Source organism: Rattus norvegicus, chromosome 5 (assembly GCF_036323735.1).
Source record: "Rattus norvegicus strain BN/NHsdMcwi chromosome 5, GRCr8, whole genome shotgun sequence".
Classification (NCBI taxonomy): Eukaryota; Metazoa; Chordata; class Mammalia; order Rodentia; family Muridae; genus Rattus; species Rattus norvegicus.
In genome coordinates this window covers 80,672,476-80,744,564 of record NC_086023.1, presented here as the reverse complement: position 1 = coordinate 80,744,564, position 72,089 = coordinate 80,672,476, and the positions used below count along the sequence as shown (strand labels likewise).

At 45.6% G+C, this 72,089-nt stretch overlaps 1 protein-coding gene and 2 long non-coding RNA genes across 4 annotated transcripts in view; 2 read left to right on the top strand and 1 right to left on the bottom strand.

The window, feature by feature from the left end:
- Positions 1-26,678: 26,678 nt before the first annotated feature.
- On the bottom strand, positions 26,679-35,597 carry LOC134478995 (uncharacterized). The gene is made up of 2 exons (XR_010051830.1): positions 35,022-35,597; positions 26,679-32,932 (listed from the first exon to the last, which is right to left on the bottom strand). It is a non-coding gene; the product is annotated as an uncharacterized LOC134478995 (long non-coding RNA).
- Positions 35,598-37,260: 1,663 nt separating this feature from the next.
- LOC108350981 (uncharacterized) lies at positions 37,261-56,648 on the top strand. 2 transcript variants are annotated; one of them, XR_005504791.2, is made up of 4 exons: positions 37,289-37,660; positions 39,742-40,238; positions 55,472-55,563; positions 56,472-56,648. It is a non-coding gene; the product is annotated as an uncharacterized LOC108350981 (long non-coding RNA). The 2 variants fall into 2 exon arrangements; XR_010051829.1 differs by lacking the exons at positions 55,472-55,563; positions 56,472-56,648 and having other exon boundaries at positions 37,261-37,660; positions 39,742-48,151.
- A 7,788-nt stretch (positions 56,649-64,436) lies between these two features.
- Positions 64,437-72,089, top strand: part of 3110040M04Rikl2 (RIKEN cDNA 3110040M04 gene like 2) — a 10,351-nt gene continuing 2,698 nt past the window's right edge. The window contains exons 1-3 of the mRNA XM_063261343.1: positions 64,437-64,586; positions 66,322-66,506; positions 68,771-68,787. Coding sequence (XP_063117413.1) covers positions 64,437-64,586; positions 66,322-66,506; positions 68,771-68,787 — 352 coding nt within the window. The remainder of the gene's footprint in view (positions 64,587-66,321; positions 66,507-68,770; positions 68,788-72,089) is intronic.

Below are 72,089 nucleotides of genomic sequence, written 5' to 3'. Positions count from 1 at the left end.
TTTTAACCTTACTGATTCTTGACTCCTGGGTTCTTTGTATTTATTTACCCATCCTAGGTCTCCTGCCTCTTGGCATTACTAGGCACAAAGTAGGTGGTCAGTCAGCACCAGGTTACTGAATAGAAGAGAGTAAAGGATCTTTCTGAATGTCTTCCTCAAAGTGACTATGTTTTCCCTGCGTTGGTGGTGGCACCTTTAGAGAAAGCTACAGCCTGGAAAGTTTTTGTTTGTTTGTTTGTTTGTTTTTTTAAGACCTCTGATCAGGTAAAGCCTGAACAGGATTCTTGACCAGTGTGAAGCAGAGTTGGGGTTTATTAAGATTTTTAAAGATTTATTTATTTTAATTTTGAGTGCTTTGTCTGTGCACTTCTTGCATGCAATCCCTGTGGGAGACCAGAAGAGAGCATTGGATTCTTTGGGGCAGAAATTATAGACAGTTGTGAGCTGCCATGGGAGTACTGGGAATCAAACCCAGACCCTCTGGAAGGCTAGCCAGTACTCTTAACCACTGAGCCATCTCTCCAGACCCTTAAGAAGGAATTTTTAAATTGGCTTAAGCGTGGGTGCCAACAGAAAGGACAGTGCACACCCAGGTAAGTTGTGCACAGGGCCTTAACCATAACTGAATACTTTAGCCTTTCTGAAGTTCCGGTGTTGGAAGGGCTCTGAGGGACCCCTCCATTCCTTCTTAGTGAGTGTGATCCTACGGTGGTATCTGAAGTACACTGGAAGGTTTACAGTAAGGTTGGGTAAGCCAATAAATAGGTAATGAATGCTGCATAAGGAAACAGACACATTTTCACTGTAAATGAAGTTTATATTTTTGTTTTTGAAGTTCTTGGATGGATCTTTCCAGCCCGACCCTCCATTGCTTTTCCTAAGGACAAGTAGCTTGCTATGGGCACACACAATTCTCTTGTCCAGGAAAATTGCAGGATTACGCCTGGGAAAGGAGGAAGGTCATATATACCTGGGCCTCAAGCACGGTACATTGCTATTTTGACATTTTTTATTTGAAATACCTCTACATCTATGAGAATAACATTAACTCTATGTACGGCAAGTCTTGTTATCTGTTTTCAGATACTTACGGGGATGTAAATCTTATGGGATGGTGACAGTCACTCCCAGGCCTTTGCATGAGGACACTGTGAGCATGGACCAAGGAAACTGTGAGAATCTCACTGAAAGCTGTGTGCTGGTCAGCAGGAGCCACACAGAGAAAGGCAGGAAAACACGGCCTCGAGCTGTGCTCTGCTCCATGACAAATGGCACCAAGAGGGCTCAGCCTCCTTCCTTTCACGGGACTTTGGGCACAGTCAGACCCACGGGGACAATAGTTCTTTGTGAGCTGCCAGCTGGGTCTGGTTGTCCTTTCCTCTGCAGTCAATGCTGCCCCAGGGACGGTTAGGCTCCCTGCTTCCCACCTAGAAGAATAGTTCTCAGTGCAACAGTCACCTTTGACCTTCAAAGGACCCCACTACTTTCAGCTTCTGCTAATTGCCATCATTCGTGTTATTGTTTTCATCGAGAGTGAGTTTCAAGTAGCCAAGGCTGACCTCAGACTTAATATGGAGTTGGCTGGCCTTCAACTCCTGAGCCTTCCTGCCTCTACTTGCCAGGTACAGGGTTCCCAGGACAGCAGCACCACACCCAGATCTCTAATCATCAGCAGCCAAACCGTTCTCTGTTTTGTTTTGTTTTCAAGACAGGGTTTCTCTGTGTAGCCCTGGCTGTCTGGAACTGACTCTGTAGATGAGGCCGGCCTTGAACTCAGAGATCCACCTGCCTCTGCCTCCCTAGTCCTCAGATTAAAGACTTACATCACCATGTCCTGCAACTGACCCGTTCTCTATCAACACCTGCAGTTAGATGTTTTATGAACAACCTACCCAGGACACGTCCTTCAAAAGCTGTCAGGGTTACAACTGAAAGAGGCAGGGAAGACAGCACCAACATAGCAGACAATCTTTACCTTTTAGATTTATTCTTTCTGTTTTTAATCCTGTGGCTGTGTGCACATGAACATGAGTACCCAAGGAGACCAGAGCAGCCCAATGTTGGTGCTGGGAGCCAGACGCGGGTCGTCTGGAAGAGCAGTGCATGCTCATAACCACTGAGCCATCTGCCCATCCCAGCAGTTGATCTTTAAACACTAAGTGCACAAAACTATGAGATAAACACTCTTATTTTTGGTTCTCTTCCTTTTCTTCATCTCCTTACACTTTCCAAACAGAAAATACGAAAACAACAGACTTGGTTTCAAGCACATAAACAGTGGCTGGAGTTGAAAACATTGTCGGTGGTAAGTGTCACAGGACATTGACACACACCAGGGCACTTCAGTGTTCCTGAGAAATAAACATGGTTTCTCTTTCCTCCTGCTGGAATGTTCTCAGCAGAGATCACTGCTCTTTGACATATTTTCAGGGTAGAAGTCATGGAGCCTGCAGGTCATGTTGACAGTTGGAGTAGGCCACCCTCAATCTCACACTGGAACCAAAGGCTAATAGCCACAAGCTTCTTCCAAAGAAGGTGAGTGAGAAAACAACTCCTAATCCAAAACCAGTTTCTAGCTCCGGCACTGGCCTGGCCAGGCTCAGGGCCCACTTCCTGCACAGGTTGGACTCACGTGTTTGCCACAGGCAGCTTCCATGATTTTTTTCAGCTGATCTAATTTATAGTTATTTTTCATATATAGTTTTAGCATATTAAAAAGTGTTTACATACATACTTACAAAATATGTGAGTGTGTGTGTGTGTGTGTGTGTGTGTTCATATGGGGAAATGGGGTGGGGCTTGTGTATCCCAGGCTGACCTTGAAGTTGCTATGTAGCCACTTCCTGAGTTTTGAGTTGATAGACATAAGCTTCCACCCACATATGACTTGCTATTTAAAGTAGTTAAGAAACTATAAATTCATATACAGAAATTAAAATATATTAAGAAAACAAAAAATAGTAAGATCACCTAAAATCATTTATTCTGAACAAAGTATACATATACACACACACACATACCCACACAGATACTTACACACCGACGCAGACACACATATAGACACAGACACACAGACCCATATACACACATACAGACATATACACACAGACACGCACACATAGACACACAGACACATACGCACATATAGACACACACAGATACACAGACACAAAAACACATGCACACATATACAGACATACACACACAGATATATGCACAGACACACACAGACATATACACACATATATAGACATGCATCCACATATAGACACACACAGAAACAAAGACACACCTATAGACACACACAGACACATACACAGACACACAGACACATACACAGACACACAGACACACACATATAAACCCACAGACACACAGACACATACACACAGACACACAAACACACACATATAAACACAGACACACACAGACACACAGACACACAGAAACACATATAGACACACACAGAAACACAGACATACCTATAGACATACAGACACACAGACACATACACATATACATACATACACACATATAAACACACAGACACAGAAACACATATAGACACACAGAGACACATAGAAACACATACACACACTAGCTTATAATAGAGCCTTGTAAGAAAAAAAACCTCAACAATTAACCAAAAATATTTTTACTTGTCTGTGAGCCACAACCTCTTTAAAACTACATTAAAAAAAAAAACAAAACCAAGACTGCTGGGGTTGGAGAGATAGCTGAGTGTGAAGAACACAAACAGTCTGGCAGAGGACCTAAGTTTGGTCCCCAGCACTCATGCCAGGTGGCTCATGCTGCCTGTAATGTCAGCTTGAGAAATTCTGATGCCTCTGACCTCACTGGCACCTTCACTCACGTGCACGTACCTGCAACAGGTATTCAAACATTCATGTAATTAAAAATAATAAATCTTTTTAAAAAAATCAAAGTGACTCACACCCTAGAAAAACATTTCAATTCAACTGTTATCTTTAGATGCTTACAAATATTAGCAGAAAAGCTTATTAACTGAGCTGGCTAATGAGAAAAACTGCTAATTATGCTCAGACACTAGTGCTTAATATATCTCAATAAATGACTGCAGTTTACAGATGAGGAAACCGAACAGTCTTAGGAGAACTCAGACCTAGGAGTCTAGGAACCAGAGTGATCTACCATTGGCCCTGCCTCAGTGTCAATGTTCATTTCTCCCTTTAGTCTCTGACAATTTCTCCAGTGTTAACATCCTGTGGGTCCTTGTGGGACCCTGAAGAGGGCATAGACTTTCTGGCATCATTTTCTCATCTGTAAAATGGGAAAAGCCATCTGTCCCCATGGCGCTGGTCTTCTCCATAGGCCTGAGCCTGGCATACTCTTCTGAGAACAGTTTGGAAAACATTTCCTTAGTCATGAGGAATATGACTCAGTTTGGAAAACATTTCACATCTGATGGAAGAGACAATTGATGCTGGCAAAGATAGTGCTTTGTATCTCAAGGATACCTGGAGCGTGGGGAAAGGCTGGAGCGACTGTGATGGGTCAGCAGCCAGAGAAGACTGATTGATCGTGGGTTCAAGGAAGTATCTGCTAGCTGGCAGGTGACTACACTGACACTCAGGATCCCAGTGTAGCTCAGAGGTTTTCTCAGGGCGAGCCTTTAAGCACAAAAAACCATGCTCTGGGTCGACATTCATCAGTTAATAAGAAGAGTTACCCAGAAGCAGAACTACAGAAGCTAAACGTTAGTACATCTAGAGATTTTCCCAGATGCCTAGTCTTTGATGGATTATGTCTTTGTTTGAGTTTTGACTGGTGGTGCTGTCTATGTGAGTTTTATGACCTGAATAGCAGTTCCAGCACGGAAGGTCTGAGGCCCTGTTACACTGCCAGCAGGCTTGCTGACGTCACGCTAGCTCTTCCCTAGGCATCTGTGTGTAGAGGAAAGCATCACTTCACTCCTGGGGCCCGCACCTCCTTGCCAGGGTTGGATCCTGCCTCTCTGTCCCCTGGTTCTGTGAAGTGGTGAGCTGCTGAAACTGTTTCCTCAAGTGTAAAGTGAGTTTGGTGATAGAACACTCGTTCCCGGGCACTGTTGTGAGATTTTGATATAAAGAAGCACATGGAAGAGTGGTGGGCATTAAAAATAAAAACCAGAAGCCATCTACATAAATGTCAGTTGTAAGTGAACAAAAGGAAACAGAAAATATGCGGTCTTCATTGTTTTCTATATTAAAGTCCTAGACCCATAAAATAGGCTGTTTTGGTGCAAGAGTGTTGGTTATAGCGATGCATAATCATAGAAGCATATTGGAAGGTTAGAGGTTTACTGCGTTTCAATTATAACGCATTATGTTTAGAAATGTACATTAACAACTAGCAATTTAGAGGTGTGCTCCAGAGAGCTGGGGAGTTTGAGTAGCTGCTAGGAGACGCTGGTGTGCAGCTGCGGCTAAAAGCACAGGAGGTGGAGAGCTGTCTGTCTGCCTCCCTCTTCCCACAAAGAGCCAACCCTCTGTCAGGCCTGTGCTCTTTTCTGCTGCATGCAACCGAGAGGGTGAGCTCTGATTTGAGGGTTATGGCAAAGCTGTTCTACGACACGAGAGACCCTGAATTGCACAAGTGCACCGCCCCTCCCCACATGTAGGGAGGGGTGTAGGTCCCACTCCAGCTGTAGGTCTGGAAATGGCAGTGGGGTTTGCTAGGAATTCTTGGGCCCCCTGAAAAATAACATAAACAAAATCTGGACCTTTTCACCTTAATCCTGATGTGGAAATGATTCTAAATGTGTGTGTTCAAGAATGTGTGAGATCCCATTTATTCTGGCTGAGCTGTGCTGTTTGATAGAAACACTGCAGGGGCTACGCATGTGAGCCACATGGATTCTATGTTTTCTAGGAGTCACGTTTATGAAATAAGAGGAGGGGGCATGAGGAGATGGGTCAGCGGTTAAGATGCAAGTGGGGAGACCTCAGTGCAGCTCCCCAGCCCCCATGTCAAAGACAGAAAAGCTGGACGTGTCAGCGTGTGCCTGTGATCTCAGTGCTGGGGTCGCAGAAGGTGGATCCGGGGGACTCACCAGACAGCCAGGCTGGCCAAGACAGAAGCTTCCAGCTTCAGTGAAAAACCCAATCTCACAAAATAAGATGGAGAAATGACTGAGGAGAGAGACGTTCCCATACCAGCCTCTGGCCTCCTTATGTGCCCACGAAGGTGAGAACACCAGCATACACACGTGCATATTACATGCACGTATTATACGCACACACACACATGCACACATGCATTCATGCACACACACACACACCCACCCATACACACACAAAGTGAGGGAAGACGAGTGAAATTACTATATTTTTTAACTAATGTAGCCAAAAAACCCAAAACAAATCCCATTAGTCTTGTAATTGATATAAAATTACAGAGTAAACAGTTGTAGTTATTTTTAATAATAGGCCTTTAAAAATGCAACATATTTTACCTTTATGATATAGCTCTATTTGGACTAGCCGCATTTAAGGTAACTGAGAGTCATATGCAGCTAAGGACTACCTTCTGGGTAGTCAAGTTCTCTTTGGGCAAAAACCTGAATTTTTTAAAAAATGGTAATCTGCCACTAGGGGGAGACAGTGCTCATTCTGAGATGTACTTGAGAAAAACCCCAGAAGGGAGAAGGCCAAAGCAAGATAATTTACCAGGCCTGTCCTTGCCTGCCCTACCGTTCCCTGAGAAGATTTGTTACAAAGAACTGTAGTGTGATCCTGCACAAACTTCCTGGGGCACGGAATGTGGTCTCTCAGACCCCCATGGATGGCCAGGGCGATGAAGCAGTTGGTCTGAGCCAGACAGCCGGGCTGGGATGCTGGCCGGAGCCTGCAGCCTCTGAACCATTAGACTTCCAGGTGACAGGCACAGGCGCTTTCCCAGGAGGGAAACTTCTCTGCAAAGTCGCACTCAGGACTTTAGCTAGCCCAGCCAATACGATAAGGTTTTATTAGAAGACAGCATGAGACTTTGAAACACGAAGCATATTCATCCCACAGGCCATTTTAGCTGTGAATCTTAGCTCACTTTTATCCTTTTCGTTGCTCTCCCATGGAGGAGTGTAGAAATATGGAGGGGTGTAGAAAGTCCTCACAAACATACTGAAGCTATAAAAACCCTTGGTCCCCAAATGTAACATGCTCAGTTCTACCCTGAGACAGAGTAGTCCTTGGAAATTTCAGTTTTAACACTGTTACAGCCCAGTGAGTGGGTCAAGATTCTAAACACTCGTCTCTGCTCCACTGGCAGAACGAAAAGTAAATTGAGTGGAATAGAAGACAGACCAGGGGCCGTATCTACAGTTCGATCGGTTGAGGGTGTTCTTAGAGCTGTGGTTCTCAACCTTCCTAATGCTGTGACCCTTAAACACAGTTCCTCATGTTTTGGTGACCCCCAACTATAGGGTTATTTTTGTTGCTACTTCATAACTGTAACTCTGCTACTTTTATGAATTGTAATATAAGTATCTGCTATACAGGATATTGAATATGTGGCCCCAAGGGGGTTATGACCCAGAGGGCTTGACAACCACTGCCTTAAAGCTTCTTACTTACTATGTTCGATCCATATCTCTACTGGGTCACTAGAGAGTTGGGGGCCAGTACTCGGGTCCCACATTTCAGAAGCTGTTGGGAGCCACTTCCAGTGTGGGGACTGAACACAATACCTGCTACCACATGGGAAAGTCACCACGCGAGTCCCTGTAACTTGCCTTTTCTGATGTTTTGAAGTGTCTAGTGGTCCAGCTATCAGCCTGTACTTCCTCCTAGAAGGCAGCCTTTCTCCTGAAGGGTAGCCCTGCAGATGTCTGCTCAACAGGTGGCCCAGTGTCAAGTCACAGCAGAGGGAGGGAGGAGCATTGTTTTGCAATCTGGGTGCCTGGCTTGTCAAGAACCCAGCAGCACCTGTGAGCCCCAGAAAGCTAGCTCTAGTGTATCACCAGAAGGTGTCCACCTGTCCCCAACTGCTTCTCTTTTGCATTTATTCCCATATTCGTTGGCCACTGTCAATGGGTCCATACAAGCTGTGATGCTTGAGGTGCAGTGAGGGTGAAGGCGAGGCACTGGGAGCATGAGTTCTGCCTGTACAGTCAGCTCTGCTAGAGCTGAGTGGAACATCCCTGCCGACAGACAGAGGCTTCTGTCAACTGGGTCTGAGATGCCTTGGAATTCAAACCCTGATTTTCTAAATGTTTAAAACCTTAGATTGGTGAATTCCTGAACATCAAACAGCCCCAGGTATTATAAAGGGAATGTTATGCATAAATGTATGAGAATATTTCTCTAGAGGATAAATCTATAGTTCCAGCCAATTCATGGAAGAAAATAATAAACATCTCTGCATCCAAAACTCTGAGTGAAAAGAGATAAATAGCTTTGGTGTTTTGGATGAACTGCTTTAATAGACATCCATATACAACAGAGCCATTCCTCCAGTTTCCTGTGGAAAAAAGAGTATCATGACAAGGTGGTAAGGAAATAGTCAGGATCTAATAGTCTTTAAAGGACAGGGTCTTATTAGGTAGCCCCAGATGACCTGGACTTTGCTATGTAGTCCAGGATGGCCTTAAACTCACAGAAATCCCCTGCCTCTGCCTCTCAAGTGCTAGCATTGAAGGCATGTGACAGTTTGACGTACAGTCCATCACAGCAGGGAAGACGTGACGGCAGGGGTCTGAGGCAGTTCATCACACCATATCAGTGTTCTAGAAAGCAGAGAAGATGGATGCAGACCTCAGCTTACTTTCTCTTCCCCCAATCCAGGGAATGATGGTGTGCATTCATTGTCTTGCCACCCCGATCAACCCTACCTAGAAACCCTTCACAGGCACACCCAGAGCTTTGTCTTCATGGCGAGTCTAGGTCTTGTCCTGATGACGATATTATCCACCATGCAAACCCTACTCTATGGAGTATATTTATATGACTAGTTCAGTGCTAAGTAAATAGAATTCAGCAGTGAGCAAGTTGTTTATGGCCCTCATATCTATGGTCTCATGGCCAGAGGACAAATGACTAGCCCAAGGTCTCAAAGTTAGTGGTGAAGGAGGGGACCCCATGCAGATGCATTACACCTGTATGTAAAACAATTTTCATGAGAACTGGAGGGTCATGGACAGGAAACATAATCACACTTGGCAAGGAACAGCGTCAGACACTGGACTTGGGTATTAGAGGTTGGGGTCAATAATGCATGAAGTGCCCACAAGAATGGCAGGATCCCCAGGCAGATAATTCATCCTGGCAAAGGTACAAACTCCAAAAGTCCTGGTGGTTTGCAGCAGCTCACTGGGAAGCAACAGGGCTTTTCTGGACGGTGCAGCTTTATAGCCCTGCCCACTGGGCCCTGTCTAGCTCATATGGTATTCCACATATGAGATAGATCTTATAGCAAGCAACAGCACTACGTGGACGCCCTGAGACCCAGATATGTCCAACCCTGCACCCTCACCCTATTCCTGACTCCACTACGTTTCAGCCTCTGAATTTCTCTCTAGACCACAGGATCTCAGCAGAGAGAATATGATCTAAAGCCCTCTGTTGCCACACTCACCCTGGAGCTTAGTGTGTAAGCACGGCTCAGCAGCAGCTACCTTTTCCTTGCCTTGATGTGAGGAATGGTGTGTATACCTCTATCCCCATCACATGGATGCAGATGTACAAGGGGAGGGAGCCAATGGGATTCCATGGCACATTGAGATGTGCTACATGGCTTGTACTGTACAGTGCACGTGCAAAGGTAGCCATTCTGTGCTTTATTCTGCAGTGTCATGTAAGATCGATTTTACTGTAAACCACCAAAACAGGAGCAATGGCTCAGAGTACTAAGAAATAGAGGCCAATTCCAGCTTAGGAGAAAGAGGATGGAGAGGGGGAATGTTTCCTGATGTGACAGCATCTCTATGTTTCAGCTGGACTTGAGGTATTGATCAGGCATTCCAGGAAGGAAAGCTCCCATTCTGCTAATTCTGAAAGCAACATTTCTCTTCCTCCTCTTCCTCCCTTTTAAAAGAATCTCTCATTCATGGGCAGAGGAGGATGATCACACACACTGTCTCGGGGGCTTCCTTTCCCCATACCAGCTAAGGAAGGTGATGCACCCAGAGGTTTATGCCCTCCTTTCCTACAGGGTGAACCCATGGTCCAGGAGGCTCTCCTTTCCTTCTGGAATCTCCTCAGCTCCCTGGCCAGGGTTAGCTCTGAAAGTAGTCAAGATACTGAGGAGGCTACAGGAAAGATATGATAAAGGGTTTATTACTAATTCTGAGAACAGATTCAGTCCACTGTCTCGCTGTTTAGTAAACTAAATGGTGGTGCTGTGTCCTACCCTGCAGCATCATGTAAAATCGCTCTCTTTAGATTATTGAGTTCCCTTGGGTCTTTAGAGATGTGAGACTATTTCAGTTGCACTGTGATGGAAGACATGACTGACCCTCAGAGCTGTGTTTGTAGTTGTTGCCTCATGGCTGTATACTGCGAGTTTGTTCAGATGGATTCTCAAAGCACTTGCTTCCTTGAGGTTCCAATGAGCATTGACTTGATTCTTTCATGTCAGCAAACAAAGGAAGTCTGTTTTGTTTTCTCTTTCCCACTGAAGATGTCATTCCTCTCCTCCAGTTAGAAATCTACAATATGTATTGTATGACCTTGTATATTTGCATATACTCACATAGTCTATTTGTTACCCAGTTCATTGCTATGACAAGATGTCTGACTGAAGCAAGACAGGAAGGAGAGGCTAATTTGGGTCCCACTATGATGAGGAAGACATGGTGGTTGAGACTGGATGGGAGACCATATCTTCAAACACATGAACCTACAGGGGACACCAGATCCAAACCACAAAAGGTAATAAATTTTCTCACTTCCTATGGTTCCACCTTTTTCTACTTCCTTTCTTTTTACTATTCTGTGTAATCCCTTCTATTTTATATTAGTAATACCACAGAATGTAGGTCCTAGGGTCTACCCATTAAGTCTTTATGGGTTGGAGATGTGTTGAGTTAGACTGTGTGGAGCAGTTAAGATTCAAACCCCAGCACAATGAAACCCAGCAGGAGGACACAGTCAGATGCAGAAGGGATAGAGCCCGGATGAATCAGCACCGCGGACAGCTCCCGCGACCCGGGTGAGTCAGAAACTAAATTCTGTCAAAGGAAGGTTTTCTTTTCTTCTTTTAGAAAGAAATTGATTTTAGTGAACTTGTTCTTCCCAAATTCAGTTATACGTTCCTGTTAAAATTTTTGTGGGTATTTGGAAGCTGTCAAGATGATACAAAAATTACTCTGGATTAAAGAAGACCGATTAACTAAGACCTTGCTGAAGACCTCAATGATCAGAGATTCCATGAGAAATGTTTTTGTACTTGACTATTTTTCCCCATGAGAGTGTTAATGTTTTTCATGTTGATTTAAAAAACGTGTTGTGCATGTACATGTATACATGCATATGATAGATGGTTATTTTTGTGGTTTGGATATGAAGTGTCCCGCAAAGAGTCAGGCATTGAAGCCATGGCTCCTAGCCTGTGGTGCTAGCTAAGAAAGTTCTGGAAACTTTAGGAGGTGAGGAATTCCTGGAGGAAGTAGGCCTATGGAGTTGTGTGGTAATACTTGGAGGTATCCTCTCCTTGGCTTTCTTGTCTCTCTGTGCTTCCAAGCTACCATGAGCTAGAGAACCTCCATCATCATACATGTGTGCTTCTAGAATGTTCTGACCAAGACCATAGGGCTAAGTAGCCATGAAATGAGCCCAGAGAAATCTTCCTTTAAGTTGCTTTGTCAGGTATTTCCTTATAGACATGAAAACAGTTACACTGTCTTTTACTCTTCGTTTTTCCTTTCTGAAAGGGTCTCATTCTGTAGCCATGGCTGGCTTTGAACACAATGTGTAGACCAGGCTGGCTTTGAACTCCCGTCACTCCTTTGCCTCTGCCTCCCAGTGCTGTGACTGTACACAAGTATCACCATTCTTGGCTGTCTCTTACATTTTAAAATTGGTTTTGACATCCTAATATTTTAATTTTGACATGCATTATTTATAGGAAGCTCTATTTAGTATATTAATTACTATCTCTCACATGTCAACATTCTCTTATATTGCTTGTAGCATTTTATTACTTTATAATTTAGTCAAGCATTCCATCTTAATAGTTTCCATTCCTTAGCTTTAAAAAAAGTCCCCAGTCATTATTATAAAAGGGATTTCTCCCTCTGTGTTTTAGTCTTCAAGTCTACTGTTAAAATATAGAGAGCTATTGTTTGAGAATTAGCTAGTCCCGTGAAGGCTAGTGCCTTCAAGAGGAGGTGAAGGGAAGAAGGGTACTAGGAGGGGGTGGGGACAGCATGCACTGCTGGATCATTGGAATAGATCACCTGCCATTTGCTTCCATTGTAATTCTAGAAGGTCCCAAGCTTCAGCAGGTTCTATTACCAGATCCAGAGACCTTTCTAACACTCAATCTTGGCTTTTCTGATTGTCAAACATAGGAAACAGGGAGGGAGAGAGAGAGAGAGAGAGAGAGAGAGAGAGAGAGAGAGAGAGAGAGAGAGAGGAAGAAGAGGAGGAGGAGGAGGAGGAGGAGGAGGAGGAGGAAGAAGAAGAAGAAGAAGAAGAAGAAGAAGAAGAAGAAGAAGAAGAAGAAGAAGAAGAAGAAGAAGAAATAGTAGTAGTAGTTTAATCTCTGCTGAGGCTGGAGGTCATGTTTCTAAAATGAGAAGTTCTTTTAAATCAAAGGAATCTATCTAGACTCTATAGAGTCTAGAGTCACCATCCTAGTCACCTGATCAGCCCAGTGCCTGCCATCTTGTGTTTTATAGTGATGCTGGTGAGACAAGGAGACAGAAACTAGTCAGGCAGGACAGGGACCCCAAGCAGCAGTTCTGAAGATGTTCTTACTGGAGGCCAGGAACACCAGAGAGTCCTGCTTCCTGGTCCCTGACTATCTCTTGCCCTTGCCTGTAAGCTACACATGAGGATATGACTGGTACTGAGAGGAGATACCTGGACATCCCTGACTGAGCCATTTGGACTGGCCAGGTTACCCCTTTACCATGTCTCACCCTGTCCCGCGCGCGACTTTCCACCGGCAAGAAGCACTCGGACATTTAGAAATCCTTACTGTGATCAACTTTATTAATCTTAGAAGAGGAAAAGCCCCACCGCGCCAACATGGCGTGCTTATAAAACCCTAGTGCGGCGCACCCACACCTGATTGGTTGTTTACCCATGATCTCATAAGGCACGCCCCGGAGTGGGCAAAGACCTGGCACGAAGGCACTCTTGCACATGCGCACAGTTAACTTCCTGAAAGGAGGGCCGGCTAGCGCGGCGAAGGCTGGTGCCATCTTGTAATGGCGGAGGCTATCCTGGCCTTCACGTGGGGCGCAGTGGAAGCCAGAGCCATCTAGTGGTGGCGAATGTTATTGTGGCCCTCTACATCACCCCAGATTCTATCATAGCCCCCCAAAGCCCCCAAAGTAACACCCTTATGTTATCTCATCCCCAGAGACCTGCCCCTGCTACATGGAGCAGCCTTTTCCTTAACTTCCCACCTCAGAACCTGTAATAGTCTTCTCTCCAAAACCTCCTCTTTGGCATCCATTAACTTTATGCTTTGAATTTGAGAGGCAAGAACCCAAAAGACATTGGCAGGTGTGGGAGTGGGGGCTTTTGTGGCCATTTGTTTTTCTGGGTCTCTAAGCTAAGCTCCATTAGGAGCCAAGAGAGACTCCATCAAATTCAAAGCTATCCTATAAAGTTCCCGAAGCAATTGCCAAGTCAATGAAATGATCATTTAGCAATGAATTCACTAGCTTACTGAAAACTCTTAACAGGATCTCCCACATTTACATACACAGACACACAGACACAGACACAGACAGATAGACACAACACACTCATACCAGGACAGACAGACAGACAGACAGATGCACAAACCCAGGCACAGACAGACCCACACTCACACTCAGACACACGCAGACAGACAGACACACAGAAACACAGACACATACCTACACACACACTCTCTCTCTCTCTCTCTCTCTCTCACACACACACACACACACACACACTTTAAATGCAGTTGGAGGGGTTCAGAGTCAGTCTGCTGGTTCAGTGTTAGATCTAGTTCAAGAGAGTGTCCATAGTCTCCACTTTAGCACTTCTAAGGATCCCCTGCTGACCCTGGGAGCCCCAATCTCTAGGCTTCCATAAGTGCTCCTTTTTAAGGATACAGACAGAACTGGAACAAGATTTTTGTCCTTTTCCTTCTGATCATTCTAGAAGACGTTTCCCGTGATAAAAACCGTGTAACTAAAAGATGGTAGGCTCGAGGACAATGACACTAGCTAGTGATGTGTGGGCAGAAAGTGAAGCAAGAAGGATCTCTGTGGCACATGGGACCCTCATTCTAATCCAAACACATCTAGTTCTTAAAAAAAATGAGTCGTAAGAAATTTTCCTTTCCGTTCTGGGCATTCATATTTGTTGACAAATACAAGAAGACTTATTATGTGTGTTGGAACATAAGAAGAAATTGTGCCCAGAGGAAGACACAGATGGTTGTCTGTAGAAGCGATAATGAAAGTATTTTCCACTATCAAAACAAGAGAATGAGGAGATATGCTTGGAAGATGGTGTGTAAAAAATGATGCTATAAAGAATTGTAAAGAAGACATGTAAAAATTGAAGGTTTCCCACCAATTGTCTCTGTCAGCTTCATGAGCCAAGGAGCATCAAGGAAGCTGCCTTAGTCAATCTTTGAAAGTAACTTCCACAGGCGCACTTCTGGCAGGCACACGCCTGCAGCATCCTTTTGCTGTTCGCTCTTGGGATTTCTCTCTTCACCACCAGCACATCTTTTCCCTCCACATCACGCCTGAGGGTTCAGTTTCATCATAGAGAAAGGCAAAGGCGTCAAGTGACCATGGTATGGGCAAAACGATTTTGAAAATCCACCACAGTCTTCAGTTAGATCTCGAACTATGGAAAAGATAGGTTTAAACCACCTCTGTGAGAGATGTGTAACATGGTACCAGGGGCAAGGGACATCTTATTCTTGGGGTTAAAAGTGGGGAGGGAAGAATCTGAAGAGATGCCTCAGAGGTTAAAAAGTACCCTCTGCTCTTCCAAAGACCCAAGTTCAGTTCCCAGCACGCATGTCAGGCTCTTCACAACTGCCATAACTCCAGTGCTGGGGTCCAATGTTCCCTTCTGGCCTCTGAGGGCATCTGCCCACACATGTGCATCTGCCTCCTCCATACACATAATTAAAAATACATCTTAAAAATGTTTAATGGTGCAGAGGGTGGGGGGAGGATACAATTCCTGAAGTCCAAGCCCAGGCTTATGAAGTGGTCCATAGATACCATAGAGTGAAGCCTCTTACACAACACACACACACACCCACACACACACACACACACACACACACACACACACACACACCTCAAAACTCATTCAGATTGGGTCACACTGACTCTCAAGACTCACATGCTGAGCATTGTCACCACCAAAATGATTTACTTCCCTTTCCTTTGTTTTGGCAATGCCCAGGTAAGTCTGGCCCAGACCTTATCTGTAATTCGCTTATTTAGACTAAGTGCTAATGAGGTTGCTGCCTAAACAAGGGCAGAATACTCCTTGTACTTCAGGGCCTGAAGAGACAGCTCAGTGGGTGCACCCGCACACAAGCATGAGGACTTGAGTTCAAATCCTCAGAACCCATGTAAAAGATCAGGTGTGGTAGCCTGCATCTGTAACCCCAGTGCTATTGGGGGTGAGGAAGAGTGGATTGCTAGGCTTGCTGACTACCAGCTCAGCTGTAGATTCAGTGCGAGACCCTGTGTCAAGGGAATAAGGCAGTGAGTAACAGAACAGGATACCTAACATCATCCTCTGACCTCTTTATGCATGTCATTATGCTCACAAACATGCACATATACCATACACAAATACGCATATACAAAAAAGAGACACATTTCTGCTTTATCCTATGAAGGGTTGGAGATTGGTAATGGTATACTTTGGAATGGTATTTATTTCCTAGCTATATATGTCAATTTGAATGCACTAATAATAAGATCAGATAACAATAATGTGGCAATGTTTCATTGAGGAAAGACACCAGAATACTTCCCCTTGGTTTCGTTTAACCATGAAGAAGCCTAAATCTGAATTCCCTACTTTGTTCCCCCTGTCATCCAATGTCCATGTTTGTCTCTTGTATCAGTGTGAATTGGTGTCTTCCTGAAGGCTGTCCCATGAATCTGTGCCTATTTCTGTGTCTGTCCATAACCAAGGACTTTTCTCTCTCTTTTACGGAACAGCACAGAAAGCATCACATGCTGGGGGGGGGGGAAGAGGGGGAAGTAGATACTTTTTTCTTATTATATGGCCATCCCCCTTCCAGTCCCCCTCTCAGACTTTTTCACCCCCTCCCTCTCCCCTTCACCTCTGAGAAGTTGCCTTCCCCAACCCCCCACTCCTGGCATCCCTGAAGGGGATACTTTACAGAAAAAAATGTTTAAGAGAGTTTTACAAGGCATAAAGGGACTCACTCCAACTGACCCAGATAAGAACATTGCTTATCAAGCAATCTCCATATATTGTGCTCAGTGTTTGTCAGGAGACATCATAGGAGAAGCTAATAACTATCAGGTAATCTTCCTGAGATGAGTCTGCCTTGGATTAAAATCCATGATGGATTTGCTCCCATAGGCAAGGCCCAGAAGAAATTCATTTTAGGAGAGATTCCTGCTATTAATATGCTTTTTCTGTTATTATTAAATATAACTATCACTAGGCATTAACCTATCCTTTTGAGCAGATCTCTCTGCAGAACAATGAAGATGTACTATCTTGTAGTGATGCTATATAAACAACACATAATAATTCTATAGAATTCCTGATTTGATTAAAATAATTTTAGGAAATAAGTTTTTACAGATGGTGTTTGTTGCTAAAAAGATGTAATAGAGTTAGAATCAAAAGTAGAATGTGCCCATTCCTCAGAATAGTAGGTAAAGGCTTCATAATAAGAAATAAAATGAGCTTTCATAATTACACTAAAAAAAAGAAATAGACTTGGGACAATTTTGTGTTCAAGGAAAATATTTAGATCCAAGGAAAAAGTCACAGCTGTGTACTATGATAAAGCAAAAACATGTGAAAACTGTCGCTTTGAACTTTTAATGAGTATATTATAATGAAACACTGCTTGAACTTAATATCAACATCCTTCTGTAACTCCCATTCTATGTAACATTTTATCTCCGAGATAATTTCCTAAAGTACTTTTTGTCTAGAAGGTGTAAAAGACCAGAGAAAAGAAAATTGTTGATCGAATGGTTTGGCTTTGGAAACTTTGTCCCATCCATCCATCCATCCATCCATCCATCCATCCATCCATCCATCCATTGAAAGATCCCGGGAGACCCTCACTCAAGTCTTGGGAAGTCGCAGACCCCAGACACACAAGACACACAATCTTGATGCAATAAGCAGAGGCGAGGTTTATTATGGAGAGCTCCGGGTCGACATGTATCCCACACAGGAGACAGAGGTGTCAACCCTGAGTGGCTGGGAGAAGGGCTATCTAAAGGAAGAAGTCACAAGCCCCAGGAGATGAGGGGATGTCAAAAGGAAATGCCAAAAGTGTCACAAGGGGAAACTCTCAAAGTCACAGGATTGTTCTTAAGACTCTAGGGTTTAAATCAGGGGAAAGGTCAAGACCTCATCCTCCTGAGAACAGATCTTGATTCCTGTCCTTTAGGGTAAATGTTTGTCACAGTTGATGAAGCATCTGCATCTGATACACATCTGGTTAGGCTTCGCAGTTTTCCTGGAATACTATCTGCAGGACACAATGGCTGGAACATTATCTGTAGGGCACAATGGGGGCTTGAACGTTCACAGGGGCAGAACAGAATCCGTTACTCATTTACCCACGTCCGGTGACATCCGGAGGGTCAGTGAGTCTGGACCAGTCCTCCTGAATTTTTAACCATCTGTCTTCCTGAGTCAGATCCTGTTGCTGAGTTTTGAGCTAATTTAAAACTCTATCTCTCACCATCCATCTATCCAGATGTGTATGTCTGATTTCTATATGTGTGGGTGTAAGTGCATGCATGAATACTTGTGGAGTTGATTGTGACAGACAGTCGGGCCTGGCCAGAGTGTGGGTGTATGAATGGTTGAAAGTATATGTGTCTGTGCATATTTGCCTGTACACAGTGTCTTAGTTCTTTTCATTTTCTTCCTCTGGTTCACAATGAGTTAACTAGCCAGGCCAGCAAAGGGCTTCTGGCTGCTGGCAGAAAAGGGAGTACTAGCAATAAATCCTTTTGCTTAACTCCCTGCTGCTAAACAATGTGTGACAATTGCCAGATATCAGCACTTATTAAAGCACGGGTAATACAGAGTTAAGTTTTTAGCACTTAATGAACCACAGGGCAGTAAGAGTGAAGTTTCCCTCAAGAGTATGCGTGAGGGCACACGCAGTAAGATAACAGTCTTAAAAGTCCTATGTGACCTCAAGGTATATTACTGACTCTTGCTGTGTGGTCCAGCAAAAGCTCCAGTCTCTTTGAATGCAAGGGGTATTTTCATCATGACATATCACTGCAGTCATATTCCTGATGATGCTAAAAAGACTAATACTGTCAGGCAGGAGTAGAAGAAATAGGTTGCACAGTGGCTGTCCTCTAAGTGCAGCCTTCTAAGAGGATCTTTAAATATACGTATTAAGCCAGAAGTAGTAGCTGATGTTTATAATCCCAGGACTTGAGAGGGTGAGGCAGGAGCATTGTCATGAACTTGAGGCTAGGTTGGGTGACACAGTGAGTTCTAGACCATCCTGGGCTACAGCGCGAGGCTCTGTCCCAAATGAAAGCTATCAAACAAGTTATTAAAAATGTAAAATACACATCATTTGATTTTATTATCTTTTAAAATTTATTGTATGGATATAGGTATTTTGCTTACGTGTATGTCTGTGCACCACTCACATGCATGGTTCCTATGGAGACCAGAAGAGGATGCCAGATACCCTGCAAATGGAGTTATAGATGGTGGTTGAGAGATAGAGTTTTAAATTAGCCCAAAACTCAGCAACAGGACGTGTCTCTGGAAGACAGATTGTTAAAAATGCAAGAGAACTACTTTGCTTATCACCCGGTGTGAGTAACTGGTCTTTGTTCTGCCCCTGTGATGTTTATTTAAGCCCCTACTTGTGCTTTCCAGCCATTGAGTCCTACAGAGAGCACTCCAGGAAACCAGAGGCCCAAGCCTAACCAGAGGTGTTTCAAATACAGATGCTTCATCAATTTTGACAAACTTTTAAAAATAATGAGGACCTAAAGACCCGACCCTTCTCCTGATTTAGTAGCTCTGTTCCAGGAACCAGGGGGCCATAAAACCTTCTGGCGTCCCCTTATCTCCTAGAGCCATAAAACAATCCTATAACTTGCGGTGCATCCCCTTTGACATTCCCCATCCCCTGGTGCTCACAGCCTCTGCCTTTAAATACTCTTTCTCCCAGCCTCTCGGGGGTCGACACCTCTGTGTCGGCCTGGAGATCTCTGTAATAGGTCTCCGTAAAACCTCGCCTTTGCTTATTACATCCAAAATGGTCTCTCTGTGTCTAGGGTCCGAGATTTCCCAAGACTTGAGTAAGGGTCTCTCTGTGTGGGATCTTTCAGTGGTAAGTTGCCATATGTGTGCTGGAAATTAAACCTGGATCCTCTGCTCTTAACTACTGAGCTATCTTCAGCCCCTTCAATGAGTAATTGATATGAATTGTGTGTGTTGCGGGGGTGAGATAAGGGATATCGGTTTAAAGAAAGGAAGCCCTGAATCTTCTCTGGTTTTATCATTTTCTCCTCTTTGGAGGGGAAAGCAGAGACAAGAGAAAGCCAAGCAAAAGAGGGGGAGTTATGGAATGAAGCCTGGCTGAATTCATCCATGTTGAAAGGAATACTTACATTAGCCACATCACCAGGCTTCCTCTTTTGCTCTCTCCCACCTTTTCCCTACCCCTTCCTCTTCTGGTAGACTTGGGTGAAATGCCCCACAGCTTCCTCCTCTGCCCCAGTGAAGGACCACGGATTTTTCAAGAGGCTTCTTCTGAAGAGCTCCTTTGGGTGCCTCTCTCTCTATTTCCTGTTGCCATTAAGCCCAGAACCCATGAGTCACAGGCCAGAGCATATTTTCACTGCAGGTTTGCCTGGGTCCCCTAAACTGTCCACTGCTGTTGTGATTTGCATACGATATCCCCTGCAACCAAGGCCCATGCCTTGAGGGTGAGTCCAGTGCTAAGATCAGCAGTGAGGCTCTCCGGAAGAGACCGACTCATGAAGATTCCCAGCTAAGCAGTGGATTGACCCATGGGTAGATCATTGGAAGGGGATTGATGTTAGGATGTTGGTGGAAGCAGCTTTAGAGGCCTTGAAGTGTATCGTGTCAAGCCACTCCCTTACTCTTTGCTTCCTGGCTCCCTGCTGTGATGTCCTTCCTTTCCTTGGGCCCCACAGCAATGGAGCCAGTTAACTGTGGAGTAAACACCCCGAAGCCATGAGCTAAGGTAAGATAAACAGTTCCTCCCTTCAGTTGATCATTGTGGGCATTTTGTCACAGCCACAAAAAGTGACTAAGTAAACATACCTGCCAAACTTTTTTTTTTTAAATCCACAAATAGAGTTATTCCATCTGAATCTCACATGGCTTATAAACATTTATGTGCATGTGAGATATACATAAATATTCATAAATTGTGTTTCCTATATGTGGTGAATGATTGAATTTTTTTGAGAGACAATGACATAAATTAGTGATTGACCATTTTCTGAGTAGAAAGGATTTTTGGCATTTATTATATTTATGATGCCATTCATCTTAGCACGCTGTGATTGAATATGCTCGGCCCAGGGAGTGGTACTATTTGGGGGTGTGGCCTTATTGGAGTAGATGTGTCACTGTGGGCGTGGGCTTTAAGACCCTACTCCTAGTTGCCTGGAAGCCAGTATTCTGCTGGCAGCCTTCAGATGAAGATGTAGAACTCTCAGTTCCTCTTGTATCATGCCTGCTTGGATGCTGCCATGCTCCTGCCTTGATGATACTGGACTGAACCTCTGAACCTGTAATCCAGCCCCAGTTAGATGTTGCTCTTATAAGAGTTGCCTTGGTCATGGTGTCTGGTCACAGCAAACAAACAAACAAACAAACAAACAAAACAAACCAAAAACAAAAACAAAAAAACAAAAAACCCCTCTAAGACCAATGCTATTGCCAAGACATTTTTTATCAGTTCAAAAGGAAGTTGACACCCCTTAAACAATCAGTTCATCTGTCTCTGAGCTGGTAACTATTAGTTTGGTTTTTGTCTTTATGATATCAACACAAAGACACAGCTCTCACCTTCAAAGGCTGAGGCCCAGCTCATTCTGGAGCTAAATTTGAGTGACCATGGACCATGGACCATGGACCAGGTTTAGGTGACTCCAAATTCCGTCTTCTCACGTGGCAGCAATTTCACAAAGTTAATGCATTGCAAAAGGTTACACCACCCCTGGTAGACTGTCTCAAGGATGCTAGGTTAGATGTAGAGGTGGGCAAGGACTAGCAATTAAGGGGATAGAGACAGCTCAATGAATTGTAGTTAGGTTCTGGACCATTCTTCATTCTGGACAGTCCTGTCTCTCGGTAACCACTGACACTCTAACCAGTACACCAGCCTTGTAAGATTGTTTGGTATAAAGAACTTTCAGAGTGATTTTACCTCTGATGGAAATCCTAGATTAGTGAAATATTCCACATGACCTTTTGTACCTGTCTTCCTTCATTTTGCAGAATACTGCCAAACATTTTAAAGCACCTACTAAGTGCATCAAACAGGCTCCCTGTCCAGGGAAGTCTGACTGCCACACTCTGGACAGATGTTAAACAGACTCGGTAAGAAGGCCTGGCAGGATTGCTTCTGAAGTCAGACTCTGAGGTTCTCTGGAGATGTGGGGGCCTTGAGAGTTTCTGTAGGTATTAGTAGCCCTGTGGTCAACAGAAGAATGTCCCTGTGAAAGCTGCTAAGGGCACAGCACAGCCCTACAAAGATCACCATATCCTGCAAGTTAGCAAGGTTCCTCTGGGTTACAAGGCAGATGGTTCTCCTTAGCTGACATCCTTGAGTCCCCGAGCTCCCTCCTCTGCCTCCAACGGCTTCCGCCCATGATTAGTTCCTCCCTCCTGAGGCTCTTGTGGTACTTTATAAATGCTATGCTAAGAGTTCAGTTTCCTTCTAGGGAATCTATTCCTGGCCTACATCCCTAATTCCAGCTCCAGAGAGTTCTCAGCCAACATCTCTGACTGAAACCTCTTCAGGAACCCTGGGATTCCTCCTTTTCCGAGCACCATGTTGGACTGATCCTGCCATTCTGACTCCAACTCAGACCCACATAAGCACTTTTGGGTCTGCACTCCCTTTGCTCACTACTTTCGGCCCAGATCTGCTCTGGCAACTGCTGCTGGCTTCCTAGCCTTCACCTCACAGCTGAGTGCCATTCAACTCTGTCTAGTTGTGGATGGCATTCTTTTTTTTTTCTCCATCTTTATTAACTCGAGTATTTCTTATTTACATTTCGATTGTTATTCCCTTTCCCAGTTTCTGGGCCAACATCCCCATAACCCCTCTCCCTCCCCTTCTATATGGGTGTTCCTCTCCCCATCCTCCCCCCATTACCACCCTCCCCCCAACAATCACATTCACTGGGGGTTCAGTCTTAGCAGGACCAAGGGCTTCCCCTTCCACTGGTGCTCTTACTAGGCTATTCATTGCTACCTATTAGGTTGGAGCCCAGGGTCAGTCCATGTATAGTCTTTAGGTAGTGGCTTAGTCCTGGAAGTTCTGGTTGGTTGGCATTGTTGTTCATATGGGGTCTCAAGCCCCTTCAAGCTCTTTCAGTCCTTTCTCTGATTCCTTCAACGGGGGTCCCATTCTCAGTTCAGTGGTTTGCTGCTGGCATTCGCCTCTGTATTTGCTGTATTCTGGCTGTGTCTCTCAGGAGAGATCTACATCTGGCTCCTGTTGGCCTGCACTTCTTTGCTTCATCCATCTTGTCTAATTGGATGGCTGTATATGTATGGGCCACATGTGGGGTAGGCTCTGATTGGGTGTTCTTTCTGCCTCTGTTCTAAACTTTGCCTCCCTATTCCCTCCCAGGGCTATTCTTGTTCCCCTTTTAAAGAAGGAGTGAAGCATTCACATTTTGGTCATCCTTCTTGAGTTTCATGTGTTCTGTGCATCTAGGGTAATTCAAGCATTTGGGCTAATAGTCACTTATCAATGAGTGCATACCATGTGTGTTTTTCTGTGATTGGGTTACCTCACTCAGGATATTTTCCAGTTCCCTACATTTGCCTATGAATTTCATAAAGTCATTGTTTTTGATAGCTGAGTAATATTCCATTGTGTAGATGTACCACATTTTCTGTATCCATTCCTCTGTTGAAGGACATCTGGGTCTTTCCAGCTTCTGGCTATTATAAATAAGGCTGCTACGAACATAGTGGAGCATGTGTCTTTGTTATATGTTGGGGCATCTTTTGGGTATATGCCCAAGAGAGGTATAGCTGGGTCCTCAGGTAGTTCAGTGTCCAATTTTCTGAGGAATCTCCAGACTGATTTCCAGAATGGTTGTACCAGTCTGCAATCCCACCAACAATGGAGGAGTGTTCCTCTTTCTCCACATTCTCGCCAGCATTTGCTGTCACCTGAGTTTTTGATCTTAGCCATTCTCACTGGTGTGAGGTGAAATCTCAGGGTTTTGATTTGCATTTCCCTTATGACTAAAGATGTTGAACATTTCTTTAGGTGTTTCTCAGCCATTCAGCATTCCTCAGCTGTGAATTCTTTGTTTAGCTCTGAACCCCATTTTTCAATAGGGTTATTTGTCTCCCTGCGGTCTAACTTCTTGAGTTCTTTGTATATTTTGGATATAATCCCTCTATCTGTTGTAGGATTGGTAAAGATCTTTTCCCAATCTGTTGGTTGTCGCTTTCTCCTAACAGTGTCCTTTGCCTTACAGAAGCTTTGCAGTTTTATGAGATCCCATTTGTCAATTCTTGATCTTAGAGCATAGGCCATTGGTGTTTTGTTCAGGAAATTTTCTCCAGTGCCCATGTGTTTGAGATGCTTCCCCACTTTTTCTTCTATTAGTTTGAGTGTATCTGGTTTGATGTGGAGGTCCTTGATCCACTTGGACTTAAGCTTTGTACAAGGTGATAAGCATGGATCGATCTGCATTCTTCTACATGTTGACCTCCAGTTGAACCAGCACCATTTGCTGAAAATGCTATCTTTTTTCCATTTGATGGTTTTGGCTCCTTTGTCAAAAATCAAGTGACCATAGGTGTGTGGGTTCATTTCTGGGTCTTCAATTCTATTCCACTGGTCTATCTGTCTGTCTCTGTACCAATACCATGTGCATGGCATTAATTAGTCATATATTAATTACATAAAATAACTAGCTTCATTATAACAATCTCATGCATATTCTCTCTTCCTCTCCTCCCCCACCTCTGGCTGGGCCCCTTTGAGTGTTTAAGACATCGAGTGGATGGATGCTTGTGTATACTCAGGTTCTGAAAATGGTACATGAAGGGGTAGGGGGCCACATGGGAAAATCCAGAAAATAAGTTTCTTGTTTAATGTGTAAGGAACTGGTCTCTGACCTAGCAAACTCCTTGGCCATCAGGGCTTGGACCCAGAAAACAAACAAAATGTGGCTACCCTGCTTGAACAGAGTTGCTCCCCTTCTGCTGACCATAGTGCGGGGTGCAAGAGCCTCAGGAGGCTCCCTCAGCCACTGTTCAGTCTCATAACCAGACTGCCAGGCCCATTTCCTTTCCGGGACAGGTCTGGAAGCAATGACTTGGAGAAAAGGGGAGAATGCCCATCTGGGACGTGTTCCTTTGAAGTCTGCCCAGGGATGAGCTGGTTAATCTTTAAAAGGGTCACCTACAGAGTGTCCAGCTCAGACCAAGGGAGACAAGGTTCCCCTTACTCACCTCCCTCACCCCGGCCTCCGTAATCTCTTGGTCTCTGTGAAGAATGTGATTGACCCTTCCCTGGGTTTAGATGTAGTTCTGCTCCTTCCCTGCTCTGGCTATTGGGCCAGACCTGTCTTGAAGGCCGTCTCGTGCCTCCACACAGCTTTCTAAGATAGGAGACCTGTGTAAATCTATAAACAGTGTGGCCGCATCCATACGTGCAGCCAGAGGTCGGTAAAAACCTGAATACATTTCTCTGAAATGTTGGTCTGACAACCAGGCTATTTCACATACAGGATAGAGCGCTTCAGACTGTGTCTCTGGAGGAGCCATCCAGCCTTTCTGTTCAATAGCAGCATGACTTAGATTCTGTCTGTGACTATGCCTCACGACAGGGACAGCTTCAGTTTAGTGCTGGGAGAATTAAATAACTACGTGCATACATGTAGGCAAAAGCTTATGCACATATACTAGAAAGATTTTAAGACAGGAGCAGGTGGCACACACCTTTAACCCCAGTGCTTGGGAGGCACAGAAAGGCTGATCTCTGGGAAGTGGTGGCCAGCCAGGTCTACAGAGGGAGTTCCAGGACAGTCAGGGCTTACACAGAAAAACTCTGTCTCAAAAACCAAACCAAACAAAAACCAAAAACCAAAAAACCCCCCAAACCAAAAACAAACAAAAAAAACCAAAAACCCTAACAAACAAAAAACAAAAACAAAGCAAAATAATCAAAACCCCCAAACAACACTGTTTTAAATCAAGTGTGGAGAACAGGCCTCGCCCCTTGCGACCTGGACGGGACTGAGTTCTCTGCTCCTCTGCCTCATGAGCAGACATGTGCTGTGCTCTGGAGGTCTGACTGGCACACTTGCTCTTCTGTGCATGCCGCACATCCTCTAGCACTGCTCTTTCCATTTCAGAGCAGCACAAACTTGTATGACTTCTCCAACCTCTGGTTTCCCTTCTACAAGCCGGGGAAAGCATTCTCCCTCAAAGGACTCATTAGAGTGGACACACTGGGTTAGTCCACTCTTCAGGCCAATTGACCAGCAACATTTAAATTCTGCCTCTGGCTTCTTCTGAGGTCCCGAGACACCCAGGAGCCTCTACCGGTACAGAGAGTCTGAGCTTTAGCTCCAGACTGGTAAACATCCTGCAAAGAGCGGCCTTAGGAGCAGCAGTGACACCATGCAAGTGTCTCTCAGGCTACTGTGGGCCCTGGGGTGAGATGTGCTGCAGTGGCCAAGCCCCGATTGTTTCCACAGGATCCCAGAGGATTCTCAACATGCAGCCCAGGTCAGAGAACACAGGCTAAGGCCACACACATGGGAACACATAGTGTCCTAAGCAGTCATAAATGTCTAAGACCAGTTCTTCCAAGTTAAAGAATTCTGTTCTTGGGAGAAGGTATTTTTCTAGGAAACCCCTCCCCTCTTTAAACCTAAAAACACATTTTTTAAAATTCTAGGGTTACGTTTTTAGTTAAGGTGGAAGTGGTGGGGAGAGCCCTTGAAGCCACTCAAAGCGTTTCAATTCCTGAAAAAATCATATTGAACTTCCTGCTTTGAATTCTGATATTGGACAAATAAATTTATAGGCTTTGAGTTTTTCATTGTTTATTGAAATTTTTAGTACCGTTGAATGGTACCACAGGTTGGATTTAAATTCATGGTAACCTTGACAGTTCAAGCTGCCAAGTGCCAGGACTACATGTGACCTTCTACCAAAGACGTCAGTGTACCTTCTTAACATATATGCCATCTAATAAACGTGCTGTATGTATAGGAAGATGTACAACACAAACACAGGAAGACTTGGTCACATGGATCTGACATGGACATAGCAAGTGGGACTCCCAGGGCATCTGAGAGTGCCAGAAAACACCAAAGGCAACCACAGGAGGGCATGGGACCACTGGCAACACAATCAAGCTAAGGAGGTCAGTGGTAGCCACCAGAGAAACGAGGGCCACCAGAGACAGCAGCCACAATGACTAGCTGCAGGCGGCACTAGGGACCTCAGAGCACAGGGTACACAGGCACATCTCAATATTCAGCATACACTTGGATCCCCTTGAGGCTGCCAATGGAGTTCAGCTCAACTTCCCCTATAAGCATCCACACCCTCATCTGAGCCCAAGGGAGGAAACTTCGGGCTTCCCTTTCTTCCTGTCCTAGGCCAAGTGGACAAGAAAACAATCCCTACCTTGGGTTCAGACTGACTCTGACACTTGACAGCTATGGCTTTGGCCAAGGCCCCATTCTACCAGGAAAACCACTGAGCCAAGGAATATAAAGCTAAAAGCCTCAAGAGAAGGTTGAGACCCAAGGACACAGGAACAGGTTATATCCAGAGGAGGAGAGAACTCTCACTGCTCATCCTCTAGGGACCCAGGCTCAGCATTTGGCCCAGATGTGTGGTTAAGAACACAACAGTCGTATTTTCTAGTTCGCTCCTATGAAACTAGGAAGGGCGCCCACTGCCACCCAGAGTAACAATAAGCACCAAATGCACCAGAAAAGGGGACAATGGGACAGACTACACAGTCCTGCCCACAAGGTTGGAGGGAGCCTCAGGACACAGGTACACCACAGAAAGCAGTACCAATGACTACAGGAGGCTCTAGGGGCTTCTAAGTCTGTGGAGGACAAGGTCATGACAGGAACATGACAACTCCACTGTCTAAGTGTGGGACGACAGCCCTGCCAGTTCTAAGACATTGTGAATGTGTGACAGTGTGCTCACTTTTGCAAACATGTAATTTAAACTAGCACTTTAGGAAGATGAAAAACTCTGGATAGATACTAGGGTACCCGGGGTCAGGTGGACTCCAGGGAGGACTATCCCAGGGGACAGGAGGTCAGTGAGCACTTAGCATACAGGGAGCACAGAGAGCTTTAACTGTGAGGATGCTGGAGAGTACATGCGTGTGTAGGAACCTTCACACCTCAGAATGGGCATGAGGACTTGGTGGTCCCGTGGAGGGATGGTGAAGCTATCCTGGGCAAAGGGAGCAGCACAGAGTGACTTTCAAATCACAGGCCACTATCTGTCAATTTAGGAGTTCTCAGCTGTGACTGAGCGTCCAGGGAGACGAACGCATGCTTTTCTTGCTCACTCAAGAACACAAAGTCATATGAGGGCGGTGGTGAAGGTCTCCCTGTGGGGTTACTGAGCCATGGGCTGTGCTCCTCTCCCCTGTTAGACCTCTTTTCTGTACCCTGGGCTCACCCGGTCCCTCACAGATCCTGAAGACGGCAACTAGCCATCCTCCTCAGTCACTCTGCATTGTCCCTTAAAGCAGGGTTTCTTCCTGAGCCCTGGGTTCACATCTCTACTAGGCTAAAAGCAGGCAAGTCCCAGATATCCTCCTGTCTCCACCCCTCCACACTTGGGATTCCAGGAGTTGGAAGTTGGCAGGAATGCTGGGCATATCACAGGGGGTTGGGGGGCCTGAGATCTGGCCCTGAGAAGGGAGCAAGCAGCGTTAACCACTGAGCCATCTCCCCAGCACTTCCTTTTTTTATTTGGTGGGCAGAGGGCATCTGTGGCCTGACATGTGACAGAATTCAGTAGCCTCCAGTTGGCCAAGCAGGTTGACAACAAGAACCAGACAGCAAGAGGAGCCAAGGCAAAGGCCAAGGGAGACAGGGACACAGTCTCTCCTCTTCTTTCCTCCCCCAACTGTCTGAAGGACTGTTGGAACTCAGAGAAACCAAGCAAATGTCCTCAGAGAAAGAGATGTGGTGAGGTAGAAGGATAGAGGGGCAAGCAGGGCACCACACAGCCCAGACTCACATGTGCAGAGGCCTCGGGAGGCAAAGCCTGGTGGTGAAGGCCATGCTCCTGCCTCAGCCCCGAGGCATGGCCTGACCTCCTGTGAAGAGCTGTCCAGAGCTGTCTCCAGGAGGCACATTTTCAACACTGTCTAAAGAGCTGACCAATCTCGCCTTTCCTTCTTCCTGTCTGGCCCTGACCACCTCCAGATCCAGGAGAAGCCTGGCACAAGGCAAGAACCCATAGGAAAAGACAATGACAGCCACCTGGAAGTGAGAAGGGAGAAGGATCAGGACATGTGTGGGCCCAGGACAGTTAGGAGAGTGACTCTGATCTGCTCTCATCTAGAGGGAATGACAGCATCTTTGGAAAGTCACTGGAGCAGCAGTTATGGGCAGAGCTAAGGTCTGAGGGGTGGGACAGGGCTGGCAGCTGTGTGCTGTAGGAGGCAGAAAGGGAGGCTGCCCCTTGTCCACTCAGTCAAGGGAAGTGGCTCTCAGTGCTGCCCTGCTGCTCCACAGCACCTTGCCCAGCCCCCGAGGTCCTGGGTCACCCATCCACATAAGCCCGGACCCCACCGGTCAGGGAGGGACAGTTCCCGTAACGTCCAGAGGCCACAGACACAACCTGGAGCCTCTTCATCCTGTATATTCCACATTCTTTAGGACATGCCGGGAACGGACAGTTGGTGTCCCTCCAAATTCATATGTTACAACCTAATTTCCACCGTGAGAGAAGGAACAGGGCTGTGTGTGTACACACTCACAAACACATACTGATAACACGTTTACACACACTCCTCCATGAACATGACTAGTGCCCTCAAGAACCTGGGCCCAGGGGAGCTCTCTTAAGCCTCTGCCTGTGGACCTCAGCTCTAAGGTGCTGTTCATGAGCTTTGGGCTTGCACCAGGCGATCCGTCTGTCGGGACCTTGGCCTTGGACTTCCCACGTCCAGAGTTATTTTCAATCAACAACTGTGCATTTATTAGGGACTCATCTTTGTGTTGAACAGTCATCAGGACACACAATCTCACCAGGCAGCACCCACTCTGAGGATACAACAGGGCAGGAGTCCTTACCTATCGTAGGGGACAGAGAGTCAAGGGGACAATCGGCCATGCAAGGGCTTGCATGCTCCACGGTGCTCAGGGACTCTCCCGAGTCCCTCAAGGTGGGAGAAGAGTGAAAAAAAAGAAGAATCGATCAGCAACCCCAGAGAGGACCACAGGGGACTTCATAGAGACCAGGAGGGAATGAGGCACCCTGCCAAGGCAGAGCAGAGGACCCCTGGGGGTGAACCCAGTGTGGCCTTTCCTCCAGCAGCTTCACCACTGACAATGAGGAAGGGTGGCAGGAGGTCCAGGCCACACAGTGCACGGTGGTGACCCTGGACCAGAGCTCTGTCTATGGAGGAGCGATGTGACTCAGGAGTGCCAGCCGGTCACTGAGCACATCACAACTTCTGAGAACCACAGACAGGGCTTTGCTGTGGCCAATGCAAGGAACACAGCTGCCCAAGGATAGACACAAGGCCCAGGCAGGGACCATAAACCAAGTTCCCCTGAGCACACAGGATGGGATGGGTATGTCTGCTACTCCACCACACCCACACCAATCCCCAGCCCTCAGTGAGGGGATGAAGTCACTTTCTGAAAGTCCAGGAGTCCCCAAGGACCAGTGCTGTCACCAGCAAGATGAAGGTCATACCAAGGTCATAAATGCCAAGATGCCAAGGCAATCGGGGCAAAGGCAATGTGTGGGAGGCACCGCCATCCCTGCCGCCAGGTTCTCTTGTCTGTGCTGAGTCTCCTTGCCCACGTTAGCCATCAAAGTTGACTGGGAAAACAGCCCAGGTTTACCTATGCCTCCATCAAAGGAAACCAGGAAGGGCATTGGATTAGAAACCGAATAGACAGAGGTGTGTCAAGCTCTTCACACTCCTGTGGGAAGTGGGTGTGTGTGGGGGGTGGGGTGGGGTGGGGGAGAGGCGGGGACAAAAGGAGCCCAGCCAGATGTTTCTGTGGCTGCCCACAGAGTGGGCAGTCAGATGTGTCCCTGCCAGCAAGGCTAAGGGAGTCAGAACCTGAGGTCAGCAGTTGGAGTCCCTGTTTGCCTGCAGAGATGCCCTCCTTTACCATCCCGACAGCGTCTTGCTCCCTGGTGCCTCTGAAGGCAGGCTGTGTGGCAGCAGCATGCCACATCACAGCGACCCTCACCCCGGCAAGGCTTTGGAGGACCTTCAGTGGACCTGGACAGGCCAGTTCCCCTGGTCATTTACCGTCCTCGAGCCGGCTACAGGCCCCCGTCTGCCGGGAGACCCGGGCTCAGCTGCTCCAGAACCTGCGGCAGGTCACAGCCTGCAAGGCCTCCACCACAGCTTCCCAGGGACCTGGCCTGCCCACTGCCACCCGACGGGGATGGGGACTGAGGCTTCCCGGCCTTCCACACACACCCATTTCTAGGATCTTTCATTGCACCTGCTCAGAGGTCCAATTATTAATATGCTTCCACGTTTCGTGCTATCTCAAAGAAGAGCAAAATAATTACTAAACGGCCCATGGAAATTGTATCACAGGACAATGAACCAAAGACCAGAGACTACGACCTAGACAAAGCAGAAGACACCTGCTTCCTCAGAACATCGGGTCCCAGAAAGCAGTGAGCGGGTGAGTCAGGCACAGGAGCCACCAGGGCGGGCTGCTCTCTTAGGAACTTCCCATACCTTCCAGGTGGGGGAAGACACACAGCTCCTTAAGCCCTGCAATGGGAGGAGCTTTTGAGCATGAGGTGACATTTTGAACCTAAACTTAAATAGCACCCCCACTGAGGCAGGGCCAAAAGGGCCATTGGTGGCAGGCCCCGATCCCCACTGTCCAGTAGCCTTTGGCCATCCTGCCTAGGGCACAACTGACTCCACAGTATCCTTCAGGCCTCAGCTCTCCCTGTGCCTGGTGTCCACCAGGACAGGAGAGAGGAGGATTCTGGCTCTGTGGTGTATGGTGGGAAGGCCACAGGGAGGCCTGGCTCTGACTCATCAGCACAGGCAAGCAAACCCTCTCCAGACCCCAGAGAACATAGGGCCTCTCCGGGGCAGGGGTGAGAGGACCACAGAAGTAGATCTCAGGTAAAGTCAGCCAGCCAGGCACTGATGAGAACAACAACAAAAGACAGGGCCGCCAGGGAGCCTTTGCTCTTCTTGCCTTTCCAACAGGAGGGCTAAGTCGTGGTCATGGGAAGACAGCAAGGATGTCAACCACGAACCAGGAGGAGGACGAGGAGAGGGAGGAGGAGGAGGAGGAGTAATGACATCATAGCCGTGAGCAAGGACTCTCAACACAGTCACACGTGGTATGCAGGTACCCTTCTAGACACGGCTGTGGAGACTCCCTTCCCGGGTAGATACAGTACTAGACCTCTGAGGGGGACCCGTGCCCCCACCGACTCACAGCAACAGAGGGGGCATCTTGAAAGGGCACAGGTTTCCAGTGTCATGTGAACAAGTAGCCAGCGAGCACAGGGTCCTGGGCTGAAGGGCACAGGTCCGGGAACACACTGGGTGCCAAGGGTCTGGCATACCTACAGTATAGCAGTTTATGTGGTGTGAGGCCTTCCCGCTGAGGCCATGGCCAAGGGAAGCACCTTCGGTAGGTTATCCACGGTAGCTGGACCATCACATTCCTGCGGACCTAAAGCATCGGCCGGCCTTCACTGCGCACACAGCTTCAGTCAGACAAAGCACCTTGAGTGAAGGAGGCAGAGGGTGGGTGTGGTTTAGGGAGCTGTCACCTGGCTGTCCCTTCAAGGACAGAGTGTAATGGCTCTCTCTCTTGGCTCTGGTGGGCGTGTCTCTTCTCGTCGGGCATGAAGATGGTGCCTGCACCAGGGCACCTCTCTTTTGGCGTGTGTGTGGCTCAGGGCTTCCTCACCTCCAGTACTCACGACTCACAGAAAATGCTTATCTTCTGTGCAGACGGCTTTCCTTAAGGGTTCCGGAGACCCCCGGACGCTTCTCCTGCTTGGCAGAAGCATGGCAGCACTCTCTGTGGACAGAGCTCACAAAACACAGGCAGGCCCTGGGAAGACAGATACATACCAGACAGACAGAAAGACAGACAGGTCAGTGTGATCACTCTTGGGATGTCTCTTGCTGGGTTCATTTAACCTGTCTGCCTCATACTCTTCTCAGTGGGCCTCCTTCACTGAGGGTTCGGCGTCCTGTGCACACATGTGCTTGACCTGACTCTACACTGCCTCCCAGCTTTTCCTTGCCCATTCCCTGCCAGGGCCACCTTCTGCCATTGCTCCCCCCTCCCCCGAGAGCCTGGCTCCCCAGCATGGTGCCTGGTATTGGACATCAGCTGTCACAGTCCTTTCCCCGGGGAAGGTGTCTCTTTTGACAGAAATGGAAGCACTCCTCATCCCCGTCTGCCTGGGTTTCCGCTTTTGTCTTTGGGCAGGGTCTCATTCAGCGGAGGCTGGCCTTGTAAGTCCAGCTTGCCAAGGATGACATGGCCCTCCACATCCTCACACCTGCATCTCCTGAATGCTCAGATTACAGCTGTGGCCCACCACATCTGCTTTAAAGTGGCTCTGGGCATCTCAGCCAGGGCGTCTTTGTGTGTGACAGGCAGGCAAGCACCCTGGCAGCCATGCTCTGCCCCACCCTGCCTTTCTCCTCCAGGAATCAGGGCAGAGAATCAGACAGGGCGTGGCTCCTCAGCATTGCCCTGTTAGGATTTGCAGCAACCCCTTGGATAGAGCTCCTGTGTGGTTGTTGTCTGTGTGCAGTGAAGGCAGGCACAAGGTCAGGCTGAGAGCTTCAGAGATGAGGACAGAGAGACAGGGACACAAGATGGAGCCTATAGGAGAGGAAGAGGAGCCAGAACCACACAGTCCTATTGGGGATTTCTTAGATGGAAGGTTAAATCGTAAGTAGGCGCGTCTGTCCCATCTAGGTGTGCAGCTTGTGTTTATATCAATTGAGTTTGGATTTCCTTGAGCAGGCGTTGCGGGTTGAGAGTTTACTAATAGAAGTCTGACTGTTAGATTACCAGCCTCTAGAGTTTTGATTTTACAGGTTGTGGGGAGTTCTGACAGCTAACCACAGGTGGCAGATGGCTGGGAATGTCAGCATTAGGAGCCTCTCAGCCACAGAACTGCTGCTTTGGTGGCTGCTGCACAGAGACCCTCGTGGCGGGGAAACTTGGATACTAGAAATTATCATATATATATATATGTATATATGTGTATATATATACATATACATATATATATATATATATATATATATATATATATATATATATATATATATATAATTTCATGCAACACTTCTGCATGGAGAGCCAAGGGGTCTGAGTCACTCTATGGCACTTAGCCCCAGAGCCTTACTGATTCAAGCCTCTTTTCACTGTGGAGCCTGGGCTAACCTAAGATCCGCAATGCTTCTGCCTCAGCCTTCGAGTAGCTGTAGTCCATGACCCTGTGTCCAGCCTTGCCTTGCCTGTGAAGGCACTGGTGAGCAAGTGCTATTCACAAAAATTAAAAGAAAAATAAATCGGTTGTGGACCGTTTTCAGACCTGGTTTCAGCAAGCTGGATCCCTGCCACCTTCTCAAAACTGTTTCCGGGCCAAGTTCAAACACAAGGGGTGTTAGGAGTGTCTTAAAAATTACTTGACATCACCCTTTACCAAAACGCGGCAAGGGATTGTTTTGAAAATAAAAGTCAATAAAAGCTAACTATTTCGCCGTGAGCAAAATTTGAACATTTCCAGGGAAGCCAAGGTCTCGTCTCCCTCTGTAAACTCACTATGAAGTAAAAGCTAGGTTTCCTCCCAAGTCCCAGACCCCTCTTTTCCAAACCCTTTTTCCTTTGATCAGGATGACTGGGCCTTTCTCCTCCCTGAGCACAGCTGCTGACTTCTGGCCCTCTGCTGCTGCCTTGACTCTCAACCCTGAGGAGGACTGAGGGGAGGTTTTGCTAATGGCAGAGTCAGGGAAGATGGCTGCCTCACAGGCTCCAGGACGTTGGTATTGCTGCCACCACAGAAAAGACTCTGCAGGCAGCCTCCTCCATCCCACTTCCAAATGCGCGACCGGAGCCTGGCCCTCAGCTGGACTAAAGTGAGTTTGGCGCTGGACAACAGAGGTGATCTAAATACCCAGTTATGAGATGATTCCTCCGAAGTGGCGACGACCGACCCAACGGATCGCCCCGACTGTTGAAGGCCCACAGGAGCCTGGAAAAGGAAGGACTGGCTGAGGTGGGGCTGTCTGCATCATCTGGGCATCGGAGAGAAGTCAGATGGCCACAAACCGAAAATTGTTTTGGAGACAAGTCTTCACGCACTTTCCCCCTATGAGACCGTAGTCTCTCTGACCTTCAGGAAAAGTCGCTGGATTTCCCTGCTTCTCACCAAGAATCAGAGTAGGGTGACCTACTCCATCCCAGGGCATTTTGAGCCTCAATTTAGAGCTTCCGTTTGAAACGCGAGCGCATGCCCTCTTCTGGCCGTTGGTGCGCAATTTCATTAGCGTTCTCGCGCATGATTGGTTGTCAGCCCTTCTGTAGGTGGGTTACTATTGCAGTTATTAACCACCAAGACCAAAGCAACTTGGGCAGGAAAGGGTTTATTTGACTTAAGCTTCCACATCAAAGGAAGTCAGGTTAGGATTTCAAGCAAGGCAGGAACCTGGAGGGGGGAGCAGATAGGCCCAGTTGCATGTGCTATAGTCCTTGCAACCTGGGACTAGTGGGGAGGTGAAGAAGTTTCTTTGCTTTTAACAGCTTCAATAGTACCCTCTCTTCATCACGTGTGTTGGACAAGACCTGCTCCAATTTTTCATTGGATGCAAAGCATCAAAATGCAGATCATCACAATTTTACCTTTTATTGGGGGAGATTCATCCCTTCTGTGTGTATATTCTTTAACCCAAATAGGACAATTAAGACAGAACATTTTCCTTTGCTTCCCTTTAGTAATCATTGCACAGACATTTTAAGAAATCACTCATCCCTCTCTGAAGGCAAAGGAATAAAGGCACCATACCCCAGAGAGGGCCAGAAATGAGTCTGAAGTGTGCTTTCTCCTTGTTTGACATGACCTTCAGAAAACCACAGAGGATATTATAAAACTCTGCTACCCTGATTGTAGCTTGTCTGGCTTAAAAAGTCATCCCGAGGTGCGGTAAGACAGCTCAGTGGTAAGGGGCACTGACTGTTCTTGATGAGAACCAGAATTAAGTTCCCAACATAGATATCAGGTTCCTCACAACCATGTTTAACTGAGTCCCACAGGATGCAATGCTCTCTTCTGGCCTCCATGAGTACCTGCAGCCATATGGTGCACAGTAACACATTCAGGCACACACCTATGTTGATTTTGAAAAGCCATCTTGATTATTGTGGTACAATAGTCAAGTAAATAGGAATACAAAATCTGTGGTTCTGTTTTAACACTATCTTTTTAAAAGTTATATGTATTTTACTTTATGTCCATGAGTGTTCAGTATGTATGTATGTATGTATGTATGTATGTATGTATGTATAGGTATATATGTATGAATGAAACGCACCAGGTGCGTGCAGTACCTAAGGAGGCCTGAAGAGGGCATCCAATCCTCCGGAACTTAGGTAGCACTAAGCACTCTTAACTGCTAAGCCATTTCTGCAGCCCTGGGTACTATATTATAATTATGAGAATATATACATATTGATTTATATAACTATATGATGTAAATAAAAGCTAATATTTACTTTTTGATCTTATGTATCATTTACTCATTCGAATTTGGCATTTATATAAAACATTTTAAAGCAGTATTGGTTTAGAAAGGTTGCTGTTGAAAAACATAAGTAGCAATCAGTAGCTTCATTATAACACAATTTAACTTTTTCAACCTTTACTAGGTCAGTACGGGCATTCCCATCAGATCTGCCTGCGTGGTTCCCCATTGGACAGCTTCAGGACAATGAATCCCTGTTCTTTTGAATCTATACCATCATTACCATATAGTCGATGTGTGAAATCTGGGACAATTCTAATGCCTTTGAAAGGTTGAGACTATAGGGAAACAGATGGGAACACATGTAGGGGACGGTCCTGTTCAAATACCCCGATATTTCCAGACACATGGAGTGGGTCCCCATCTACCACTTAGATACCATCAATAAATACAAAAGCCCCCAGGATAGTGTTTTTAGTGAGGCACAGGTTACACAGAAGTTAGACGTAATTATGTACTAAAGCATTGTAAAGGGGGACAGGAATCAGTCAAATATTAGGTCACATATATTTTGTGCCCTTCCCCTTTCCTTGACTTCTGATTACAAATACAATGAACTGAGAGGTCAAGGGCTAGAAAACATGAGTGACCAATCTGGAGAAAGCCTTAATTAAGGCTCCACGTGCCATCGCCGCGCTCAAACGACCAACAGAGGGCGCGCGTGGCCTGCAGACTAACGGTCACTTCCCAGTACAGTTTCACAAACCAATTGATCTAGGAGGGTCTTTTAACTCCTGCCCCAATTCATAGCGATAACAAGGCCCAAGCTTCATTTGCTGAAGGTGTGAGATTTGGGGAGCATCTCTCAGCGTAAGGAGTGAGTGAAAAGTTGCGAGATCCTCGATCCAAAACAATTTTCGGTTTGTGGCCATCTGACTTCTCTCCGATGCCCAGATGATGCAGACAGCCCCACCTCAGCCAGTCCTTCCTTTTCCAGGCTCCTGTGGGCCTTCAACAGTCGGGGCGATCCGTTGGGTCGGTCGTCGCCACTTCGGAGGAATCATCTCATAACTGGGTATTTAGATCACCTCTGTTGTCCAGCGCCAAACTCACTTTAGTCCAGCTGAGGGCCAGGCTCCGGTCGCGCATTTGGAAGTGGGATGGAGGAGGCTGCCTGCAGAGTCTTTTCTGTGGTGGCAGCAATACCAACGTCCTGGAGCCTGTGAGGCAGCCATCTTCCCTGACTCTGCCATTAGCAAAACCTCCCCTCAGTCCTCCTCAGGGTTGAGAGTCAAGGCAGCAGCAGAGGGCCAGAAGTCAGCAGCTGTGCTCAGGGAGGAGAAAGGCCCAGTCATCCTGATCAAAGGAAAAAGGGTTTGGAAAAGAGGGGTCTGGGACTTGGGAGGAAACCTAGCTTTTACTTCATAGTGAGTTTACAGAGGGAGACGAGACCTTGGCTTCCCTGGAAATGTTCAAATTTTGCTCACGGCGAAATAGTTAGCTTTTATTGACTTTTATTTTCAAAACAATCCCTTGCCGCGTTTTGGTAAAGGGTGATGTCAAGTAATTTTTAAGACACTCCTAACACCCCTTGTGTTTGAACTTGGCCCGGAAACAGTTTTGAGAAGGTGGCAGGGATCCAGCTTGCTGAAACCAGGTCTGAAAACGGTCCACAACCGATTTATTTTTCTTTTAATTTTTGTGAATAGCACTTGCTCACCAGTGCCTTCACAGGCAAGGCAAGGCTGGACACAGGGTCATGGACTACAGCTACTCGAAGGCTGAGGCAGAAGCATTGCGGATCTTAGGTTAGCCCAGGCTCCACAGTGAAAAGAGGCTTGAATCAGTAAGGCTCTGGGGCTAAGTGCCATAGAGTGACTCAGACCCCTTGGCTCTCCATGCAGAAGTGTTGCATGAAATTATATATATATATATATATATATATATATATATATATATATATATGTATATGTATATATATACACATATATACATATATATATATATGATAATTTCTAGTATCCAAGTTTCCCCGCCACGAGGGTCTCTGTGCAGCAGCCACCAAAGCAGCAGTTCTGTGGCTGAGAGGCTCCTAATGCTGACATTCCCAGCCATCTGCCACCTGTGGTTAGCTGTCAGAACTCCCCACAACCTGTAAAATCAAAACTCTAGAGGCTGGTAATCTAACAGTCAGACTTCTATTAGTAAACTCTCAACCCGCAACGCCTGCTCAAGGAAATCCAAACTCAATTGATATAAACACAAGCTGCACACCTAGATGGGACAGACGCGCCTACTTACGATTTAACCTTCCATCTAAGAAATCCCCAATAGGACTGTGTGGTTCTGGCTCCTCTTCCTCTCCTATAGGCTCCATCTTGTGTCCCTGTCTCTCTGTCCTCATCTCTGAAGCTCTCAGCCTGACCTTGTGCCTGCCTTCACTGCACACAGACAACAACCACACAGGAGCTCTATCCAAGGGGTTGCTGCAAATCCTAACAGGGCAATGCTGAGGAGCCACGCCCTGTCTGATTCTCTGCCCTGATTCCTGGAGGAGAAAGGCAGGGTGGGGCAGAGCATGGCTGCCAGGGTGCTTGCCTGCCTGTCACACACAAAGACGCCCTGGCTGAGATGCCCAGAGCCACTTTAAAGCAGATGTGGTGGGCCACAGCTGTAATCTGAGCATTCAGGAGATGCAGGTGTGAGGATGTGGAGGGCCATGTCATCCTTGGCAAGCTGGACTTACAAGGCCAGCCTCCGCTGAATGAGACCCTGCCCAAAGACAAAAGCGGAAACCCAGGCAGACGGGGATGAGGAGTGCTTCCATTTCTGTCAAAAGAGACACCTTCCCCGGGGAAAGGACTGTGACAGCTGATGTCCAATACCAGGCACCATGCTGGGGAGCCAGGCTCTCGGGGGAGGGGGGAGCAATGGCAGAAGGTGGCCCTGGCAGGGAATGGGCAAGGAAAAGCTGGGAGGCAGTGTAGAGTCAGGTCAAGCACATGTGTGCACAGGACGCCGAACCCTCAGTGAAGGAGGCCCACTGAGAAGAGTATGAGGCAGACAGGTTAAATGAACCCAGCAAGAGACATCCCAAGAGTGATCACACTGACCTGTCTGTCTTTCTGTCTGTCTGGTATGTATCTGTCTTCCCAGGGCCTGCCTGTGTTTTGTGAGCTCTGTCCACAGAGAGTGCTGCCATGCTTCTGCCAAGCAGGAGAAGCGTCCGGGGGTCTCCGGAACCCTTAAGGAAAGCCGTCTGCACAGAAGATAAGCATTTTCTGTGAGTCGTGAGTACTGGAGGTGAGGAAGCCCTGAGCCACACACACGCCAAAAGAGAGGTGCCCTGGTGCAGGCACCATCTTCATGCCCGACGAGAAGAGACACGCCCACCAGAGCCAAGAGAGAGAGCCATTACACTCTGTCCTTGAAGGGACAGCCAGGTGACAGCTCCCTAAACCACACCCACCCTCTGCCTCCTTCACTCAAGGTGCTTTGTCTGACTGAAGCTGTGTGCGCAGTGAAGGCCGGCCGATGCTTTAGGTCCGCAGGAATGTGATGGTCCAGCTACCGTGGATAACCTACCGAAGGTGCTTCCCTTGGCCATGGCCTCAGCGGGAAGGCCTCACACCACATAAACTGCTATACTGTAGGTATGCCAGACCCTTGGCACCCAGTGTGTTCCCGGACCTGTGCCCTTCAGCCCAGGACCCTGTGCTCGCTGGCTACTTGTTCACATGACACTGGAAACCTGTGCCCTTTCAAGATGCCCCCTCTGTTGCTGTGAGTCGGTGGGGGCACGGGTCCCCCTCAGAGGTCTAGTACTGTATCTACCCGGGAAGGGAGTCTCCACAGCCGTGTCTAGAAGGGTACCTGCATACCACGTGTGACTGTGTTGAGAGTCCTTGCTCACGGCTATGATGTCATTACTCCTCCTCCTCCTCCTCCCTCTCCTCGTCCTCCTCCTGGTTCGTGGTTGACATCCTTGCTGTCTTCCCATGACCACGACTTAGCCCTCCTGTTGGAAAGGCAAGAAGAGCAAAGGCTCCCTGGCGGCCCTGTCTTTTGTTGTTGTTCTCATCAGTGCCTGGCTGGCTGACTTTACCTGAGATCTACTTCTGTGGTCCTCTCACCCCTGCCCCGGAGAGGCCCTATGTTCTCTGGGGTCTGGAGAGGGTTTGCTTGCCTGTGCTGATGAGTCAGAGCCAGGCCTCCCTGTGGCCTTCCCACCATACACCACAGAGCCAGAATCCTCCTCTCTCCTGTCCTGGTGGACACCAGGCACAGGGAGAGCTGAGGCCTGAAGGATACTGTGGAGTCAGTTGTGCCCTAGGCAGGATGGCCAAAGGCTACTGGACAGTGGGGATCGGGGCCTGCCACCAATGGCCCTTTTGGCCCTGCCTCAGTGGGGGTGCTATTTAAGTTTAGGTTCAAAATGTCACCTCATGCTCAAAAGCTCCTCCCATTGCAGGGCTTAAGGAGCTGTGTGTCTTCCCCCACCTGGAAGGTATGGGAAGTTCCTAAGAGAGCAGCCCGCCCTGGTGGCTCCTGTGCCTGACTCACCCGCTCACTGCTTTCTGGGACCCGATGTTCTGAGGAAGCAGGTGTCTTCTGCTTTGTCTAGGTCGTAGTCTCTGGTCTTTGGTTCATTGTCCTGTGATACAATTTCCATGGGCCGTTTAGTAATTATTTTGCTCTTCTTTGAGATAGCACGAAACGTGGAAGCATATTAATAATTGGACCTCTGAGCAGGTGCAATGAAAGATCCTAGAAATGGGTGTGTGTGGAAGGCCGGGAAGCCTCAGTCCCCATCCCCGTCGGGTGGCAGTGGGCAGGCCAGGTCCCTGGGAAGCTGTGGTGGAGGCCTTGCAGGCTGTGACCTGCCGCAGGTTCTGGAGCAGCTGAGCCCGGGTCTCCCGGCAGACGGGGGCCTGTAGCCGGCTCGAGGACGGTAAATGACCAGGGGAACTGGCCTGTCCAGGTCCACTGAAGGTCCTCCAAAGCCTTGCCGGGGTGAGGGTCGCTGTGATGTGGCATGCTGCTGCCACACAGCCTGCCTTCAGAGGCACCAGGGAGCAAGACGCTGTCGGGATGGTAAAGGAGGGCATCTCTGCAGGCAAACAGGGACTCCAACTGCTGACCTCAGGTTCTGACTCCCTTAGCCTTGCTGGCAGGGACACATCTGACTGCCCACTCTGTGGGCAGCCACAGAAACATCTGGCTGGGCTCCTTTTGTCCCCGCCTCTCCCCCACCCCACCCCACCCCCCACACACACCCACTTCCCACAGGAGTGTGAAGAGCTTGACACACCTCTGTCTATTCGGTTTCTAATCCAATGCCCTTCCTGGTTTCCTTTGATGGAGGCATAGGTAAACCTGGGCTGTTTTCCCAGTCAACTTTGATGGCTAACGTGGGCAAGGAGACTCAGCACAGACAAGAGAACCTGGCGGCAGGGATGGCGGTGCCTCCCACACATTGCCTTTGCCCCGATTGCCTTGGCATCTTGGCATTTATGACCTTGGTATGACCTTCATCTTGCTGGTGACAGCACTGGTCCTTGGGGACTCCTGGACTTTCAGAAAGTGACTTCATCCCCTCACTGAGGGCTGGGGATTGGTGTGGGTGTGGTGGAGTAGCAGACATACCCATCCCATCCTGTGTGCTCAGGGGAACTTGGTTTATGGTCCCTGCCTGGGCCTTGTGTCTATCCTTGGGCAGCTGTGTTCCTTGCATTGGCCACAGCAAAGCCCTGTCTGTGGTTCTCAGAAGTTGTGATGTGCTCAGTGACCGGCTGGCACTCCTGAGTCACATCGCTCCTCCATAGACAGAGCTCTGGTCCAGGGTCACCACCGTGCACTGTGTGGCCTGGACCTCCTGCCACCCTTCCTCATTGTCAGTGGTGAAGCTGCTGGAGGAAAGGCCACACTGGGTTCACCCCCAGGGGTCCTCTGCTCTGCCTTGGCAGGGTGCCTCATTCCCTCCTGGTCTCTATGAAGTCCCCTGTGGTCCTCTCTGGGGTTGCTGATCGATTCTTCTTTTTTTTCACTCTTCTCCCACCTTGAGGGACTCGGGAGAGTCCCTGAGCACCGTGGAGCATGCAAGCCCTTGCATGGCCGATTGTCCCCTTGACTCTCTGTCCCCTACGATAGGTAAGGACTCCTGCCCTGTTGTATCCTCAGAGTGGGTGCTGCCTGGTGAGATTGTGTGTCCTGATGACTGTTCAACACAAAGATGAGTCCCTAATAAATGCACAGTTGTTGATTGAAAATAACTCTGGACGTGGGAAGTCCAAGGCCAAGGTCCCGACAGACGGATCGCCTGGTGCAAGCCCAAAGCTCATGAACAGCACCTTAGAGCTGAGGTCCACAGGCAGAGGCTTAAGAGAGCTCCCCTGGGCCCAGGTTCTTGAGGGCACTAGTCATGTTCATGGAGGAGTGTGTGTAAACGTGTTATCAGTATGTGTTTGTGAGTGTGTACACACACAGCCCTGTTCCTTCTCTCACGGTGGAAATTAGGTTGTAACATATGAATTTGGAGGGACACCAACTGTCCGTTCCCGGCATGTCCTAAAGAATGTGGAATATACAGGATGAAGAGGCTCCAGGTTGTGTCTGTGGCCTCTGGACGTTACGGGAACTGTCCCTCCCTGACCGGTGGGGTCCGGGCTTATGTGGATGGGTGACCCAGGACCTCGGGGGCTGGGCAAGGTGCTGTGGAGCAGCAGGGCAGCACTGAGAGCCACTTCCCTTGACTGAGTGGACAAGGGGCAGCCTCCCTTTCTGCCTCCTACAGCACACAGCTGCCAGCCCTGTCCCACCCCTCAGACCTTAGCTCTGCCCATAACTGCTGCTCCAGTGACTTTCCAAAGATGCTGTCATTCCCTCTAGATGAGAGCAGATCAGAGTCACTCTCCTAACTGTCCTGGGCCCACACATGTCCTGATCCTTCTCCCTTCTCACTTCCAGGTGGCTGTCATTGTCTTTTCCTATGGGTTCTTGCCTTGTGCCAGGCTTCTCCTGGATCTGGAGGTGGTCAGGGCCAGACAGGAAGAAGGAAAGGCGAGATTGGTCAGCTCTTTAGACAGTGTTGAAAATGTGCCTCCTGGAGACAGCTCTGGACAGCTCTTCACAGGAGGTCAGGCCATGCCTCGGGGCTGAGGCAGGAGCATGGCCTTCACCACCAGGCTTTGCCTCCCGAGGCCTCTGCACATGTGAGTCTGGGCTGTGTGGTGCCCTGCTTGCCCCTCTATCCTTCTACCTCACCACATCTCTTTCTCTGAGGACATTTGCTTGGTTTCTCTGAGTTCCAACAGTCCTTCAGACAGTTGGGGGAGGAAAGAAGAGGAGAGACTGTGTCCCTGTCTCCCTTGGCCTTTGCCTTGGCTCCTCTTGCTGTCTGGTTCTTGTTGTCAACCTGCTTGGCCAACTGGAGGCTACTGAATTCTGTCACATGTCAGGCCACAGATGCCCTCTGCCCACCAAATAAAAAAAGGAAGTGCTGGGGAGATGGCTCAGTGGTTAACGCTGCTTGCTCCCTTCTCAGGGCCAGATCTCAGGCCCCCCAACCCCCTGTGATATGCCCAGCATTCCTGCCAACTTCCAACTCCTGGAATCCCAAGTGTGGAGGGGTGGAGACAGGAGGATATCTGGGACTTGCCTGCTTTTAGCCTAGTAGAGATGTGAACCCAGGGCTCAGGAAGAAACCCTGCTTTAAGGGACAATGCAGAGTGACTGAGGAGGATGGCTAGTTGCCGTCTTCAGGATCTGTGAGGGACCGGGTGAGCCCAGGGTACAGAAAAGAGGTCTAACAGGGGAGAGGAGCACAGCCCATGGCTCAGTAACCCCACAGGGAGACCTTCACCACCGCCCTCATATGACTTTGTGTTCTTGAGTGAGCAAGAAAAGCATGCGTTCGTCTCCCTGGACGCTCAGTCACAGCTGAGAACTCCTAAATTGACAGATAGTGGCCTGTGATTTGAAAGTCACTCTGTGCTGCTCCCTTTGCCCAGGATAGCTTCACCATCCCTCCACGGGACCACCAAGTCCTCATGCCCATTCTGAGGTGTGAAGGTTCCTACACACGCATGTACTCTCCAGCATCCTCACAGTTAAAGCTCTCTGTGCTCCCTGTATGCTAAGTGCTCACTGACCTCCTGTCCCCTGGGATAGTCCTCCCTGGAGTCCACCTGACCCCGGGTACCCTAGTATCTATCCAGAGTTTTTCATCTTCCTAAAGTGCTAGTTTAAATTACATGTTTGCAAAAGTGAGCACACTGTCACACATTCACAATGTCTTAGAACTGGCAGGGCTGTCGTCCCACACTTGCACAGTGAGGTTGCTATGTTCTCGTCATGACCTTGTCCTCCACAGACTTAGAAGTCCTTAGAGCCTCCTGTAGTCATTGGTACTGCTTTCTGTGGTGTACCTGTGTCCTGAGGCTCCCTCCAACCTTGTGGGCAGGACTGTGTAGCCTGTCCCATTGTTCCCTCCTCTGGTGCATTTGAGAGTGGAGGTCTTTTGCTTGGCCTTCTAGCTCTTTCTTGTCTCTTGAGTTTTCTCCTGGTATGACTCTCTGAACTTTTACAAGAGTCCTCAGCATTCAATGCCAGAGTCAGTCTGAACCCAAGTTAGAGTCAGGGATTGTTTTCTCATTCATTTGACAGAGGGTAGGACGAAGGTGAATCCAGGTAGTGTTCTTGAAGTATGTCTTTCCTGGGCTTAGGTGCCCTTGTGACTGTGTGTGGAAGGGGTTGTACTAAACAGTCCAACCTTGCCTGTCCCAGCTCTCTGTTGTATATTGAGATGTTCTGGAACCTTGATGCTTTCTCCCACTTATAAATTTCAGATTCATGTGTCCACATATCTGCAATGTGTTTTCTAATGTGTCGTACACATATGTCTTCCAGTTGGAAAATGAATGTGTATTAAAAATATACAGTCCTAACTGGCTTTCGGGAAGTACACTTATGTTCCTGGCAGGCAGCAGCCTGTGGAGCAGGAAGATTGTTGAGTTTCCTACACCATGGGCTGCTCCATGAGTCTTTTTAATGTTTGTTTTTATTTTAACAAAGCTAAAAGGTACATATGTGTGTTCTATGAGAATGATTATTCTCAAAGGAATTGTCACAGGCATCTTTATTATTTAAAATTACATTTATCAAGGAAAATAACTTTTCATCGTCCAATATCATGAGTAAAGTATGAGATGAGGACAATCATGATGTCATCAGCAGGAAACACAGAATGGTTTGTAAGTGTCCTCTAAGTTTCACTTTATTTTCAGCACTGGCCAAGAAGATATTCTCAGGGAGTAAACAATGTGATAGAGCCTGGAGAGATGGCCTGTACCATAGCCTAAAAACAGGTTCTCTTGGGGAGGACCTACATTCCATTTCTAATACCCACATTGTACATGACAACCAATGAATTCCAGTTTTAAGGGAACTGACCATTTTGAGTATCAAGTGCACATCATACGTGTAGGTAAAACATACACACAAAATACATATTTTCAAAACATTTTATGTACATGAGTATTCCATGTGCCTACCAGAAGGAGGCATCAGATTTCATTATAGATGGTTGTGAGCCACCATGTGGTTTCAGGGAATTGAACTCAGGACCTCTGGAAGAGCAGTTAGTGCTCTTAACCGCTGAGCCATCTCTCCAGTCCCTAGAATACATTAAAAAAATACGTTTATGCAAGAGAGAGCCTTAGAGTTATATATATAAAAAACCTTTTTTGAGACAGAGTCTTAGATTCACTTTTAAATAAGGGAACTAATATTTTCTTTTTTAAAGACAAGTTAATGTTGTGCATGTGTGTGCATTGAGTGTCAGTCACAGAAGTGGGTGTCAGATCTTGTAGATTTAAAGCTGGGTGTAAGTCACCTAATGCAGGTGTTGGAAACCAAACTGAAGTTGTCTATAGGTGTGGTTTCATATCTGCTGACCTTGTCTCCAGCTCACTCCACCATGCCCAAACTCTCTCAGTCTGATGGCAGCAGAGCATTCCAGGCAGGCAAAACCAACAGTTCAGGACTGTGATGGAGCAATGTATTTCAGGGAAAGCCAAATGTGAAACAAAGTTGGATTTATTTAAAATGTAAAAAGCACCTCAGTAAATGGAGTAAACCAGACCACTCAGGACAAGTGTGGGCAGAGTCACAGGTGTCTTTTAACAAAGGATAAGAGATTCTGATTGCTTTCGTTACATTGTTCAAGTTGCAAACAAAAGAAAACAAAAATCCCTTCCCTTTTGTCCAACACTGTTAAAGTATATACAATATGTACCAAAGCTTTTATAGCTTTTCTCAGTTAACAGAGCAATGAAGGTCATTATCAAGGTCTAGGTGGGGAAGTGAGGGAATATAAGGTTATATATCATTATAGACTTACGTAAGCACAGGGTAATTACTATCTGCTATTTATTAGGTGATTACTATTTATTTGTTTATTTTGGTGTGAAGAGACACCATGACCAAGACAATTATTAAAAAGGACAAGGGGTTGGGGATTTAGCTCAGTGGTAGAGCGCTTGCCTAGCAAGTGCAAGGCCCTGGGTTCAGTCCCTAGCTCCGAAAAAAAAAAAAAAAGAAAAAGAAAAAAAAAAAAAGGACAAGATTTAATTGGATCTGGCTTCCAGTTTCAAAGGTTCAGTTCATTAGCTTCGTGGGAAGCATTGCAGCATCCAGGCATACATAGTTCTGGAGAAGGAGCTGAGAGTTCTACATCTTGATTGACAGGTAGCAAAGAGGAGACTGTCTCAATACTAGGTGTAGCCTGAGCATAAATGAGATCTGAAAGTCCACCTCCACAGTAAGGGGCTTACTCCAACAAGGCCACACCTACTCCCAAACTACGCTACACCTCCTAACAGTGCCACTCCCTATGGGGCAAGTATTTAAACACCTGAGTCTATGGGGCTCATTCCTATTCAAACCACCATACCATCCTTGATATCAGTGATTGAGGCACTGCTGGGAATCTCATCTGACACCAAGTGAGTAATTTATTCTAGTCTTCGTTGAGATACCCTTCAGAGAATACATGTCTCTGTTAACTATTTGGTCCTTACCAGTTATATCTGGTGTCTGAAGTCTCCTGCCTTCTGAGCATTAAAAACAGATGAGGTCCAAAGAGCAGAGTTACCCCCCTCTCTCAACCCTTTCCAAGCTGTACGTGTCACTTCCTATCTTGGACTGTTAGATTCAAACTTAAGGACAAAGGCTGCCTTAGGCAAACACCAGGTGGAATTTAGGAAAACACCCAGTTCCAGGAAATGAGCTAACCATTCTTAGCAGGGGTCCTTCACCACCTGCTCTGCATGCCAAAGGTATTTCCCCAAGGGCTTCCAATGAATTCAAAGGACAATAGGCGGCCACCAATGAATTAAAAAAGTAATAGGCCCCACCAAAGAGAAATAACCAACTCATGCTGTAACCTAAAGCCTACACCTGAAACAGTATAAAGGGCGTGGGCCTTTGTTCTTCAGGGTCGCCTCTGTCCCGAGTACAGGGTCACCCCAGTGTACTGGATTATTAAACCTCTTGCTTATTGCATCGATCTCCATCTCCGTGTTTTCATGAGTGGGACCTCCTGAACATAGGGCTGATCAGGTTCTACAGGACCACTCCCCATCTTGGTAGAAATTGAAAAGCTAAATATTTGGACTCCCCATGGATCTTCATCTTCTGTGTGCCACTGGGACCTGGAAAGAAGAGAATATTCTTGACAGGTGATGCTTGCCAAGGTAACTATTTTGTTTTCCTGCTTTATAGCGGCATGGGTGAACTTTTTTTTTTTTTTTTTTTTTTTTTGTGGCTAGGAGCCATTGTATGTAGTGACGCTTTCTTACCAATTTTAAGACAAAATGTGAAGGACATTAAAGAAAAATAGTCCATTTATTTTCTGGTGGGTGCTTCATACACACTGTTGACTGGAGTCAGCACTGCTACCAAGGCAACTGGTAAAGCACACCATTGCTTAGACCTGTGGTGTTAGAGTGAATGATGTCAGACTAATCATCATGGTGAATACTTGGGCAACAGACAAGTTTGGGGCCATGGTGGGTGCACTGGGCAGTGGTCTGTTTCTCTGGGGTGCAGACTGTCAGCCTATCAGGGCAGGGCAGCCCTGAAACACACGGGGTTCCTCCAAATGAGAAGCTACCATTTGCAGGTGGCCATGGTATAACTGCACAAGGGCAGAGCACAGGCCCTCGGCATTCACTCACGGTTTTCATGCATGGTATCCTGAGCCTTCAGTGGTACATCCTTACAGGGCAAGTTTGAGGTGATGTGTGTTGTGGTTCAGGAATCACCACACAAACCATATGAATATCGATTTCCACTAAGGAACAGTTTACTGAGTGCACACCCCAAAACTGAACATTCAGGACCACAAAAAGGACTCAGGAACCTGATTGTGTACTCATCTGTCCTGAAAGCAGGCCTTTTATAGGAAAAACCAGGTTCAGAAGTTTAAAAGGCAAGTAGGAGATCACAACATTTTGGCTAACTGGACAAAGTGTCAGCTAACCCCTAAGCTGACTGGCCCTGAGTGAGGTAAGGGGAGGTGTGCAGGCAGTGAACAGGGAGCTTCAGCGCATCGACTGTAAGACTGTAATTCAGCCATAACTTTTGGCTTATTAGTAACATTCTTTAGTGTCAGTTATCGATGATTACTTCTGGGAAGTGGACTCTGAGAAGCTGAACTTAATTTCGCCTTATGAGCAAAATGGAGACTGAGTACAAAATGGCTTTCATGTTAAAAGGAGCAAGCCTCAACAGCATGAAGTTTGTATTGTGAAAAATTGTAAAGAATTCACACTCCTTAATGTAAACCAATATTCGAAGTCACACCCAATTCTAAAACTTCAGGAAACCTTTTCCCCTCAGGGCCACTCACTGTGCTTTAGATAAAAGGGTTCAGTTCCAAAGAATGAGATCCAAATCATGGCAGTAATAGTTTGTACTGATGAGTTATAAGGGTGTTCTACCCACTCAATCACATCTAATTTCCACAAATTTTAGGAACAAATTAGAAACTAAAGATGAGGTATATGATAATTATTTTACAATTATGTGATTTCATAGAATTAAAAAAATGCCAATGTAAAAGATTGTACCCACCTGTTTTGGGTGGTGTTTTGTTGTCAACAGCTGGGGAGAGGAAGCCTTGGAGAGGAACTTCCAATTCAGCAACATGGCTGTTCTGGCAAGGGATTACATCCAAAGACCTTCTAGGTCTATACGATTCAGCCAAGATGCAGATATACCCCGGACTATAGTAGGCTCTGACTGGCTTACAATCTTGCCCTGAGTACACAGCTTTAATCCCTAAGTTTAGTTCGTAGAAGCAAGCAGGCATGTTTGAAAGTGACATCTAATTGAGGGACATACAAAGTGATGAATCAGAGAAAGATTTGACAGAAATGAGTCAGGAATAGGATAAACCCAACTCAGGAGAACAGACAGGAAAGGGAGGCTACTTAGGAGCAGTGCAGGGAGAGTCGGCTCAGTTGAGTCGAGTTGAAGTCAGTTTGTCAGTTGGGAGTCAGTATAGTGAGTGCAGACAGTGGAATTGAGTTCATTTGTGAGTTCATGCAGGTCAGTGCTGGGGTCCAGGAACACTGAACACAGGCACACTGACCGCTCAGACACCTATTTCAGATAAGATGAAAGTTTATTAAATGCTTAATTCAGGCTGATCAAGGTCACAGGACTTGGGAGCCAGATTTGCTTATGACACTGATTTGCTCTTAGGGTAGGCTTTTTTTTTTTTTTTTTAAGAGGAAAAACACATTCAGAAAACAAGTGGGGAACAGTATTACATTTTGGCTAACTAGACAGCATATTACCAGCTGACCTTTAAGCTCATGAGTCCTAAGTGAGGTGGTGGTTAGGGCTTTTCCCACAGTTTGAGATAACAGAGAATGAACAATAGATTAGGGCCATATCTCAGAATTCGGGGCTGAAGCCAAGACCCAGGACATCTTTCTCGGTCAGCTTATTTAAAGGCAGAAACCACAGTGAGCTCATATGCAGGTGCGGGAAGTACTGCCCAGTGGTCAGCTCTGACTCAAGCCATTTTAGACATAACAGTTCATAGTGACCTTTAATTTGATGGGTCCTACATAAAGCTTTGTGGAATGTCTTAAGATTAGCAAACCTCATGCAGAACATAACAGGATATGTGATCGGTGTGACCTTGCTCTGAGTCGTCATTTTTCTGTATCAATGACTGGAAGGCAGATTGCAGCAACAATAGGAAATAGCTGGCGGGCATGGGTCGAAATGGCTGCACCTATAACAGGGTGACAGCTTCAATCATAACCACAGTGTTGTGAACTTTTGGAACCCTTCAGTGGCAGCTGTGGATAATTACTTCTGGGAAGTAGAGTCTGAGAACCTGAACTTAATTTCACCTTCTGAGCAGAATGGAGACCGAATATAAAATGGCTATAGCTATCCTGAAAGGAGCAGGCCTTAACAGTCAGCAGGGGCAGTTGAAGTCAGAATAAGAAGGAGCCATAAGAGTAGAACAAAGGGCCAGAGTAGAGCAATTCAGTTAGAAGCCAGATTGAATCAGTCAGCTTGGAAAGGAGTTTGAGCCAGAACAGCTGAGTTGAACCAGCCAGCCAGAGTCCAGAAAGAACTAGGAGGGATGAGCTTATTCAGCAGTGAGCCTCCTTGATGACAATTACATCAGATGAATAAAAGATACTCTACAAAGCCTTTGCTGAAGATCAGCCCATGGGCAAGTCTATAGTGGGCATTTTCTTGATTGATGATTAATGTTCTCCTAGCCCACTATGGACAATACCATTCCTGGGCAGTAGGAGGTCCTAGAGTGTAACACAAAGGTAAAGAGGGGTAAGCGAGTAAGGAGCACTCCTCCATAGTCTCTGCTTCAGTTTCTGCTCCCAGGTGCCTGCCCTGTTTGAACTCCTTCCTTGGCTTCCCACAGTGATGGCCTTGATCAGGATATATAAGACCAAGCGTCTTTCCTCCCAAGTTGCTTTTGGTCATTGTTTATCACAGCAGTAGAAACCCAAATGAGGACAACTTCTGTTATGTCAGACACACAAACTAGTCATCTGACAGGAAGGACTCCCACCCATTGAGAAGATAACTTCATAAGATCCAGCTGTAAGGCATTTAAAAAAGTATTTTATGTATACGAGTACACTGTCACTGTCTTCAGACACACCAGAAGAGGGTATCAGATCTCATTACAGATGGTTGTGAACCACCATGTGGTTGCTGGGAATTGAACTCAGGACCTCTGGAAGAGCAGTCAGTGCTCTTAACCACTGAGCCATCTCTCCAACCCAGTATTTTTTTTTTTAAATTAGTGATTGATATGGGAGGGCCTAGCCCATTGTGGGTGGTTCCATCCCTGGGCTCGTGGTCCTGGTGCTACAAGAAAGCAGGCTGAGCAAGCCATGGTAAGCACGTCTGTTGGTATTCTAAGCCATACTGGATGATTGAAGAGAGAGATACTCGTGGATGTAATAAGACTTTTCCAGTAGTAGGGAGGGACAAACCTCTGTGGACTGAACCCTGAACAGCTTTGCAGAAATCGTTTTTTAATTTGTTGTTAGATAAAATTATTTTTAGAGGAAAACAGGGTCCTCACACCAAAAACCCAGATCTAATACATGTATTTTTTGAAGAAACACCTCACCCTTGCCATTTCAGTCCTTATTGTGCACTGTTGGCAGAACCCAACAATACAAGTTGTTTGCGGTTTGCCAGCAACATCTTGTGACTAAAGCCACTCAAAGGCTGTGAAGCTCCTTCAGAAAAACAACTCTAAAAATCACAGAAAACAATCACTACTTTCCACAATGATATTTTCAAGGTCTAAGTATTTCCAGAAAACAACTACCAAATTCTGATGTTTACCCTGGACACAATGACTCTTCTAATTTTCCCACTCCACATGGCAGTAAACAACACCCCTCCACTGCCTCTGCATCAGCTCCTGCCTCCAGGTTTCTGCCCTACTTGAGTTCCTGTCTAGATGTGTCAGAAGCCATCTAAGAAAGTCTGAGGCTATCAGGTGAACTTCCTGGAGATGGCCTACCATCTTTGCATGGTCTGTGATAGGTGAGCTCTGAGAGGCAAGGCCCAAAGAGACTTTGACCCAGGATTTCTTCTTGCAGCTGATATGCCTTTCCTATCACTACTGCATATCTGAAGGATTCCTGAGCATTAGCCCACCCTATTGAGCAAACTTCCTGCAGATCATTATAAAGATGAACTTTTATGAATTAATGCTGTTTAGATGAATTAGTGATTTCATAGAATTTCAGATTTAATTTAAATAATTTTAGGAAGAAAATTTTTAAATGGTTGTAGTTGTTTTGCTAGAAAGATGTAATGAAATTAGTATAAAAATAGAATTGCTTACTCCTGATAAATAGTAAGTAAAGACTGCATAATGAGAAATACGAGGAGCTTAATTACTCTAAAATGAGACAAATTTGTGTTCAAGGAAAAACATTCAGGTCCAAGGATGAAGCCACAGGTGTGCACTACGATAAAGCAAGGCCATGTAAAAACTAATGCTTTGAACTTATAATGAGTTTACATTAGGAAACACTGCTTTGAACTCGTTACTGTTATCTTTCTGTAACTTCTCTATTATGTAACATTTTATCCATGAGGCATTTCTTACCTAGATAACTTTTTGTCTGTAAATAGGCCAATAGCAAAAAAGGAAGGTGGTGTGGCCATTTTCTACTTCATCTGGTGTGTGTTGTCTGTGTGAGTGACTTTTTTTTCTTTCCTTTCTTTTCTCTCTGCTTCAAAAAGAGTTAATGAGCTCTGAGCCTCTCACCTGACCATTGAGAGGCTTCTGGCTGACCTGTCAGAAAAAGGAACACTAACTAGCAATACATCTTTTTCATAATTCCTCAGTGCTTATTTAAGCATTAAGAGTTAATTTTGCAGCACTCACTGAAGCACAGAACAGATATGAGGTTACATTTCCCTGGTGCTTCTTTAAGCACAAAAAGGTAAGTTCTACAAGTGCTTATTTAAGCACAGAGAGTAAAGAGAAAAGAAGCCAGTGGTTTTCAGCCACAGAAGAAGCAAAAGAGTGTTAAGTTTCCAGAAGTCATCAGCTTCAAGCCTCCAGTACAGCAAGAGTCACAAGACCAGAGATCATCAGTCTTTTGGCTTTCATCCAATTCTGTGTTTCACCTCAGCTCTGAACCCCAAAAGTCAAGGGTGCCCCCCCAGCACTGATACCCTTTGGTGATGAACAGCACTATGGAAGCTTGAGTCAAAGAAGTCCTTTCCTCCCCAAGTGGTTTTGGTCATGGTGTTTCACCACAGCAATAGAAACCCTAACTAAGACAAGGAAGTGTAGGGAGTGGCTTGCATTACAGTCATTAAAACAAAACCAAAAAAGTATTCTCTGCAGCCAATCAGCACACTTACCTTTGGAGACTGGTTATTTAATAACCTTGGTAAGGTTATTAAATTCCATCTCTTTCACTAAAAATGCCAATCAAACTTTAACATAGGTCAGAAATACATAAGATTATTTTAACCTAGATTCTTGTTGGCTGCTAGCTGAGCTTCTGCATTCCCAGAGTCAAATTCATGGGTGATATTTGATAGACCCAGTTTGATAGACATGAGCTGCAAACTGATCTGAACATCTCTTTGGCATGCCTCTGGGCAAACTTGGTGAGTTCCCCTATCCCATTTCTGGGTTGTTCAGGACATATCACCCTCTGTAGTTACAACTACTTCAAACATGAGTCATCCAGTTATCCTACAATGTCCTCATGGTAAGAGCATCTCATGTCCAGGAAGTGTTTCAGATGAAGCTTGGCAATGTGTCTCTCAGAGATTGCTCCTCTTCTCAGTAGTGGCCCCTACACTCTGGAGGCCTCATTGCTCTTTGAGGACCAAGATGGAAATTTCACTACAGCCATTCCCAAGATAAAAGGAAAGGGCTGGGGTGAAAGGTCGTGATAGAGTGCTTGTCTAGCTTTTAGTAGGCCCCAGGTTCAATCCCCAGAAATGTGCTCGCGCTTGCATGCATACACACACACACACACACACACACACACACACACACACACACACACACACACACACACACAGAGAGAGAGAGAGAGAGAGAGAGAGAGAGAGAGAGAGAGAGAGAGAGAAATGGAAGAAAAAGCAACTTTATCACACTGGGATGTAGCTTAGTTGGTAGAGTAACCTGCCTAGCATGTGCAAGGCCATGGATTCAATCCGCAACACGGAAAAAACACCAAACAGGAAAAGTCTTTGAAAGAATGAGGCTGTGCCTCCAATGTCCTCATCTACAGGAGAGACCAGTCACATGGTTGATCCACATGACCCTCTATTGGTCATGGCTCTTCCCTCAGCCTTTTGTCCTGGGCATGGGCCAACTTCTAAGATCTCTTTCATTAGAAACAAGACATGAGAAAGAGTAGACTATTTTCCATATGATGCATGAACTGGGGCAAGTGAGATGTTTAAAGGGAAGTGCTGTGCAAATGTCTTACCTACCCTGTGCATCACTCTCATGGGCACTGACACCAACACTTGACTTTGTTCACCCTTCAGGCAGCATGGGGTAATAATGGAGTCAGATATAGTTAGTTTCAAATGGGAACCTGATTAGTTATTCCATGACTAAGTTTTTTTGTCTTGAATAATAAAGCCCTGTATTTGGGTATTCATCACAGACACTCTGACACACTATTAGTCACCACTATTCTAGAAGTTCTTACTAAGGGAAATATTTGAAATTTAGCTTCATGTGGTTTTTTTTTTTTTTCTGTGTTTTGAAATCCGACTTTATTCCCATGGTTCTCTCACTATCTCCCACCTTAATCTCTGCCCACAGAGGAAGAAGAGAGAGAGAAAAAGAAGATCGATAGATCCTGTTATGGAGGAAAATGGGTCAAGAAACTCTCTGACTCTGGAGCAGGTCTCAAGGTCAGAGAGAGAGAGAGAGAGAGTGGGAAGGGCAGGGGAAAAGAGGGGAGGGGAGAGAAGGGGAAGGGAAAGAAAAGAGGAGAGAAAAGGGGAGGCAAAAATGTATGGGATCTCAGCGTGTCTCTACCACTCCTGTCATATCCTGGTGGGGAGAATGGAGCTCCAGATACATCCAAGAAAGAAGTTTGGCTCATGATTTTTAGAGCACCGTGATACAAGCCATACCACACAAACTGCGTTACACTAGCTGGAATAATGCAGGGTTCCCAGTTCTGATTCTTTCCTGAGTCATAATATAGTATAAACTGAGTCCTCTTCAGCATGTAACATCTGGCACCACTGTGTTTTCAGCAGGAGGCTCCGGATTTGACACTGACATAAGAATAAAATGAGGGCAGCACATGGAAGGGTCACCATCCATATTAGTCAGCTTTCTGTTACTGTTTCAAAATGCCCGAGGCAGACCATCTGAAGGCAGAGCAAGGTTGCCCTTTTCTACAGTTTCAGTCCAAGATCAGTTATCGAACTAGAATATCATGATAGTTTCAAATGTGCTAGAGGACACTGTTCTCATGGGTGGCCAGAAAGAAGAGGGGTTAGAGTATCCGGGAGAAAATATAATTTCAAAGCCACTCCCTTAGACTTCTTCCAAGTACACCCCCTCACTGAATATCTCATTAACCTAGGAGGTTTGAGTTTTTAAGGCAATGATCATGCAAGCCAGACTGGCCTAAAACTCCATATGTAGTTGAGGAAAACCTAGAATTTATAGTTCTTCTGCCTCTGCTTCCTGAATGCATCAATTATAGGTCAACACCACCATGCCAGGTGTTTTGTAATTCTGGGACTAACAGGATTTTATATGTGTTAGACAACACTTTATCAACTCACCTTCTGGTCTTTTGCAGTGAACTAAGAAGAGTTGTCATAACTTGATCGCCCTGACTCTGCACTGCTTTCCTAAGAACCAATCAATAGTTCAACACAAGAGGGACTTGCCAGATTCAAGTCATAACAGTTGTCAAGTACAAATATAAGATTCTTGCTTTTGTATTGTCATCTGAGTAAGAAGTAAACCATGTGCCCCAATCTTTGCAAGACAATTATCTTCGTGTGTGTGTGTGTGTGTGTGTGTGTGTGTATGATTGTGTGCCTACATTCATGTGAATTTGCACATATGTGCATTGCAAGCTGTGCCACATGTGAAGATCAGAGGGCAATTCTTGAAGGAATGGCTCATTCTTGCCTTCTACAATGTGGGTTCTCAATAGACTTCAGATCATCAGACTTGGCAACAAGGGCTTTAGCTGATGAGTCACCTCACTGACTCAAGGGATGCCATACTTTGTTCCCTATCAAAGACTAGTGGACAGTGGGTTTCCTGAGCATGCGTCTTAGATGCTGCTACACAATATATTTCAGGGGATGTTTCTTTCCCTACTTCACATGACTCAGAGATCTCCACAGGTAGGTGAGGTAAGGCATCTACATAAACATTGAAACAAAGAGGCACCCATGATATCCTCTCAACAATGGTCATGCTATTTGGAGAGAGTAAATGATCATGGCAACATCTGTAAAAAAAAAATTTGACTGGGGATTTAGCTCAGTGGTAGAGTGCTTACCTAGGAAGCGCAAGGCCCTGGGTTCGGTCCCCAGCTCCGAAAAAAAGAACAAAAAAAAAAAAAAATTTAAGTGCAGCTTGCTTACATTCTCTGAAGCTTAGTCCATTGTCATCACAGCAGGAAGGATGGTGGTGGAGAGTGACATGGAACTGGAGAATTAGTTGAGCATAACACATCTGGATCCACAGGCAGCATCAAGAGAGTCCCTGGGTCTGCCTTGGGAGTTTGAAACCACAAGGCCCACCAACTCACTTTACCCACCACACTTCCTCTAGTATAGCCATACCACCTCCTAATTCTTCTCAAGCAGTGCTAATCCCCGGTGACTAAGCGTTCTTGTCTATGAACCTAACAATGGTCATTCTTACTCAAACCATGATATCCCACTCCCTGGCCCCTACAGGCTTATAACTATATCCTAACACAGAATTGCATTCAGTGCCACCTCAAGAGTTCCCATAACCAATGACAGACAGTCTCCACACTGTTTACAAGTCCAGAGCCCTTTTGGGAAATACAGTTGTGTAGGTAGGCATAGCCAAAGCTCCTGGGAAAACCCAGCAGTGAGTCCTGGAGATGGAGATCTACACACACACCACCCACCCACACCCACAAACATATAAACACACACTTAGCAGGAGGCACTAGGGTCTGACAGATACACACATGCATGCACACAAACCCTTCCCCTCAGCCCTCACATCTATACACACGCACACACACACACACACACACATACACACACACACAGAGAGAGAGAGAGAGAGAGAGAGAGAGAGAGAGAGAGAGAGAGAGAGAAGGAGGGAGAGAGATAAACCCTATGGCAAATGAGAAGCATTCAATTTTAGTAAAAAAAAAAAAAAGCATTTGTGTCTTCTGTATGTTTATTCCATACACGGTTGTAACTAATTTTTTTCAAATCCTATTTTTAATGGTTTAACCTTGGTAGTCCATCACCCACCATAGGCAATGGAAAAGGAAGAATATGGAGGAAGTGGACCTGTTTAGAAAGGTTCTTTGGAACAACTCTTGTCTATAAATTGATAGTGCAGTTCATGGGTTAGCAAGCAGAAGCAGTTCCATCCACTTGCATACACTTCACAGATACACCAGCAGTCCAGTTAGGTAGAGTTGGGTAACAACAGAAGTGACATGACCTAGCAGAGACAGCCAGGCCTCAGCCTTGGCCTGAGTAGCAGGAGGGACCAGCAAGAATACCAGAACTTCTTAGCTGTGTTTCTTTCAGGGAAGTAAAGATCAGCAAAGACTCAAGACCCACAAGCATTGCACAGCTAGCTGTACCAGCAAGCCAAGCTCTGTCTCCTTCACTCTATGGAGTCCTATTTATACCTTCCAAACATCCACATGCTTTGCCTCAGCATGGTTTTTCCTCAGCACGGCTCTTGCTCAGCACATGCATGCAATCAGCCCAAGTCGGCCAAAGTGGCAAGAAATTACAGTATACCATCAGAAGGGTTTTTGATACATTTCTCCCTATGGAGCCCCAACAAATGCACCTCAACTATGCCATGTGAAATGAACAAATACATGCCTGTTGTTGGAAAATAATCCTTCATCATGTGTCATTCACATGCTTGTTTTAGCAGAACATCCTCTTTCCTGTGTCTGCTTCAGCAAAAGACTCCTTCACAAGTCAACCTTAGCCTTTCACACCTGTGTCCACTTTAATGAAATGTTCCTTCATGTGTTCATCCCAATAAAACACCATGCAACTGACTTTCCAAAGAACCCTTAAGTTTCCATTTCACATACTACAGAATAAAATTAAATGTGGTCTTCAGTTTCAATCCCTCCTGATTTAGAAGGGAAAGAGTGGTCAACATCATAACCCCACCAGCTGTGACACCCACACAGTCCAGCTGACGAGAGATTTACCCCTTCCCCCAGCTCTGGTCCACTTCCCCATCTGCGGCAGATCATCAGCCTGATACCCACCCAAATGCTACAGCCTGCTTGCCTCCCAGGATGTCCAGAATAACCAAGGACACAGGAGGCCTAACCACAGACCATACTGCCTGCCTCCATGGAGACCAGCTCTAACTCAGGTCACAGAGCTCCAAGGAGGTTGGTCACAGTCAGAGACACCCAAGCCAATTAACATTAGGAAGAACTGGATGGTCAGAGGCAAGCACAAGATTATAAGCAACATGAATTACCCTAGATGCATAGAACACATGAAACTCAAGACGGATGATCAAAATGTGAATGCTTCACTCCTTCTTTAAAAGGGGAACAAAAATACCCTTGGCAGGGAATAGAGAGGCAAAGATTAAAACAGACACAGAAGGAACACCCACCCATTCAGAGCCTGCCCCACATGTGGCCCATACATATACAGCCACCCAATTAGACAAGATGGATGAAGCAAAGAAGTGCAGGCAGACAGAAGCGGGATGTAGATCTTTCCTGAGAGACACAGCCGGAATACAGCAAATGCAGAGGCGAATGCCAGCAGCAAACCACTGAACTGAGAATAGGCCCCCCCTTGAAGGAATCAGAGAAAGAACTGGAAGAGCTTGAAGGGGCTCAAGACCCCTTATGAACAGCAATGCCAAGCAACCAGAGCTTCCAGGGACTAAGCCACTACCTAAAGACTATACATGGACTGACCGTGGATTCTGACCTCATAGGTAGCAATGAATATCCTAGTAAGATCACCAGTGGAAGGGGAAGCCCTTGGTCCTGCTAAGACTGAACCCCCAGTGAACGTGATTGTTGGGGGGAGGGCGGCAATGGGGGGAGGATGGGGAGGGAAACACCCATAAAGAAGGGGAGGGGGAGGGATTAGGGGGATGTTTGCCGGGAAACCGGGAAAGGGAATAACATTCGAACTGTAAATAAGAAATACTCAAGTTAATAAAAAAAAAAGATTATAAGCAACAGAACCCAATGCAATTCGGCATCATCAGAACCCAGTTCTCCCACCACAGCAAGCCCTGCATACCCTAACACACCTGAAAAACAAAATGATGAACTAAAAAATCCCATCTCATGAAGATGATAGAGGCCTTAAAGAAGGATATAAAGAAGTCCATTAAAGAAATACAGGAAAACATAGGCCAACAGGTAGAAGCCCTTAAAGAAGAAACAAATAAATCCTTAAATACAGGAAAATACAATCAAACAGGTGAATGAATTGAACAAAATGGTCCAAGAACTAAAAATGGAAATAGAAACAATAAAGAAAAAACAAAAGGAGGCAACCCTGGAGACGGGCAATCTAGGAAAGAGATCAGGAGCTACAGATGCAAGGATCACCAACAGAATACAAGAGATAGAAGAAAGAATCTCAGGCATAGAAGATATTATAAAAGATATTGACACATCAGTAAAGAAAATACAAAGTATAAAAAGCTCCTAACCCAAAATATTCAGGAAATTCAGGACACAATGAAAAGATCAAACAAAAATAATAGGAATAGTAGAGGGTAAAGAATCCCAGCTCAAAGGGCCAGATAACTATATCCTCAACAAAAATCATAGAAGAAAACTTCCCTAACCTAAAGAAAGAGATGGCCATAAAAGAACAAGAAGTCTACAGAACACCAAATAGATTGGACCGGAAAAGAAAATCCTTTTATCACATACTAATCAAAACACTAAATTCACAGAACAAGGAAAGAATATTAAAAGCTGTAAGGGCAAAAGGCCAAGGAACATATAAAGGCAGACCTATCAGAATTACACCAGACTTCACAACAGAGAATCTAAAATTCAGACCCTGGAGAGATGTCATCCAGACCCTAAGAGAACAAAAATGCCAGCCCAGGATACTAACTTGATTATCATAGATGGAGAAACCAAGAGATTCCATGACAAAACCAAATTTAAACAATATTTTTCTACTAATTTAGTCCTAAAGAGGAAGCTGGAACAAAATCAACCCAAGGAGGGTAACTACACCCAAGAAAGCTTAAGAAACTAAACATTTCACAACAAACCCAAAAGAAGAGAATTGTGCACACATAATACTACCTATAGCAATAAAAAATAACGGGACCTAACAACCATCTGCCTTTAATATCTCTCAACAGCCATGGACTCAATTCCCCAATGAAAAGACATAGGTTAGCAGACTGGATATGTAAACAGAATCCACCATTTTGTTACATACAAGAAACACACCTTAGTGACAAAGACAGTCACTACCTCAGAGTACAAGGCTGAAAAAGTTTTCCAAGCAAATGGTTCCAAGAAACAAGCTAGAGTTGCCATTCTGATATCCAATAAAATAGACTTTCAGGGGCTGGGGATTTAGCTCAGTGGTAGAGCGCTTACCTAGGAAGCGCAAGGCCCTGGGTTCGGTCCCCAGCTCCGAAAAAAAGAACCAAAAAAAAAAAAAAAAATAGACTTTCAACCAAAAGTTATCAAACAAGATGGGGAAGGACATTTCATATTCATCAAAGGAAAAATCCACCAAGATGAACTCTCAATTCTAAACATCTATGCCACAAATTCAAGGACACCCACATTTATAAAAGAAACTTTATGAAAGCTCAAAATACACATTGAACCTCACACAATAGTTATGGGAGACTTCAACACCCCATTCTCACCAATAGACAGGTCATTGAAACAGAAACTAAATAGAGACACAATGAAACTAACAGAAGTTATGAACCAAATGGATTTAACAGATATCTACAGAATGTTTCACCCCAAAACAAGAGAACATATTTCTTCTCAGCATCTCACGGAACCTTCTCCAAAATTGACTGTCTAATCAGACACAAAACTAGCCTCAACAGATACAAGAAGATTGGAATAATCCCAAGCATTCTATCAGATCACCACAGACTAAAGTAAGACTTCAATAACAACAGAAATCCTGCATGCTCATGAAAACTGAACAACTCTCTGTTAAATGATAACTTGGGAAGGGAAGAAAAAAAGAAAGAAATCAAAGACTTTATAGAATTCAATGAAAATAAAGACATGTCATACCCAAACTGATGAAACACAATGAAAGCAGTGTGAAGAGGAAAACTCACAGTACTAAGAGCTTTCATAAAGGAATTGCAGAGATCCCATACAAGCAACTGAACAGCAAACATGAAAGCTCTAGAACAGAAAGAAAAACATACCCAAAAGGAGTAGACACCAGGAAATAGTCAAACTCAGGGCTGAAACCAGCCAATTAGAAACAAAGAAAACAATATAAAGAATCAACAAAACCAAGAGCTGGTTCTTTGAGAAAATCAACAATATAGATAAACCCTTAACCAAACTAATTAAGGGGCACAGAGACAGTATCCAAATTATCAAAATCAGAAATGAAGAGGGAGACATAACAACAGAAACTGAGGAAATTTTTAAAAAATCATCAAAACTTACTTCAAAACTCTACAAAAACTTACTCTACAAAACTGGAAAATCTAGATGAAATGGATGACTTTCTAATGAGATACCACAAACCAAAGTTAAATCAAGATCAGGTACACTATCTAAACAGTCTCATAACCGCTAAGGAAATAGAAATAGCCATCAAAAGTGTCCCAACAACAATGACAACAAAAAGTCCAGGGCCAGATGGTTTTAGTGAAGAATTCTACCAGACCTTCAAGGAAGAGTTAACACCAATACTTGTCAAACTATTTCACAAAAAAGAAACAGAAAGAACACTACCTAATTCATTCTATGAAGTTGCAATTACTCTGATACCTAAACCACACAAAGAAGCAACAAAGAAAGAATTTCAGACCATTCTTGCTTCAAATACTGATGCACAAATAGTCAATAAAATTCTAGCAAACCGGATTCAAGAACAGATCAAAATCATCATTTACCATGATCAAGTAGGCTCCATCCCAAGGATGCAGGGATGGTTAAATATATGAAAATCCATCAATATAATATACCATTCAAACAAATTCAAGGAAAAAAAATCACATGATCATCTCATTAGATGCTGACAATATACAAGACCCCTTCTTGTGAAAAGTCCCAGAGATATCAGGAATTCATGGCACACACCTAAACATAATAAAAGCAATATATAGCAAATAAATGGCCATCATCAAATTAAATGGAGAGAAACTTGAAGTAATCCTACTAAAATCCAGGACAAGACAAGGTTGCCCACTCTCTCCCTACTTATTCAATATAGCACTCAAAGTTCTAACCAGAGCGATTAGACAACAAAAGGACATTGGGAGAATACAAATTGGAAAGGAAGGATGTAGCATATAGTAATCTGCTTTAAGCTCTGGGTGGACAGCCCTGCCCAGGTTCCCTTTGATTCACGGACGAAACACACACACACACACACACACACACACACACACACACACACACACACACACACTAAGTTATTTTCAACCTGTCTTATTAGCTCAGTTGCTGGGTACTACTAATCTCCTGCCTGGTGACATGGCCTATGGCTGCTCTGCCCCAAGATCTTACATGGTGGGTCACCTTTTCTTCCTCTGAAGCATGGCAAAATCCTTTTCCTCCTCTGCCTCTCTTAGCCTGCCTGCAGGGACCAGGAAGTCCTGCCTCTTTCCTTCTGCCCAGCAATTGCCCCCTTGCATCTTTATTAATAGATCAGGATCCAATTGGGGAACAGGATCTTAGCATCAGAACTACTCCCTATAGAAGAAGTCAAGGTATCACTGTTTGCAGATAATATGATAGTATGCATAAGTGACCCCCAAAATTCCACCAGAGAATCTCTACAACTGATAAACAACTTCAGCAAAGTGGTTGGATATAAAATTAACTCGAACAAAATAGTCGCCTTTCTTTATACAAATGATAATCAGGCTGAGAAAGAAATTAGGGAAACAACACCTTTCACAATAGCCACAAATATCTTGGTATAATTCTGTTGGGAGTGATGCCCTTGAAACCCTCCATTATTGATGTTAATATTATGGTTAGAGTTAAGTATGACTAGGTTCATGGAAAATCCCCAGCCAGCTGCAGAAGACTAATACAAATCTGGTGGTCAGGATGAATAATGATACATCTGATATCAAGATGCCCAACCTGTAACCTTTCTGAAAAACCAACATCCTGTTGATATCAGCTGACCACATGAATACTGTGTTCTTGGCCTGAGTAAATGTTTCATACTTCCCCCCTCCCTCTGTTACCCCTGTTATGGTATAAATTTAGCCTTGGGAAAAAATAAAATTGTCAGTTTGATTAGACCCTTGTCTTGGCATCCTTCTTCACATCTCTTATCCCCCATTCTCTTCCGGGTACCCTCTGCACCCTCATTGACAAATGGCCCCCAATGTGGAGCTCTTTGGAGGTCTCCTGGTGGAGAACGTCATCCCCCATGAACAGACAGGCCTGTCTTCCTTCTTCGTTAGAGCTTTTGCTCCCCGTCGGAGCCTTTGCTTCCTCCTTGGAGCCTTTACTCCCCTGTTTCTGGCAACCGTGGACCGCCCCCCCCCCCAACCTTGGTTCAGACGCTGGTGTGTGTTTCTCCCTGGACGACGCAGATCTCAGTGGTGAGTGATGGGACAAGCTTTCTACAGTCACCTTTTGTGACAGGACTTGAGGGGTCATTCAAGACATGAGGAATAGGGTTAAGAAAAAAGAAATTTAAAGAAATTCTTAGACTTTGTAGAAAATATTTGTCCATCGTTCCCCCAGGAGGGAACAGTCAATACAAAAATATAGTGCAGAGTTAGTGGTTGTTTTAAAGACTATTATGAGACTTTTGGCCCTGAAAAATTCCAGTTGCTGGTATCTTATTAATGATATCCTTAGGACTATCCCCACAGCAGCCAGTCCCTGTCCCTGTGGTCAAAACACCCTTTAGGGGGAATGGGAACCCCTAAAGTAGTTCCAGAAAGAGTCTGCAGCAGACTGAGAGGAGCTTTGTTTTGTCAGACAGAATTCAGAACAGACTTTGCTGTATTTACACTAGGATGATAACAGGAGAAAGTCTTGGCATGGGCTCTTCAACCTACTCCAACTGGAGGCTGTGACCAAGGTTAGGATCAATGTTTTCTTTTCCATGGCCCTCTAACCCAGTGAGACTGCTTGGTGAAGGGTTACTACTGAAGTCCTGGAATTCAGAGGCACAGGGAGGGCTATACTTCTATTAAAGGTCAGTATTCTAGTGTTAGCAATCTCTTTATTGAATATAAGAGGCAGGAAGCCCTGCTTAACTGTGGACACCTGCCTCAGGAATGGCAGCAGAAAGAGTCCTTATAGCCAGTTATCTCAGATTATAGCTTACTCCCAGATACCCGAGGCTTCAATCAGATCACACCCCCACTTGGCGAGCTTCCTTCAATACTCAGATGCTATTTTCTCCTGGTCTCTTGACTCAAGGTCACCAGGCGTGTCTGACAGCCTGTAAGAAACTTCCCCCCTAAAGAGGACGAGCCATACAATTCTTTTGTCAGCCACTTGGCATCTAGCAGTCCTAACCATCTCTCCATCCTTTTGTTAGTTCTTACTGGAAACTAGTGACATTTAGAGGCTGGGTCTCTTGAGAGGCGGAGCCACCGAGCTGACACTGAAGGGAGGTACTCCTTAAGGGGGAATCTAAGTCCAGAGAGACAGCCAGTAACAGACTGCAGCTGCCCCTCTGCTCTCCTTTCTGTTTCACAGGCACAAAGCTTGTGCTCATTTTTGCACTGGCTTTTACATCCCAAGAAAGCTTCCTGGTTTAGCTGTGTGACTGAATGCTACTTGTCATCTGATCTGGTTTTTCCACCAGTTCTTACCAGGCCACCCCCTAGCTTTCTTGCCTGGCCCCTTTCCTCTGTTCTTAAGAATTTTTGGGGTTGGGGATTTAGCTCAGTGGTAGAGCGCTTGCCTAGCGAGCGCAAGGCCCTGGGTTCGGTCCCCAGCTCCAAAAAAAAAAAAAAAGAAAAAAAAAAGAATTTTTATCACCTAATACACTGTGTTGATTGACTTATAATACCTCATCCTGCTAATATGCATGTCCCAGATTTCCATTGGGAAGGTTCTAATTCTAAAACAAGGGGATGGTGCATCCCCCTAAATATTAAATTTACCTCCGTGGGTCGAAACCAGGATTGGACACATGGGCATATTTAGGGTCTTAGAATGTTTCAATCAGGTGCTGATACGGGGATTATATTTACCATAAAATTGTTAAAAGAACCTGTACATTCCTACTCCTCAGCTTCTGGGCATTAACCTCAAGAAGGAGCCCATGGAGGCGCTGAACACGGCACAGGGCACACGTGACTTCATCTACAGCCTGCACTCCACTGAGCGGAGCTGCTTGTTCAAAGAACTGCACCTCTTCGAGTCCATTGCCATCACACAAGAAGAACTGGAAGCTCTACCACCCACTCCAGTGTTGTTGTAAAAATATAAAAATAAAAAAGTAAGGGTTGTCTTTTATCCCACTAGGTCCGCACCGCGGTGCCCAAGGTATCTGCTAGATATCTTGGCAGAAACACACCCCAACTCTGCGGTGGCCCAGTGTCTCTTGCCACCACACACTTTCCTACACTCAAACCGTCACATAAAAGAACACACAACACAATAACCTTTGACCCAACTGATAAGATATAATTGCCCACTTAAACATACAAAGCCCGGTACCATCCATCCCTTGAGAACACTAATAACAACCTGTAAATACACAGAGCAGAATCTTAACATCACCTGCCATGGCTTCTCACCCTCTCTCCTGTTTCTTCCTTTCTCTTCTAGTCTCCTCCTCTTCCTTCAAACTTCTCTCTCGCCCATCCTTCCTTCTCCTCCAATGACAGGCTTCCTTCTATCCTGTACCTGCCCCTCACCTGTATTTTGCAAATTCAATGGCAAGGTTCTGGTCAAGTCACCTGATTCCTGAGTATGTGACTAGGTAGCTGTCCTTGGGGCAGTGGAATTAGCATCAAAATACAGTAACTTCAGGGCAAACCACAACACTCCAGGACAGCTGAGATATGTATTTTTCCACAATGACATACCTTTCTTAGGGTTTGGCTTTTCGGATAATGCAATTATGATTGTTGCAGGAACCCAAATTGAATTGTCTATTTGAATTACTTTGGGAACTTCAACAATGGCAGTCAACATGTTATCTTTTCCTTCTATGTATCAACATATTATTTAACTTTCAGTCATTGATACTGTACTATACTGAGTTGGGGTTTGCTTATTTCTGACATAACATGCATGGGATACCTATTTATGTCTTTATCTTTTTTTCTGATAGTTACAATTCAATGTTGAGGTTTCTCCAAATTATTTAAGATGCTTAATATCAGTTAAAATTGTAATTCCCTGCCTGGTGGCATCCCTTCTGTGATATTTCACAGTAAACATTTACAATCATATAAATTCATTCAATTTTTAAACTTCCACATCTATCCAAAATGGATCAGTGTTTTAAGTATATCTGACTTTTTAAATTTTGACCCATACTGTCTTTAAGAGTCAGTGGTTAATCAGAAAGAACAATTGTATAGTCCCTCTTTTACGTAAGCCATACATGCTAACAAGTGTACTTATTTCTGATTGGCTTTTTACCTTTAATTTCTCAACTTTGAGCAATCACAGTGAATTCTGGTTTGTGAGAGAAAGGCAGTGATTGGATACTTCCTATGTCTTAGAATAGGGTTAAGGATAACATGAAAAAGGTCAGAGAAGGCTTAGAAAAGAGAAAACAAGAAAGAGAAAAAGCTGAGAACTGTTATCAAAACTGGTCCTCCACCTCCCCTTGGTTGTCCACCCTGCTTCCCTCCCTGTTGGGCCCCCTAGTAGGCCTTCTTTTGCTTATATCTTTTGGCCCTTGGGCACTTAATTGTTTAACCAGCTTTATTAAACAACAGGTAGATAACATAGCAGCAAAACCTATTCAGGTATATTATCATAGGCTAGCTATGGAGGATCCCAGCTCAGGCAAAGACATTTTTGTCCTTCAGCCAAATGAGGCCAACATTCTTTTCTGCCTGCTGTCCTGATGCCTTTGCTGAAACATCAATGAATTGTCACCTTTGCGTGCTGAGCTGGACAGTCAATGACGGGTAAGAGAGTGATATATTCATGAATAAAGGGCCTAAGACAGGAGGGTCACAACTAGCTGCTGCCTTATCCCATGACGGGCCCTGGCCACAAGATTCTCTTGGCCATGTGACAAATATCACTCCAACCTAAGACAGACGCAGTTCCCGGGGGCTCATTCCAGGACAGCAGGGCCATTTGGTCACCTTTTCATTTGAGTATAAGGAAGGGAGAGATGTTGGGAGTGATGCCCTTGAAACCCTCCATTATTGATGTTAATATTATGGTTTGAGTTAAGTATGACTAGGTTCATGGAAAATCCCCCGCCAGCTGCAGAAGACTAATACAAATCTGGTGGTCAGGATGAATAATGATACATCTGACATCAAGGTGCCCAACCTGTAACCTTTCTGAAAAACCGACATCCTGTTGTTATCAGCTGACCACATGAATACTGTGTCCTTGGCTTGAGTAAATGTTTCATACTTCCCCCCCTCCCTTTGTTACCCCTGTTATGGTATAAATTCAGCCTTGGGAAAAAATAAAATTGTCAGTTTGATCAGACTCTTGTCTTGGTGTCCTTCTTCACTTCTCTTGTCCCCATTCTCTTCCAGGTACCCTCTGCACCCTCGTTGACATAACTCTTACCAATCAAGTGAAAGATCTGTATGACAAGAGCTTCAAATATCTGAAAAAAGAAGAAATTAAATAAAATCTCAGAAGATGGAAACATCTCCTATGCTTGTGGATTGGCAAGATTAATATAGTGAAAATGGCCATTTACCAAAAGCAATCTACAGATTCAATGCAATCCCCATCAAAATTCCAACTCAATTCTTCATAGACATAGAAAGAGGAATGCTCAACTTTAGATAGAAAAAGAAAAACCCAGGATAGCAAACTATCCTCAACAATAAAAGAACTGGGGGAGACACTATCCCTGACCTTAAACTGTACTACAAAGCAATAGTAATAGAAGCTGTATGGTATTGGTACAGAGATAGGCAGGTAGATCAGTGGAATAGAACTTAAGACCCAGAAGGAAACCCACACACTTAAAGAAACTTCATATTTGACAAAGAAGCCAAAAACATAAGTAGAAAAAAGAAAGCATCTTCAATAAATGTTGCTGGTCTAACTGGTGGTCTGTGTGTAGGGGAATGAAAATAGACCATATTTATCACCTTGCACGAAGCTCAAGCCCAAGTGGATCAAGGACCTTAACATAAAACCAGATACACTGAATCTAATAGTAGAGAAAGTGGGAAAGAGCCTCAAATCATTGGCACAGGGAATTTTCTGAACAGAACTGCAATGGCTTATGCTCTGAGATCAACAATAGACAAATTGGCCTCATGAAACTGAAAAGCTTCTGAAAGACAAAGAACATAGTCAATAGGACAAATCCAGCAACTGACAGATTGGGAAAAATATTCACTAATCCCATATCTGATAGAGGGTTAATATCCAAAATATGTGAAGAACTCAAGAAGCTAACCTCCAAAAGACCAAACAACCCAATTAAAATATTGGGTACAGAGCTAATAAGAATTTACAACAGAAGAATAAGAAATGGTCAAGAAATGTTCAAAGTCCTTAGTCAGAGAAATAAAAATCAAAATGTAGGGGCTGGAGAGATGGCTCAGTGGTTAAGAGCACCAGCTGCTCTTCCAGAGGTCCTGAATTCAATTCCTAGCGACCACATGGTGGCTCACAACCATCTGTAATGAGATCTGGTGTCCTCTTCTGGAGTAGCTGAAGACAGCGACAGTGTACTCATATAAATAAAAATAAAAAAAAATCAATATTACCCTGAGATTCCACCTCACATCAGTCAGAATGGCTAAGATCAAAACTCAAGTGACAGCAGATGCTGGCGAGAATGTGGAGAAAGAGGAACACTCTTTCATTGATAGTGGGATTGCAAATTGATACAACTCTGGAAATCAGTCTGGCGGTACCTCAGAAAACTGGAAATAGCTGTACCTGAATGCCCAGCTATTCCACTCCTGGGCATATACTCAAAAGATGCTCCAACATACAACAAAGACATATGTTCTACTATGTTCATAGCATCCTTATTTGTGATAGCCAGAAGCTCAAAACAACCCAGATGTCCCTCAACTGAGGAATGGATACAGAAAATGTGGTTTATTTACACAATGGAGTACTATTCAGCTATTAAAATAAGGACATCATGCATTTTTTAGGCAAATGGATGGAACTAGAAAATATCCTGACTGAGGTAACTCAGACCCAAAAGGACATGCATGGCATGCACTCACTGATAAGTGGATATTAGCCAAAAAGTACAGAATACCCAGGATACAACCTAAAGACAGAAGTGTAACAAGCAGAAAGGCCCAAGTGAGAAGGCTTCAGTCCTTCTTAGAAGGGGAAGAAAATAATCATGGGAGGCAGAGGAAGGGAGGGTTCTGGGTAGGGGAGGAGGAAAGGAAAAGGGGAACAGGATCAGATAAGGGCAGAGGGCGGGGGTGGGGTGGGGAGAAGCCCAGAGGGCTGAGAGAATGAATGGAAATAAGCAACCTCAGGGGGAGGCAGATGGAGGGAACCCTCTAGAAATTACCAGAGACCTGAGAGGTAGGAACTTTCGAGACTCATTGGGGGTGACCCTAGCCAAAAAGCCCAACCTTGGGGAGAAGGATCTCGAAGAGTCCACCTTTAGTAGATAAGCAGGGTCTCAAGTGGAGGGACAGTGTCACTAACCCACAGTCAAAATTTCTGACCCAGAATTGTTCCTCTCTAAAAGACCTGCAGGGACAAAAATGGAGAAGCTACGGAAGGAATGGAAGTCCACAGGAGCCAACGACTGGCCCAACTTGTGATCCATCTAATGGGGGAGGCACCAAGGCCTGATACTATTACTGATGCTGTGATGTGCTTCAAGACAAGAGTCTGGCATGGCTGTCCTCTGAGAGGCCCTAGCAGAAGCTGCCTGAGAGAGGCAGATACTTAAACAATGGACTGAAGTTGTGGAATCCTAGGATTGAATTAGGGGAAGGATTGAAGAAGCTGAAAGGGAGATCAAGACCCAAAGGTAGACCAGCAGTATCAACCAACCCAGGCCCTAGGGAACTCTGAAAGACTGAGCTATCAAACAGGAGCATACACAGGCCAGTCTGTAGTCTCTGGCATGAGTATAGCAGACTGACATGGTACTGGATAAATAGTTGAGTATTCTATATCTGGATCCCCCAGGAGCAGTGAGAAAGAATCCCTGGATCTGTCTGCCTTGGGACTTTGAAACCACAAAACCCAAATGGCTCCGCCCACCACATTTCCACTAGCATAGCCACACCTACTCTAAGGCCACTGTAAGATCACCTCCTACATCCTTCTCAAACAGTGCTGTTCCCTGATGACTAGGCATTCAAATCTATGAGCCTCCAAGGGCTATTCTTACTCAAACCTTCCACTCCCTAGCACCCTTGAGCTTGTAGCTATATCCAAACACAGAAATGCATTGAATGTAACACTTAGAGTCCCCATAGTTGATCACAGATAGTCTCCACACTGTTTACAAGGCCAAAGACACTATGGGAAATGGCAGTGCTGTCAGTCGGCATTGCCAAAACTCCAGGGGAAACTCAGCAGGGGTCCTGGAGACTGAGAGATGTATAGATACACACACACACACACACACACACACACACACACACACACACACACACCCCATATGCATGTAAACACACACTGAGCAGGAGGTAGTAGGGCCACACACAAGGACACGCAAGCACATGCACGCAAGAACCCACCCACCCACACCGGTACCCACATAGACAATGAGAAGTAAGGAGAGGGGAGAGAGAAACACTATGGCAAATTACAGTTCCGTGTAATGTTCATAATACACAGTAGAGAACAAAGTTAAATGTGATCTTTAGCTTCAAACCCTCCCAATTTAGTAGAAAG